The following is a 67,621-nucleotide window of genomic DNA, read 5'->3' as shown; positions in this document are numbered from 1 at the left end:
AATTGCTCAACACTCACCCAACGTGGAGACAGACATAGAGAGACGCTGTACACACAATCACACTCCCCAAGCGTACTCTAAGCCCCGAGTCTAGGTACCCTTGCCCCTGGAGGGGGAAACTGCACCCAGACTCAGGTGGTGTGAGGGGATTGAACTACCAGAAGGCAACATTGCAGACATAGAGGACAGTTACAAGTACCTGGGGATCCCGCAGGCAAATGGGAACCATGAAGAGGCCGCTAGGAAAGCTGCAACCACCAAGTACCTGCAGAGGGTCAGGCAAGTCCTGAGGAGTCAGCTGAACGGTAAGAACAAGATCCGGGCCATCAACACCTACGCCCTGCCCGTGATCAGGTACCCTGCTGGGGTAATAGGCTGGCCAAAGGAGGAGATAGAAGCCACTGACATAAAGACAAGAAAGCTCCTGACCATGCATGGAGGGTTTCACCCCAAGTCCAGCACCCTGAGGCTGTACGCTAAGCGGAAGGAAGGAGGCCGGGGACTGGTGAGTGTCAGCACCACAGTCCAGGATGAGACAAGAAACATCCACGAATACATCACGAAGATGGCCCAAACTGACAGCGTGCTCAGTGAATACCTCAGGCAGCAGAAACCCAAGAAAGAGGAGGAAGACGAGGAACCATCATGGAAGGACAGGCCCCTGCACGGTATGTACCACCGGCAGATAGAGGAGGTGGCTGATATCCGGAAAACCTACCAGTGGCTGGACAAAGCTGGACTGAAAGACAGCACAGAGGCACTAATCATGGCAGCACAAGAACAAGCTCTGAGTACAAGATCCATAGAGGCTGGGGTCTATCACACCAGGCAAGACCCCAGGTGCAGGCTGTGTAAAGATGCCCCAGAGACAATCCAGCACATAACAGCAGGGTGCAAGATGCTAGCAGGCAAGGCATACATGGAACGCCATAACCAAGTGGCCGGCATAGTGTACAGGAACATCTGTGCCGAGTATAACCTGGAAGTCCCGAGGTCAAAATGGGAGATGCCCCCAAGGGTGATGGAGAATGACCGAGCTAAGATCCTGTGGGACTTCCAGATGCAGACGGACAAAATGGTGGTGGCTAACCAACCGGACATAGTGGTGGTAGACAAACAGAAGAAGACGGCTGTAGTGATCGATGTAGCGGTTCCAAATGACAGCAATATCAGGAAGAAGGAACACAAGAAGCTGGAGAAATACCAAGGGCTCAGAGAAGAGCTCGAGAGGATGTGGAGGGTGAAGGTAACGGTGGTCCCCGTGGTAATCGGAGCACTAGGTGCGGTGACTCCCAAGCTAGGCGAGTGGCTCCAGCAGATCCCGGGAACAACATCGGAGATCTCTGTCCAGAAGAGCGCAGTCCTGGGAACAGCTAAGATACTGTGCAGGACCCTCAAGCTCCCAGGCCTCTGGTAGAGGACCCGAGCTTGAAGGATAAAACCACCCACAGGGGCGAGATGGGTGTTATATATATATATATATATATATATATATATATATATATATATATATATATATATATATATATAGTATAGGGAAGTATTATGTGTTTAACCACATAGGAAAGTCAGCCTGACACAGCTGTTCACCTATCTCTGGTGCTTAAAGATATTCAGAAGCAGAATCTTTCATTTGAATCCAATGTAAGCCTATATATGGTAAAAAAAAAAAAAATTTTTTAAAAAGTGGCTATAGCATCGCTATCAATAATTAAGACTTTCACTTTCAGAACAGTGTATCTTCACATTAAAAACAACAGATTGTAAACTATTAACTACTGTCTAAAATATGTCTCGAGTTATAAAATTTTGGGGGATTAACAAATTTAAGTTTATAAAATGATGAAACCTAAAACAAGAGTTTCAATTCCTCAATGATGTATTTCATAGGCTTCGCTCTGTGTTAATTTAGTATTATTTTCCTGAGTGGGTGTCCATTATGAGGCCAATGACTGGTGGATTGGCACCAATCATCCATGTGGCAATCCATTCATTCGTTGCCATAGAAACGGCCTGGGTGAATAGGGGATAAGAGGGGGAGCATGGAGAGATTGCTGACACCTGCTCTCCTTCATTTCCTATCATTGCGTTCACATATACTGTATAATCCCTCACAAACATTTGTGTATTATATAACGGCACACACGCACACACAGTCAGGAAGTATATTGAAAGCCTTATCAATAGCACTTTATACTTCAAAGCAACATGAAACAGCAGATTTTTCTCGGATTCTGCAAATCTTGTTCCTATTAATTCTTTGCAGTTTATCAACCAAAAAAATCCCATCTTCTCTGTGCATTGCAGAGTCATTTGTTCAGGTACTGATACGTTTTAACAAGATAAGATAAAATATCTCATCAAATGTGAGAGATAATAAGTTACAGGTAATTAATCGACTGATTGTTTAGTTTTGTTTTTTGCATCTTTATACAATGTTTGTATTAACATCAAATCTACATTTCTTTAAAATATAATGAATTACATTTACAATTTATTAGAGCTAAGAACATGCACTGAATGTTATAATCTGTGCCTTTAACTTGGGTGCCTTGGTGGTTTTATCACCTCTGCTCCCTCTAATTCCATATTTCCCTTTTTGTTGTTTCTATTCTAGTTGGCATCCACTATTTATTTTAAATAGAAGTTAAAACCTAAAATAATTTGGTCAAAGTTCAAGAAACATTACTTTGGTGAATGCATGATAATTAGCAGTGCACACAATTTGATTGTAACCAGGTTTCTTCTGTATTGGTTATATTCATAAATGCTACTATCAATGGTGAAGGCCTTTCCAGGCTTTGCCAAACCTGCTTTAGAGACAGAATGTCACCTCTGGTGGGAAAGGAGCTTAAACTTGCGCTGGAGGTTTACATGTACTGGCTGAACATACCTTTACCCAAAACATATGCTCTGGAAAAAATTCTCCTGGAAGGTCGCTAGGCTTTTTTCTATATCTTTGGAGTTGAACGGGTTAGAAGTAGATTTGCTGACAGTATGTTGAAGGTTCTTTAAAGTTAAGAAGCGGGTGGTTTCCCCATGTCTTCTGGTCAGGAAATACTAACTGTGAAACATCAGTACAAATAGCCTAACCTCCTCACAGAGCTTTCCCGGGGAACTGAAAGGGTGTGATGGGGAGGAATGACCTAATGTGATTTTTTTTTCTGGACATTTTGTTCTTATTGCAGTTTGTCCATTAAAAAAAAGCACACCATGTTTGAGCATGTTTAAGGCTGTGGGTTGATGACTGATTTTACTGATGTATCATTACATCTGTGGATAATTTTGTGGTGATGTGGTGATGCATTGGGCCAACTTAGTGTATGTTACTGACAAGCTGTGACTTGTCCACAGACGTTTGCAACATTACCTGGAGGCTGGGAGTATTCAGGTGTTGAACTGAGATTCAAGAAGTGGGTGTAATAATTTCTTTCCATTGTACTAATCATGAATACATAACTTTGCTCTATAGAAATCTAGCATCAGTAAACTGTACAACAATACTGCAGTTTAAGCTGGACTTAATGTTAACTTGCACTTACTTCGCTCTGTTCACGTACTCCTCTGCAAACTTTGCAAACCAGTAAATTGTTTTTTAAATAGTTTTTTTTTTTAAAGAAATTCCACAACATCAAATAACTATTTAACTTCAGCAACACATGGGGCACAAATTCTCTGTCTGATTAAAAAAAGTCTAACAAGAATTATAGCATCACATGTAAATTTTAAGTTTAAAGTTTGTCATTCACTGATATTCTCTAATCTTTCTCTAATGTCCTCTTTCTTACATTTTTCTCCATCTATGAGAGTAAAATGAGTACAAATATAATAATGATATTTCTTTGGTTTGTGTGTTTGGTCATATCTTAGGACCTGGACGTTACTGAAAGACAGCATTTGCATATAAAAGAAGTAGAAATTAGCCTCCGGTGATTGTGCCAGGACCAGTGTTGGGACTAGTGCTGGGCGATATGGAAAAAATATTTATCACGATATGAATTATTTTATATCACGATAACGATATATATCACGATATACCACCTGACCTGTGGTCATCTGGAAAGTATGCAGTCTTTAAACAGCGAGTGGAGAGTGTGCAGTCTTTGTTTTGAGTTACTGTAAAGCATGTCGCAAATCCAGGTGCATGTAAAGCAGCACCATGTTGCAAAACCACAAGACAGAGTTTCTTTGCGAAAAATATCATATTTTTTTTTATACTTTATTTTCTCTTGCATAAAGTTAAGAGTATGTATAGTGAGAAGACAACACTAATATATTTGCACAGGCTATTTAACCCTTTAAGACCTACCATAGAACCAAGTCCGCCAGAGCTTATGTTTACATTTATTTATTTTGAGTGTCTTCATAGTTTTATTTTTGAGATACACAAATTTTTATATACTACAGGAAAAACGAAAATAAATAAATGCAAATTTGCAAAAAAACAGCATGTGCATCAAAATAAACTATTTCCAACAGTGTAATTTGACTTCTAAGCATCCCAGAAACGATACAGAAGAGCATAAAGTCAAACATGACTTTTAAAAACACCAACATAGACTTTGAAGCTTAAAAAACTACATTTTCCGTGAAAATGACGTCACTTCCGGTTTCGGAAAGGTAATGGCGGACATGCGATAGTTCGCGCTGACTTATATTCCAAGTAGGAAGTGTTATGAACAGCTGATCGGATCGGCAAAGCCTGTTTCTGGAATATTATGTTTTTGTTGCTGGAAGTGTTTTTTATGCAATTTTTGCAAAGCTATATGTGGAAGAAAACCGTGACCTAGGGCAAGCTAATGGAATAAGATGTAAGTACAACTCCTACGGATTCATATGCAAAAAAAACCCATTATTGCGCTACCTTACGTGGTTCCAGTTCTACAGGGATTTAAAAATAGTTAGGGAAAACGGAGTGTGCCTGCTCCGACCGGTTGTAAAGGGTTAATGATATATTTTATGTAATAATTTGTAAAATTCGGGATAGAAACGATAGAAGACAAATGGCACGATAGACACTTTTCTATCGTCCACACGATATATATCGTCATATCGCCCAGCACTAGTTGGGACTAACGCGTTATTAAGTAACGCGTTACAGTAACTACGTTATTATTGTGGTAACGAGCACGGTAACTAGTTATTATGCCAAAACCAGGAACGCGTTACTCGTTACTGGGATTTAGATAGGCTCGTTATTCGTTACTTCGTGTGGTGGATATCGCGGAGCTTCCACAGATTCAGTAACATTAGCAAGTGGTGGAAGCCAGCAGGTGGATGAAGGAAAAGGGAGGCAAGAGCAGAGACCCGAAGCGGCCGCCGGTCCGCGTGTCAGGTGAACTGAACTTCAGGTAAGAAGTTATGACCTGCAGTCTATCTGGTCAGATATAAACCAAGTTTAGGTGGAGTTTATTTTCGGTATGCTGACATTTTCGTACTGTGTACTAGCTAGCATGACGGAGTTTCTATACAGCTGGGTGGGTGCTATGATGTTTCTGATGTTGAACTTTATTTTGTTCATACGGTTAATTATTAGAGTTGCCAACCGTCCCCTAGAAAACAGAATCGTCTCGTATTCAGAGAAAATATCACGCGTTTCGTACTGAGGTGAAAAAGAACACAGTTTGTCCCGGACTTCAGCTACAATGAAAAAGACACAAAGCTGGAGCTGCACAGCTGTTTCTTCTTCTCTCATTCTCTCCCGTTTCTACTTCAATCACGAAACTGATCAATGATCAGCTGATCGGCTTTTCTCTCTTGTTTGTTTATCGCCCACTTTGCGCCAGAAAGAGGAAACCAGCGGAGGTCGCGTAAAACAACAGCAGCACGTTTAAGCTTGATCAGCTGTTGTTAGAATTTATTTAATATTAATTTCTAGTATCAGCTGATGTTTGCTGGAGCCACAGCTGTAAAAGCTGCTGGTCATGATGTCGGTTTGGATATGTGGTGAGAGGGAAACATGAAGATGAAACCAGGAGATGTCCTTACTGAATCATCAGAGCTGAACAGCTGATGGAGAAACAGGTTTACCTTTTAGGTGACATGAATGAGTTGAAGGGAAGTTATGAACTGTTTCTGAGAGACAAATAACACCAGGATCCTTTTCTAAGTAGCTGACAGCTGGTAACCGTGCAGGGGCGGATCTAGCAAAGTTTTGCCAGGGGGCCAGGTAGGGCATTAACAGGGAAAGGGGGGGACAAGGAAATACTTTTCTTTATTATTCTCATTTAAAATGTCTCGCTTTTAAAAAAATAATTATCTGAGTCTTACAACAAACAATTGATAGATTGATACATATATACCATCAGAACAGTGTACATCACTGTCACAACAGTGTTTATTTTCATTCAAAGGCTTTATGATTTTTCCTATAATGGTGGGCCGCTCAGTCAAAATGCCCGGGACGATTTTTTTGTCCCAGTCCAGCCCTGTATGCAGCTCATCTGCAGTCTGGTGTTACCTACATCTTCCTATTCAGAAGGCAGAATTTCTGAGTTCTGAGTACAATCGAAAGCACCACGACTGCAGTTTTTGTGTTGGATGTAAAAAGCAGGCTAGAATCATGGCGGCGGTCAACGACGGTCCAGGTGTGGTATTCTCTCGTGGAAATGTGCACATTATTTTTTCCTTTCTATTGGTAGGTGGCACAGTGCACTTGTGGTAAGTAAGCAAGCTAGAAGACTGGCAATCTTGCTGGGTCTCCAGTTACAGAAGCAACACCTTAACAAGAGAATTCTGAGTAAAACCAAAGTTACTTTCCCTAGTAACTAGTTACTCTGAAAGTAACGAGTAACTTGAAGTAACTGAGTTACTTTTTTAGAGAAGTAACTAGTAATGTAACTAAGTTACTAATTTAAAGTAACTTACCCAACACTGGCCAGGACTTACTGTTAGTTATAGTGACATAGTATTCATTAAATATTTCCTGTTCCATTACTGTAGTAGAGGTAACTGAAGAGGTAGAACTGAGAGTCAATAAGTAGAGTAGAGGAGTAGTGCAGTGCAGTCTCCTGGGACACAATCATGCTACTGTTTAGCTCCATGTCCAGCACACTGCTTGAAAAGCAATCTCATTATTCTAGCCAGTAGATCTAAGCATATTCTTAGCTGGAGTAACTACAATGAAGTGAAGAACAACAGCCACACAGCTGAACCCTAAGGTAGTGATTGAGATTGTTATGTGGCCAATACATGAATATATTCAGCAGGCAGCAACGTGTGCATAACATCAAAACAACAACAAAAATGTTTAAACTCAACATGACCTTAACATGCATGTAAGCCTTTTACCATGTTTAATGAAGCAAAGTCTAAGAAAACTCAGGCCTCCCTGGAGGAGTAAGTGAGTGTATAAGGTGTGTGATCGGATCATTAAATAGCCAAATATGCTGAACTAACCTCGAGCAGACATCTCAGCGGTAAACCCAATGGGCTAATGAAGGAGTAAAAAGAAGGAATTAAGAGGGTAAGTAGTAACCAGGTGTTCCTAATCAAATGCACTTGATTAACTGATCATCAGCAAGTGTGACCATCTCTATAAAAGAAAAATTTGGCAGTTGATCTCTATCAGTCTGAGAAAGGCTATGAGTCATGCTTGACATACCAAAAGTAAAGAAGAGGGTGGAGGGGTGATGATTTAGATTTGTTTTGCAGCTTCTGAGATTCTGCAAGGTGTTCCGATTCTGAACGCTTTGCAGAATTCCTTATAGTTAGAGCTTGGCCAAAATTAGTGTGATCCTGATTAGTGTGATTAGAGTTTTCCTAAGCACAGCGACAAGTCTACAACAGAATGACTAAAATAAATAAATAAATAAGGTGTTGTAATGTCCTTCTCAAAGTACAGACCTCAACCTGACTGAGATGCTGCGAAGAACCCCTGAGAGAGTTGTGCATAAACTAATGTCCACAAACCACAATAAACTAAAGCAACACTGTAAAGAAGTGTGCACTAAAATTTGTCCACAACAATGACACTGAAATCACAGAGAAAACACTACTTACAGGTATTTCAACTGATCACCACCTGGTGGTGAGGTGGATCAGGTGGCAAGGGAGGATGCAGACCTGGCATGGCTTAACGTATAGTGAGAGTGCACTGGAACGCCTAGCAGAACACCCATATACGGTAGAGCTTCGACAGCATCCGAAAGGAGATTGGGGACATTGAGTTTAAATGGACCATGTTCAGCACCTCCATTGCTGAAGCTGCCGCACTTAGTTGTGGCCGCAAGGTGGTTGGTACCTGTCATAGTGGTAACCCCTGAACCAGATAGTTAACACCGGAGGTAGGGGGGGGGGGGACTTCAGAGGCAGCAGATAGATACCGACAGAACAAACGGAATGTGGCTCTGGCTTTCACTTGGACAGTCTCAGAATCTCGTCTCTGCTTTTTTACGGATGATGTGATTCTGTTGGCTTCAACAGGTGGCGGCATCCAGCTCACACTAGAGCGGTTTGCAGCCAAGTGTGAAGCAGCAGGAATGAGAATCAGCACCTCCATGCTACTCAGCCCGAAAAGGGTGAAGTGATCAGTCCAGGTCAAGGATGATTTACTGTCCCAAGTGGAGGAGTTTAAGTATTGCAAGTTATTGCTGCTAAAAGCAGTTCTACAAGCTCTTCTATCATTTGATATATTCAATTTTTCACACTCTGCTTCTACAAAATACCTAAAGCTATCATCATGTTAAATTAAATATACATGCAGTATACACAGTAAGTGCATAAACACTATCTTCTCTGAATAATGTCTTCAAACGAAATTTTACTGAATCAAATGTTGATGTGCTTGAATGACTGTTAGGACTGTTTAAATTGTACATAATGCTACTGGTCAGACAATCATGGCAGCCTACAGCCTTTGCAAGACACTATATAATATCTGATGGAGCAAACCAAATTTAAATTAACCCCCAAGAACCTCATCTGATGTGCCATAACAGGGATTCTATAAAACCTAATGAGGCTTTAACAGCAGCCCACAGGAGCTGGAAGAGAAAAGCAGCTACAAAGTCTGGCTGTAACCTCACCCTCCAGCCTCTGTTTCAGTTCTCTCCTTCACATCAGAAATCCTGCACAGTGACTGCTAGGCTCGCTACTCTGCACAGAAAAGATTTTGCCTTCAATCCAAACATCAACTTGCTCTTTGTCCCTCACTGTATTACTCTGTTTCTCTGTGATGTCAGCTTTTTTGTAGCCAATCTGGATGTTTCTGGCTGCAGCCTTATACAGTATGACACTTTACGTCACAGAGCCAAGCAGCAGTTAGAAGAGCCAGATCAGCCAACCTCATCAAAACCCCTTACTGCTTCAATAAACGTTTTCCTGAGCATTGTCTGTCTGCAGTTTTATTTCGAAGTAACACCTAGATCCAGGTCACGTGCTACAGCACTGAAAGTATGCACAATAATAGTTGATCCCAGTGATGTAATGACAGAGAACTAGAAAAGTATTTCTATTACATTTCAATGTTTGTGTGTGTGTGTGTGTGTGCGTGCGTGCGTGCGCGTGCGTGTGTGTGTGTGTAAAAGCCATGGCCACAGTTTTATCCCCACTTTGCATCTTTAGTGACCCTTGCATAAGACCCTTGCCCTCAGAATGGTCCAGACTGATGTGACCAATCAAGCAAACAGCCCACTCCTCTGTTACCTAGCAACACTTCAGTGCATATTTCATTTATGACAGCAAGTTTTGCATTTTAACTCTTGTATGACTTGAACTCATTTAGCCTCCATTTCTTCTCAAGTATTTTTGGCTGTTAGGCCATAAACCAATCAAATTTTTACCTCTTGGTTGATTGCTGCCATTCAGTGATTATCTCAAGCTACATGACAGTTTGTGTAATCATCGTGCATTATGTTCCCATCCAATCAAATCTGTGTATTTCACTGAATTAGTTAGTTAACGGTTCCTGCATCCTGCACAAGACAGAAGATGACAAAGAGTGGAGGGACTACCACAACCATTTTCTTACCATGTGTGTGCTAAGGGTTCAGGTGGCAGCAGATGCAGATTCTCTGAAAGCCATTAGGTTTACATATCAGTCCAGACTCCTTGATAATATTCTGCCTGCCTCAATTACTTTTGCAGCAAGGCATAAAGCCAGTCTGGGGAACACAGCTGAAACCATCAATAAGAGTACTTCTATTGAATGGCAGTGTAAATTGGAATCACAAAGATGTATGCAATAGAATTTTATCTGTGAATAAGTATGTGATAGACTACAACTGGTGCTTTGCTCTTGGTGCATATTTGAAACCATCTGCATGACAGACTGTGATTTCATTTCTTAAGCATCTCCATTACAAATACAAATAATAAAAGCTAGCTGAGTTGAACATAATTCAAACTATTGACTACTGAGTCCAGCAAGCTTGTACCTCCCACGATGCACATTTCTGTTGCTTGAGTGATGTAGAACATTGCAAAAAAAAAAGAAAAAGAAAAAAGAAGTTTTTTATTCCAGACAAAACTATCCAGAGGAGGATGACAATGACAATGGTGGGCTTTACAGAAGAGAATCAATGTGAGAGTCAGTGGCAGTCAGGTGTGTGTAAACAGTGCCACTGGCAGTCAGACTGTGCAACACTAATAATGCCAAAATCACCTTAAAAATGTTGTGCAAAGGACTGCCTCTATTAATCCCAACCCCCTAAAGCCGTTATAGGTCAGGGTTTCTAGCCATACTCTTTGGAGGTGCAACACTAACAAAAAAAAAAAACCCCACACACCTACAAATACAAGTTCTCTGTGGAGGTGTCTCTGTAATACAATCCAGAAAGTTGTGTGTATTTTCAAGGTGAATGTTTTTTTAATTCACATGATTTGCAAGCGGAGAGGTTTTTTTTAAATCTAATCTGTAGGTCTCTGCTTTTATTAACCAAATCACAATGTATTCTAAATGTAAACTTTCTCTGTATCTTTTTTGAAAAGTACTTTATAAGTGTTGTTTATTATTATGTTATGCTGTTGTTATAAAACTGCAATGATAAAGAACTACAAAGAAAGTGAAAAATGAAGGATTGGCGCAAAAGTCAATACTATGAATGACTGAATGCAACCAAAACATATTACAGATTCGTGATCATACTGGCAGAAGGTTTTACTGATTGGAATTTTGAATTTTTGTCAGAAAGGAGAGGTTCCTCAAACCCTGCTAGTGTACCACCTTAAATCCTAATTAATAGACTCCACACAGCCATGACTGTGACACAACACAGGTTACACATATGTCATGGAGTGAGAGGATGGAACTCGGCCAAGCAGGCTATAGGGTAATGCAAGCCACAGCGAGTTAAAATGAAATCTATAGAACAAAAAAGGAAAAGGTGCTTCAGTTTGCAGGCAGGAATTTACAAAGAAAGAAGAAAAAACTCAGGAATAAAGGATACTGGAAAGCAAATGAAATGACAACCATCAAAGGGAATGGTTGGGCTATAAATATATAAGGAACTTAACAGGGAAACAACACAGGAAAAAATAATATTAAGATAAAAATCACAGTATATACATACTTTAACTTCTGGGATATTAATTTGGTCAGTTAACTAGCGAAGGGGTTTAAACAGGTACACTAGAGGGGCAACAATGAAACAACCCACAAAACAGGAAGGGTTTTAAAAGTTGATGTCAGTGGCACTTTTTCCACCACCCTTATCTTCTCTGATTTTTTTTCACTAAGATAAGATAAGATAAGATAAGATAAGATAAGATAAGATAACTCTTTATTGTCATTGAACAGTCATGCATAGTACAATAGTACAAAAATAGGGTTAGTGTCAGTACTGGTATACATACACTGGTAGCATGAGGTAGTACCTGGACTCTAGAGAGGTTGCATAGGATGATGCATCCTAGGCCCTTTGTAGGTTGATCATTTTCATTTCCATCAAACAGTGTGGCATTCTTATGATTCTAACACATTACCCAGTCTATATCAGTTTAGACACTCAGGATGATTTTTTTCCCATTGAGCTCTGATGTGTAACATTTTTGAAATAGTGTATGTACACAGACATGGAAAGTCACTAACAGGAAGTAACCATCATTTAAAAACAAAAGAGACAAGAAACTCTGAGGGAGATAACAAAAGGGAAACAGAGGTGACACAGTGAAAAGGTAAGCTGTAAAACAAATAAGAAAGAGAAACTACAAGAAAAATACCCAAAGAGCGAGTGGTTTTTCTTTTTCTTCTTCCTACACATATTTCACTTTCTTTTTCTAGAATTTGTGCCAGCACTCCCTCTACATGCTGCCTTCCTCCTGCTTCTTTCTCACCGTGCCTTTCCCCAAGGCTCCGTTTGGATCAGTTCCCCAGTTCAATCTGGCTTCAGCAATAATCTGTGCACCTGGTTTAAAATTGCAGCTAATCTTTCACTCAGAGTGTCTGTGAGGGTAATGTGAGTGTCTTTCATGGTCCTGTGTATTTTGTAACATTTGCGTTTATCCTTGTGTTATTTTGTGTCTGCTAGCCAATGGTTTCTCAGCGCCTGTATGCTCTGTAACACTGTTTGATTCCCTGAAGACTAGGCCAGGCTTAGCTTTAGTCATTTTTACTATTAAATGCACAAAGAAAAGGGACACAGCTATGTGGATTTTGATTGTAGTAGGAAGCTAGGTTCTTTTCATTTGTAACTTAATAACTTTAATATTGGAGCACTGTTTGCTTTTTTGTTATTTTTATTCATTTCTTTGATTTTGCAACACAAGGCCTATTTTTCTCTGCAGTATTGTCCCCTTTGTTAATTTTAAACTGCTCCAATGCCAGTTGCCTTTGATTCTAAAAGTCTCTGGTTCTCTAGTGGAGGAGAGGAGACATGGGTGGGGACATTGTAATCCTGGCAGAATAGTTAGGACAGAGATGTTTCATTATAGGGTAAAGTTAATGAGTCTGAACAACTTTGCATTGATTTGCAGTTACGATTCCCTCTAAAAGAACATAAACCAAGCCAGCAAAATATTCCCAGAGCCACCAGGGTCCAACTCTGTAGGGGTCCCAGGGTTTGGCATGTCACCTGTCTGCATATTAAAGCACACGTTAACCAGAGAAGACAGAATGAATAAGAAAGCAGATATTTAATCTGTTAAATATGCAGATGTTTAATAGCACTCATTAGTATAAAGATGTGGCTCTGTACCACACAAGCAATTGAAATTGGCACTGCAACATGTTACCATGCCAGAGAATCAACCACCCACAGTCTGTCCAAAGACTGTGATTGCTGACTTTATCAGCAATCACTTGTATTTAGAATCTGTGATAATCCCTACCCCAGTGGCTGTGTACAACTCTGAACTTTAGCTCAAGCACAGTTGCCAGGTCTGTCTCAAAATCGTTGATGGTGTTTAGATATAAATATATTAATACATTGTTTAAAATATAGGTTTGCAGTTATATGTCATGTCATTTTAAGGCAAAGCACCAAAAAAGAAAGAAAAGAAAAAATCAACAATAAAGGAGCTACCGCTTTTTGAAAGTATGTAGCAATCTACAAGTTAAAGGTGCAGTTAGTCATTTTTATTTTGAGGTTTTTTAATAGGAAAAAAAATGTGCTCATAAATATACATCCAATTAGTGTCTAATTATGTCTTCCAATACACTGATGCATTGTCATAAACTTAGAACGGAATTTTTTTTTTTTAAATGGTAGGTCATTTAAAATGCAATTTTTGTTCATTTAGTTTCTGTCAACCAATATCATCAAATGCAAAAACTGTTTGTGTGCAGTTTGTCACACAGTGTATCTGCTAGCTAGCTAAAGGTACACATGCTGTATTTCCCAGAAGAACGAGAGAACGAGTTCTAACTTCACCCCGAGACGGAGAAAAATAAGAAAGACAGGACTGGAGAGAAAGAAGTGAGGCTACATTTAAAGGTTATACCAGTCCAACAGTCAGAGTTAGGTTATGTTAGGTATAGCAGAGATGAATCTGAATTTAAGTTTATGATGCTTAGAATCACTAACTGAATTCTACCTTCATACCAACTTCATGCTGTCTATTATAAAGACAGTATACATCAGGGCTGGGGGAACTCCAGGCCTCCAGGGCCAGTGTCCTGCAGGTTTAAGATATCACCTGGGTAAGCACACCTGAATCAAATGATTAGTTCATTACCAGGCCTGTGGAGAACTTCAAGACATGTTGAGGAGGTAATTTAGCCATTTAAATCAGCTGTGCTCGATCAAGGACACATCTAAAACCTGCAGGACAGTGGCCTTTGAGGCCTGGAGGCCTGGAGTTCCCCCTGGTATACAGTATAGTGTCAGTGTAGGGGACTGAAATTCATTAAGACAACTTACGTATAGTTAAGTTTAGTTCTGTGAATCCACAAAGAGCTGTGAACCTACCTCAGAGCAGCATCAAACAGCTCAGCTGATCACAACCTGTACACAAAGATAATCTACTGAAGTTCACAACAGAAATTATTGTGAGTTTTCATTCTTTTGTTCAAGACTAACAAATTTTGAGAATCCTCTACATGCTGAATCTAACTTTAACCCCTGACTATACTTACTATCCCGTTTAGGTGTGGAGGCAAAATGTACAATGTAGGCAGCAGAAAATAGAGTTTGATAAATTGTTACATTCTCACATCCTATAAGAGTTATTCACTAATTGTTCATCTAGCAAAGTTAGCTCCACTTCGATCAAAGTTTCACTAATACTGGCTAGCAGCAGCTAACATTAACAGTAGCTAAAAGCTAAAAGCAGCAAAAACAGAAAGTTCAGGATATGCTGAGCAAATTACCTCAGTATTGCTGCCACTGGACAAAAGTGCACCTCTCCACTGGTAGCTCTGATCTTCACTGACTCAGTGATTCCTAGCGGACTCCTTTCATAAGGTTTTACAGCCTCCTCCACAGTAAATAGTACACATACTGACAGTGGGTAGCCATTACTCTATGATCACGCTATCATCACTATGAAAGGTGGCCAGAGTTGTTTTTCTTTCCTACAGCACCATAGCTATGATTATGTACTTTAATCTTTCAATATCTAGCAGTAAGATTTTATGCACTCTAACTTTCTAATGTTTTTCTCCTTTGAGTTACCACCGGTTGATCTCTTATGTTTCCTGATATTGGTCACTCCCCAGTTAGCCTCATATAACCTAGTCCATCCTTACTGATCATCCACTGGTGGATAAATATACTGAATGACAACTGAGTGTTCTTTTCTCTTTTTTCTCTGAGTGCTGACTTTGTGAATACTGAATGTGTAATGGACCTCATATAGAGTGAGGTAAAATGTCACTCTATACGTTATTAATTCGTTTGACTAACTTACTTTATTTGGGTGACTTTGCTAGTTTTCGGTAATCTTATTTTAATATATTTTGTCTACAGAGTTGCCTGTAGGGGCAGCGCTGTTTCTGTCTCTGCCATTAAATATACTGGCTTGGTAGAAGTCGTGTTCTTAACTCAAGTTATAAGTTACTCAGGGATGCAACAGATGCATATGATTGGTTGTTATAAAATTTTCCAATTATTTTTTTCCCCTCAAATATGTACCTTCATTCTTCATGACTCTTATGAAAGCCACAGACCGAAACACACTGGTCAGATAATAAAACAATTCTTCCTGCCGCAAGTGTTCCTTAAAGTTCACTCTCTTTATGCCCTTGTTCTGCTCCACACACCTTGGAAGTGGGTGAAGCTGTTTGTTCTGTTTCCAGTATTTAACAATCTATAAATATAAGTTAAATATGTATACAATATATATTAAATATGGGGCATGTGGATTTCCAAATAAGGAAAATCACTAAATTTGCAAAAAGGAAATAACAAAAATCATATAGATGACATCCCAGTCAGAAATCAAACAGCGTATTGGCTTTACTTGTGAAAGGTTTTCAATTCAATTCAATTTTATTTATATATCACCTTTAAGGTGTAGGTTTGTACACGTTTAAGGAGAGCATTCCCTTTCACTGGTGCTTTGCTGAGTAATCTTTCTCATGTTTGCACATAATGATACACTGTGTTTAGCGTGCCTTATTGCATCAGACATGCAACACAGATGTTTCTTTCTTAATTGACCTTTTACCTCATGCACACAGAATGACATGTTGTATATTCATCACCTGGACCTTTCTTACCTTTCTCAACATGTATCACCAGTGTTGTAATAAACCATGACACGGGCTGAAACAATTTAATGCCCCATTTACAGAAAACGCATCACTCCTCTCCATCTCCACACATCAATAGCAAAACACCTATTTGACTGACAGTTGGACCATGAAAGGTCTGTAATAATAATCAATTTAGGCCATGCTTCTATAGCCTCCTGGGTTTGAGAGATATATGTACGTGTAAAAAGTTACCGCCTATCTAGTTCAATATCATCCATCCTTCTGCCTGCAACTCAGAAGGTAGAGGAGATTGTTTAATAATCAAAAGGTGCATAGTTTGATGCTAGTCCTTGTCCTTGAGCAAAATGTTGGGCAAATCCATCTGTGTTTGACAGCTGGCAAAAGATGCTTTAAAATTTTTAAAAAGCCTACATGTGAATGTAAGTGTGAATTTGAGTGCTCAGTTAAAGTAGAAAAGTCAATTTACCATTAGTGGAAAAACATTTAGCTTAAGTAAGAATTTTTACTCTTCACCTGTGCATTTTGGTCACCTGTGCTGCTCTTAAAGATGTTGCCTCACTGGAGCATAAATTGACTTTGCTGCAAAAAATAGGTTTTGTATTTTCCACATAAACTCTCACATCAACTTCTATGTTACACCCTGGCGATGAGAAGAGAGAGGGAGAGGGAGAGAGACAGGGAGGGAAGCCAATATTTGTTTTACTTTGTCGCTGTGTTTCCACCCTCCCTTTTGTAGAAATGCACCCTGGATTCCTTTTGTGAATCACCCAGCAACAGACACATCACTTTGTCACCATCTTTTCAGTGCAAGCGGAAACCATTGCGCCCAGGCTCTTCTGGAGAGGCCAAGCAGAATCCTACCTGACTGTCTTACCAATGAAGAGCCAAAACCCATTCTGTGGGGTTGCTGTGTGTTACACATAACTGGTCCTGACAAAAGTCCCTCCCTCTGCAGCACCCAGAAAGAGCCAAGGCTTTTTAGGATTAAGACACATGGAAAACTGCAGTTTGCATTTGCTTTCCATAAGCTCTCGAGTGCAGAGCCAACAAACAATAGTGTTTGTTTTTTAAGTGTTAGCTAAGCGGGTATTTGAGTTCCTAAAAGCACTGAAATCTTTGGGGGAGAAAGTGCACTTACAATTAATGCAAGAAGCACAGAGTTTTTATAGACCTATTCTGCCAGTGGAAAAAAAACATGTGGCTGTATTTACGAAGATAAAAATATGTTTAGCATAATAATATATAGATAGCATTCTTTTTACTGTATTCGCTTGAGTTTCCCTAAAGATAAAGCTCTGCCATCGGGTGTGATTTAATTTTAACCACACCCACTGTACTGTATATAAATGCTGGTAGGTTAATCCACCATGATGGTCTGCAGAGGATGAATTTAGAGAATTATGATGAACTCTTGACTTTTCTTCTAACAGCATCATGAGGTTTATATTTAAAGTTAGGACTAAAATGCGTTGATGTGGCCTTGGTATACTTGAATAATCAGGTCAGTATTCTAATCTGTGCATTACATTAGTTTATAAGTGCTACACCAACATTAATATCACTGATAACAGCCTTAAATTTTTACCGTTCTGACATACACGACGAAATTCCTGAGCACAGTAACATTAATGCTTGCTGAAAATCAACATCTTTGCATTTAATGTCAATGAGCTGTCATTTGTGTGGCTGTACGTCTCGTATTGTTATATTAATCTGCATGTAGTCATTCCAGATTAAGAAATTTCTATTCTTCAACAAGTTAAAAAATGTATGGCTTCAGGGGCATTTTTATAACAACCATAGAGGGATGTTACTACTACGACAAGGACGCTGAGGAAAAAAGGGCTTCACCAAGCCAGGCATCAAAGCATCGCAGAAGTACTGAAATTGACCCATGGCATATTTCTACATGGCTCTGTAAATATGCCTGAATTTAAAAATGCATCTGTCATCATTATCGCAGTCATCATCTGCATCGCCATTTTGTCTGTCCCGCATGAGAGATAATCGACTGTACAGTTTCAGAGCATTGCTTTTGTCCCCAGCGTCTCAGCAGCGAAACTGACAGGAGGCCAGCTGTCTGCCCGTGTGTCTGCCTGTTCTCTGCTCTTTATTACCACCACCTCCTTCTGTAATTACAAGCTCCAGTGCACACAAGCTCACCATCAGGTGGGGCCAGGGCCACAAGCACGGCACCAGCAGCTCTCATCATTGTGGCATTTTGAATTCCCCCCGCGTGTAAGAGCTGTAGGCCAACAGGAGGCTTTTTGCACATCAGAGGTGCCACAGCCTGCAGGCCAATCAGCCAGCTGGGGTAAGAAATGCTACATTTTGTTTCATATCATTAGAAGGTTAGCTCACCCCTCATTGGTTCACCATCTGGGCATTCTTTCTTCCTTTCTCCCTCAGTGCTGTGGCTTCTCAGTACCGTATCAACACTGCACAGCCTTCAGCATGGCACACAGAGATAAAAAAGAACTGAAGATGGAGGCGAAAGATCTGGGTAGATGAACATGGAGGCAGGAGCAAATCAAGAAAAGTAGAGAAGTGTGGGAAAATAACATAAAAAGAAATTAGGCACATCGATATGACTGAAATAACAATATTAATATCAGAAAAAAGTACATATTATCCAGGACTTTAAGTATATTAAATTGCATATGATACCATGTGATAATAAAGTGAAGCTGCTTTGATGTCAAAATTTACATAGAACATCAAAATTGGGACGACTGTGGTTCAGGGGGTTGGGAAGCTCATCTTGTAACCGGAAGGTTGCCGGTTCGATCCCCAGCTCTGTCTGTCTTGGTCGTTGTGTCCTTGGGCAAGACACTTCACCTACTGCCTACTGGTGATGGCCAGAGGGGCCGATGGCGCGATATGGCAGCCTCGCTTCTGTCAGTCTGCCCCAGGGCAGCTGTGGCTACAACTGTAGCTTGCCTCCACCAGTGTGTGAATGAATAGTGGAATTGTAAAGCGCTTTGAGGGTCTCGAAAAGCGCTATATAAATGCAATCCAATATTATTATTAAAATTGCATGGTAGAGTGTCACCTAGCAGTAAAGACAATGCATCAGTGTGGAAATATGCGAGGAGAAGTCATCTCAATAACAGTTTCACATCATCACAAAGGGAGGTGTAGAGTCTCTCTCTCTCTTTTAATCTGACACCAGTTTGGTTCTTACTCATTTTAACAACTCAAACTTTAACTATTAAACCATGAGCAAGTCTAATCTCCCAGTGAGAGCCGCATATTTTATCTCAATGTGGGAGTTAAACTCTGCATTAAGACTGCTCGTTTGAGATGTTCCACAAGGGTATTTCATTTTGGAAGACAGCGGGCTAAGAAGATTATAAGCACATTTTTCAATTTATCTCACACACCCTGACTCCTTTTATTGGCTGGGACCCTCTTATCATGTTTTGCCAGCAGCTAAAGCAGCCATTGGCATCTTCCACTGTATCCTCTACTTTGGAGTAGTTGCATTTGATGCAATATTAGACTACACTTATTTTTACCCCGAGTGTGGCCTTTTTGAACATTTTGTTTCTCATAGTTGTGCATGTGCGTTATTAATGCGTTTCGGTGTTCTAAATGGCAACTTGATGAAATCAAGTTAACTCAAGGGATGACTTTGGGAAAACAGAGGATTACATAAAAATGTTAAGTCTGTGTTATTCATCATCTGGACCTTAAGTGAGTCACAAAGGGAGAGAGGGGGGAATGGGGAGGGGGGAGAGAGAGAGAGAGAGAGAGAGAGAAAGAGAGAGAGAAGTTGCTGATGTTCAAAAAAAACGGGAGAAAAAAAGCTGCAGGAGTAACGATATAAAACCTTGAGACAAGCGGATGCTCCTCTCTCAAACCCGCTGCCATCTCAGTGGTGGAAATGTTGGAGTTGGGGAGGGTCGACTTTGAGGTGACATTGACGCTATGTAGACGAAAGTGAGGATCCTGCGCTCCATGTTACGTCCCTGCTCGCTTCAACTGAGACGGCGGCAGCTCCTTTTCTCCGTCTTCTCTCCCCTCCTCTCTTTCAGCACCACTCCTTTAAGGACAGCACCTCGCTCTCAAAGACGCATTTGCCCACTATCCTCTCCCCTTTCGGATCATATATTCGCTCGCTGTCGCCGAATGCAAAGTTTTCACCGCGGTTTGACTCAGTGCAAGTGAAAGGAAGTTACTTTTTCCAAAATCGGGATATTCCCCCCGGAGAAAGAATCTGCAAAGTAGCGGACTGTATTGTAAGTATTCACTTGTACGGGGTGCAATTTACATAAATTCGAGAAAAGAAATGCATTTGTTACACGCGAGGACCATCAAGGAATTTGCCATGTGCAGATGTGCTGAATTTGCGTAAGGATATGCAGCTGCGCGTGAGGTCGACGAAGACTTTTTACTTCTTTTTAGTTTTCTTCAGGAGCCATTAGCATCTTCTTTGATCTTTCTGTTCTACAGCCACATTTCATGTATGTGAAATTTGAATCTGTGTTTTGTAGATTGTGTAATTTAAATACGCAGAAAATGCACAAGCAGTTCTTGTCGCGATGTCTCTTAGATGCAAAATGTCACATTAACTTGGCATAGAAGTGGTGTATTTTTATTAGTAGACTGAAATATGAAAAAATAATACTCTAGCTTCCATCTGTAAATGCAACCCTGGTACCCCGCTTCTCTCAATTACGCACCAGGTAATAAGGGGGCACAGAGAGCGCACTCTCTACTCACCATTTTAGCGGTCGTTTATTTTGCATTTAAAAATGCTATTTAAAATACAAACAGATGACGTAGATCTTTTACGTTTATTTACCAATTTTTTGCATTAACTAAAATAACTATTGCAAATTAGAACTCTATTCCATGGATATTTGATGTAGATCTATATTCAAATTGCAAATTCTGGTGAGTTATTAGCCTCTCCAGGTGATTCATTATCGAGTCTGATTTCTAAATGTGTTTAATTGCTTTTCTCTTGTAAGGGAGCAGTGAGAAGTGGGCCATTGAATTTAGAGCATAATGAATCAAGGACAAGAGCAGGCTCTAAATTTCTGCTAACATGGATTCACTCCAGGCAATTAAAAGTGATTCATATTGCATGAGAAGCTTTTATTTGATCCCGTGGGATTCACAGAACACGGGACAGACTTTTTTCTCACCCCTTAAGAAATGTCACGACATATATACATATATAAAGAGAGATAGCTAAATAGATATAATTCAAAGAAATATTCTTTCTGTCATTTAACAGAATTTTTTTAGGAATATTTAATTACTCTTTAAATGTTTTTTTTTTTCCCAAGGAGTTAACATCCACAGTGATTATAGCAAAATTAATCCCTCATTATTAGGACATTCGTTTTAAGGCTCTATACATAAATATTTTGAATAAGTATATTTGCATTCAAAGCAACTAACAATATCTAATTTAGGAATGTCACTTTTTCTGTGAAATTTATAACTATATTATTATTTTTGTTTTTTAGGGTCACTGGACTGTTGCTAAGGTCCTCGCCTCGCCTCTCCTCCAAATCACTCGCTGTACCCCAGTTTTCGTTTTTTTTTCCCCCCTCTCGGCTGTTGTCTGGGAACTGGAAGTACGGGACGGATAAACTGCTGTCTATCTGGACCAGTGCTGAAACCCCCTCTTCTCCACTGGTCAGGACTGTCCGACGCACACCTCGACCATGGCTACCAACGGGACCAAAGCCTCGGACGGACACGTCTTAACGGAGACGGTGAATGACGCGCCCACCACCACGCCAAACGACAAACCCAAAACCTTGGTGGTGAAAGTGCAGAAGACGAAAAAGGAGATACCCGAAAGAGAAACGTGGGGTGGGAAATTTGACTTTCTCCTCTCTTGTGTCGGATACGCAATCGGACTCGGAAATGTCTGGAGATTTCCTTACTTATGTGGAAAAAACGGTGGAGGTAATGAGGAATTCTTGGCAATTTTCAGTATATCCACACACCAAAAGGAGCGCAAAGATCTCGACATTAAAACCTGACAGTTTGCCCAGGACTTCTTTATTTATAACAGATATAAACTGCATGTCCAGTATAACCGTGCGTAATTGCGCACAGACAAATAGCTGTGACGTGATCTGGGGCGCAGAAACAAAACACCCCTAATATGTTTTATTGGATTATGTTGAAAATTATTAGCATATCCTTTGTCGTCATTTACACACCTTTACTTCTCACCTTTCATTCAGGGGCCTTCTTGATTCCCTACTTTTTGACCCTCATATTTGCTGGTATGCCTCTGTTCTTTCTGGAGACGGCTCTTGGTCAGTACACTTCTATTGGAGGTCTTGGAGTGTGGAAGCTGGCTCCAATGTTCAAAGGTAAATTATATATATATATATATATATATATATATATATATATATATATATATATATATATATATATATATATATATATATATATATATATATATATATTGTTAAGACTTGAAACTAAATTTTCTAAATAACTACTTTATTTAGGCATTCAAACTGGACTTACATGTGTTCCTCATTTTGTTTTATTCAGCACAATTTGACATCACACCTTTATTTTCCATTGTTTCAGGTGTTGGCCTGGCTGCTGCTGTTCTGTCCTTTTGGCTCAATATCTATTACATTGTTATCATTTCCTGGGCTATTTACTATTTGTACAACTCCTTCAGTGCTGTGAGTATTTGATATTTAAAGTCCTACATTTCTTAGCAAACGTAGTAACAGGGCACTAATTCTGAACCTTTAAGGGCCGAGATTTTCCAGACATAGCCCTGTCTGTATTGTTAGTACTATTACTTTCTAACCCTTTAATCATGAGGCAGGTGCTGTTTGCCAGTATCTCTTATATAAGGCCTCACAGCCCTTAACAGAGTATGACATTTATTACTTCCTTTCCCACATAATTAGTGCCTTACACAAGGTATTGATAAATGCATTTGGCGATGAAGCATTCACTGCTCTGAGAAAACCATGAAATCTCAGTGTCCCGAATGAGTATCGTGGTCTTGGCAGCTTGACAGCTAGAGAGAATAGGCAGTGGGAGAGTGCTCCAAATAAAAGAACCTGTGTGTGTGTGTTTGTGTTTGTGTGCGTTTTCCTTAAATTCCAGGATTTGCCGTGGCAGACTTGTGGAAATAGCTGGAACACAGATCGCTGCTACACCAACTACAGCATCATAGACACCTCAAACCTCACCAGTGCCGTTGTAGAGTTCTGGGAGTAAGCTGGACATTTCAGTTAATGTTATTGATAGGTTTTAGCTGCACAGTGAGGTTAGAGGTTCCCTTATGTGCATGATCATTACATCATGGGTCAAAGTTAGATATGGCCATTTGCATATGATGACTCAGTGGCCATATCCTTTAATAGCAATCTACCCAGAATATCAGCAGAGGAAAATCTGTGCACAAATGGTAAATGGACTGAAAAAAATAATGGGTGAGAAAAATAACGTGTGCACAGAAGCACAGCTTCCTTTTGCTGTCATACCTTTAAGCTTTAAGGATGAGAAAAAGCCATCAAAAGACTCTTTGTGAATATTCAGATGCATGTAGGCATATTTGTGTATGCTTCCATGCATGCTACATATGTGGCATCAAGGATGCCCTTGTGTATTGTAGTAAAACCCTTTTACTTCCCTCCAGACGAAACATGCATCAGTTGACCGATGGCCTGGAGAAGCCTGGGGAGGTCAGGATCCCACTGGCTATCACACTCGCCATAGCATGGGTCCTTGTCTATTTCTGTATCTGGAAGGGAGTCAGCTGGACTGGCAAAGTAAGTAGAAGAAGAAGGTACAGACATCAGCAGAAACAATGAAAAAGCCAAATATAGAACTGGAACAACAGAACTTTAGATTATTGTTGAAATAAAGGGAGTTACTCACTTATTTTAGAAATTTTGTGTAATTTCCTGTTAGTGTGGGAAAAGAGCTTCACTGGTACACTGTCACAAAAAAGTTAAAAATCATACAAAAATGACTAAGATTATACATGGACACAGAGGTTATCCCTTTGGAATATCCCTTTATTATAAAGTATGTTGTGTTATATAAGTACCAACATTTTGCACAATGGCAAACAGCCCAACAGAGTTTGCATCATCTGTACACTGAGCTAAAGTATGAGATTTCTATTTGCTGTTGCTTGATCTTTATTTTGATGTCTGTTTTTTTAAATATGGCAAAAAGAGTTTCAACAATTTCCTAACTTTCACAACAAGATCCTCTGCTGGTTCATTTTTATGCAGTAGATTTTATCTTGGCTGGCATGATTAGTGTTGACTTTGACAGCACAGTCTGAAATTAGTTCAGATAAGGAGGGAAATAGTGCGCCGGGAGTGTGCTGAACCCAGTCTTTCTGGGGTCACTGTGCCTCTGGGAGATGGCTGACTAGGGCACTATGCTGCTCTGTGTGGATGGTGCCTCAGTAACACAATAAGTTGATGAGATTAACAACTTGTCGGTTTTCAAACTGCGCTCTTGCCTCGCATGACAAATATTCTCGGGAGATCTTAAAGATGGCTTAGAGAGATTATTTTGCAGTAATCACAATTTTGTGCCCCGTAGGTGGTGTACTTCTCTGCCACGTACCCTTACTTCATGTTGTTCATCCTGTTTTGCCGTGGTGTCTCTCTGCCCGGTGCCTTGGATGGAATCCTCTTCTATATCACACCAGACTTTAACAAGCTTAAGGAGTCTGAGGTGAGCTCTCTGCTCTTTCTGATCATGAATACATGTGGATATTCTGCAGCAACAACCAAAATTAAGGTTGCTTCAGAGTATACGATGAGCACCAAGAGGATGTGTTTTGGTTTTTGGGGTGATGTTTCAGGGGTTTGTTTTTTTTTAACATTATGTAGGTCTCTGTAAATACACGAATGGATGGGAACTAATAAGTCAACAAGATTCCAGATACATTTTCAGTGATTGCAGAGCTTTAACGTGAATGTCTGTGAATGATGTTTATAACCATGATTGTTCATTGCAAGTACCATTATTAGCACAGTTCACAAATACTTTCTTTTACAGTATTGATTATGAGATAATGTGTTTATTTCTGTAAAGACTGAGAAGCTGAGGTCAGATCACGATGCAGTGATTTGACAGTGGATCAAATAGCATCAGGCACGACAAAACAATGCTTAGGTGTTACAGTGCAGAACAAACAGTTTCCCTCTTTCTAGCATTTATGCACATGCTTTCATCAGAGAAAAGAGTCCTGATAATCAGTAAATGAATATAATCCTGGCCGGTTTTTCAAACAAAAATCTTCTTTTAGCAGCAATTTTTGCACAAGCACACTTACTTGAACCTCTTTTCTGTCTGTGTGTCAGGTGTGGCTCGACGCTGCCACTCAGATCTTCTTTTCCTATGGGCTAGGATTAGGCTCTCTGATTGCTCTCGGCAGCTATAATCCCTTCACCAACAACGTGTACAGGTAGGTGAATAAAATACTGTTTCTGTTTATTTACAGCTTGAATTAAATGCCTGTTAAAAAATTACCATCTATCACCACTCACTCATATAATTTATTTATTTATTTTTTATACGGAGACTGTGCAGATGTCTCTTCCTGGGATTATTTTTGGTTTCCGTGACAGCATAGTGTCTGCAGTGCGTTCTATTTTGGGACTATTTGAGCCCCCTGTTATATCAGTTGTTTCATTATTTTGGCTCCACATAGTGTTTTAGATTCAGGTACACACATTTGGTGACTGTCACAGGCTGTCACCTTATAAAATAAACACTGGCCATCTGCCCATTTGTCTCTCTAGTCGTAAAACTGCTAGAACTCACTGCCGTTTTATAAAATCAGGACATTATCAATGTATTCAGCTGTTGTGCCACTGCCAGATGCAAAATGGCTTTCCACCTTTCCCTTTCCACCCCACCCCCCACCACCCCACTCCCACAAGCCTCGCCACAATGTGTGACGGGTTGATAAGGAATTGATATAGGCGTGACAATGGCTGCAGCGTGCTTTGTCTCTCCCCTACAGAGATTCTGTCATTGTCTGCTTCATCAACTCCTTTACCAGTATGTTCGCCGGCTTTGTCATCTTCTCCATCGTGGGATTTATGGCCAATGTAACAAAGAGACCCATCGCTGATGTGGCAGCCTCAGGTAATTGCAATCAATGTTGAAACTCAATAGTAATAACAGACACAGGCAAGAGATAATATAACTACAAATACGGTGCAAAAAGTCAGCCATTGCAGCTGCTATAATTTTGAAGGGACAAATGATTGTTTTTTTACACTGTTGGTCCAGATTGCTGGGATTATTAGAAGGGAAATACTTTGCAAAAACTCTCTGTACTCTCAGTCCTTTACAAATACTCAGCTTTGACATTCAGTGTACTTTTTTCTCTCAATGACACTTTGAGATCAACTCCTTTTTTTGTTTCTTCTTTTATCAAGTGTTACACTTTCAGTACTGTCATATGAGCCCAGTTTAAATTTATTGTTTTGACTTCTTTAGTCAAAACCAGATACTTTTAGCTGCTCCCTTATTCACAAGGAGTCACCACAGTGGGTAGCTCCCCATGTCTGATGTGGAAGATCTTTACTCCTGATGCCCTGCCTGATGCGACTCATATAGAGTAATCTCCCAGGACAGGAATCAGGAGCCTATCAATTGTGAAAGCCATTACACTATGGAGCCACTATGTCATAGCCAAATACCACATGTTTTATTTGTGTCCCACTGTCAAATACAAATCACATTATCTCTGATAATTATCTTTTATCAGGACCTGGCTTGGCTTTTTTGGCATATCCAGAGGCTGTCACCCAGCTCCCCATTTCCCCTCTCTGGGCAGTGTTGTTTTTCTCCATGCTCTTGATGCTGGGAATTGACAGTCAGGTAAAGATATTTCAAGAAAAACTGTCTCCTTTTACCAATATGAAATGCTTTATAAAATACTTTTCTAACCTTCAAATAAAAATGATCTAAGTTTTCAGTTTGATACTGCACTAATGTGCCAAAAAACTTACCATTGCTCTTTTGCTCAGATACTAAACCTTAGCAATCTTTTTATTGTGACAGAAATGTATTGTGTAACACAGTTTCAACCTGATTCTGCAATCTCTCCAGTTCTGCACTGTGGAAGGCTTCATCACTGCCCTAGTTGATGAATTCCCCCATGTCCTTCGAAAGCGTAGAGAGATCTTCATTGCAGTCGTCTGCCTTGTTTCTTACATCATTGGCCTGTCCAACATCACACAGGTGAATATGAATGTGCACTAACTCTGAATGTGCAGGCATGTCAAACATAAGGCTTGTGGGCCAGAATCGGTCCTACAAAGTGCCCCCCATGGCCATTCATGCTGCACCACTGTAATTAAGTAACAAATTATTAAATAACAGATGGGGTTTTTTTTACTACTTACCCTGGAAATGTCTGTATTTTACAGTAAGTCCAAAGTAAAAAAACAAAACAAAAAACAACAGGTCACTTAATAGGACATTTTCTGTGAATTTACCTTCTGTTTTATATTTACATTAACAACAACCAGACATTAACCTGATCAGTGCCTGCATTTGTTGGGTTCATCTTTACACTTTGTAAAACAGTCATAGGGTCTAATTCTTGAGACTAACATGCCAAACTGATTCACAATATTTAGTATTTACTCGAGAACAAAAAGAGATATCCCCAACTTCTACTAGCAAGATTCCCATGTGGTGTGATCTGGTCATTAAGGGCTCTGATTTGCATATCATATCAACATATCCTTGAGAAATGATAAAATGGCTTTAGTCTAGTACACGTTCTCTCCAATTTCTAAATTTTCATTGAAACTGCTGTGCATATTCAAGGAGGAGGAACCCCAGCGCTTTGTTAATCACATCATAAGGTCACAAACAATTTATTAAAGTAACCTGACTGTCCAAGGAGGCGATTATCCCAAAGTTTTCTCGACACATTCATTCTCCTTAGTGAATGAGCCTTTGTAGACATTTCATAAGCTTCTAACATGTCACCTTTACACTCGGACTGTCTACTGATTTCATTTTCGGAGCACATTCATCCTCCCCCAAAGGAAAACAGCCCTTTGTTTCTCCTGACCCCACATTCGCTGCTATTTTTGTACTCTCAGGACAGCCATACTCTGCAAATGTGATTCAAAAGCTTCAGTTGTTCCAAAATCGCTAGTATATTCTATTATTTTCTCAATAATTTTCAGTCTTAGCATTTCAGTATTAGTCACAGCTCATTTATGAGTGAATGACCTCTGTGTATAAGACCAAATTTTCCTGGGGCTTATGCACAGTGCGCTATTTTAATCCCATTTTAATCTACAAGAGCTGTTTTAACCCAATTATGACTGTAATTAAAATAGGTGTTTTAGTCTGTTGAAGAGAAATGTCATTGTACTTAATCATTTGTCTTTTCTACTATGCTGGATTTCAGATTTGTGTAATAAAATGACATTTGAGGGCTTAACACAGTTCTATAAACTATTGTTTACACATAGATATTTAGCTATCAAAGTTTATTTGAATATATTGGAATTCCAAACTCTGCTTCTTCTATTGACACACACTGAGTAATTTCCCTCAAGTAACATTATGCTAAAAACACTTCAAAGATTTGCAGCAGTTTGAAATGCAAGACAAAGAAAATGATAAGCAAGAAAAAAAAACAAATTGTCAGTAATATGCAATAAAAGCTTCTGTATCTCTTGAGCTATGACAATTCAAGAGCCTGCGCTGTTCCTCTATTCCAGTCACATTGGATTTCCATCATGCTACATGCACAGCACGTTATTTTATGGCAGTTATCCTAATCGCTGTTCCAGGCAGTATGAAGTATATCAAGCTTCAAAATGTAGAAGTGGACAAACTCCAAGAAGTCCTCTTGAGCTGGTCCCTAGAATGACTTGATAGCTGCAAGGCACTAAAGGCTGGCACTGTTTTAAGTAGAAATTTGAGCCATATTGGTACTGTGTGCACCGCACAGTAGGAGATACACAGCTTTTCACAAAGAATCCATTTAGAGTTCTGAGTTCATCAGTTGGATGTTTAACCATTTATTCTCACTCTTGATGTTACTTCACTGCACTAGTTTAATACTGTCCTGCACATGCCTGTAAGTGCTTTTTCCATTACTTCTCCTTTCTCATCATGTTCTTTGCCTCTGTTTTCAGGGTGGACTGTACGTGTTTAAACTGTTTGATTACTATTCAGCTAGTGGGATGTCCCTACTCTTCTTGGTCTTCTTCGAATGTATCTCAATCTCATGGTTCTATGGTGAGCCAAACAAAAAGGGTTTTTTTTCTCCATCTTAGAACAGTAAGTGTTTTCTGTCTTTTAGCTGCCAATTTGGTGTCGCTAAAATGCCAAGCTTTGACATCTAAGATTCAGATGGGAAACATATAAATCCACAGTGATAATAATGATAAAAACAGCACTGATAATGTTTTTGTTGTTTTTGTTCCAGGTGTGAACAAATTCTATGACAACATTGAAGAAATGATTGGCTACAGACCTTGTCTCTGGTGGAAGGCCTGCTGGGTTGTCTTTACTCCACTCGTTGTGGCTGTAAGTGCGGCAAGCAAAAACATAACACAAAAGAAAAATAGTACTCCACTGTGGTCAGTATTTTATTTGAAGGCACTCTGTATATTGCAAATGACTTGAACCATACATTTAAGAAAAAGTGTGCCATTGTTTGATGACTGCTTCTCTCTCTGGCTGGAGTCTATTTCTTTTCACTGACACTTGATTTAATGCTTGTGTTAACTTGCATTTAAGCACCATCATCCAATAGTGTGTCCAAACCACATCTGTATAAGACAATATAGGAAATAGTACAACAATTTGCAAAACTCTTATCTTAGCTTAAACATTATGCAGTTTGGTAGCATATTTGTAAGCATAATTAGATCTATTCTCTTGTTCCTCTTGCGTACAGGGAGTCTTCTTGTTTAGTGCAATACAGATGGTTCCTCTTACTATGGGCGACTATGTGTTCCCTGCCTGGGGTCAGGGGGTCGGCTGGTGCATGGCCCTCTCCTCCATGATTCTCATCCCTGGCTACATGGGCTACATGTTCCTCACACTAAAAGGCTCATACAAAGAGGTAAGACAAATATAATAATGCTTGACTTTTTTAGTTGTATTTCACAAATTTTTAGAATTGCCTGCTTTACACTACAAAAATTAATATCCTTTTCTTGTTAAGAAAGCAAGTGGGATGTTATTATTTTTAAAGTTATGGTATAAATACCAAGAGTGTACGGCTGACAAGTAGCTAAAGATATACCAGCGTATAATGCATCACTATACCCACCTCTGAGCTTTTCACACATCTAGTAGCTTTACCCTGGACTCTGTAGCTGAATAAGCCACACTGAGTGTTTCAAGTGGATTACTTCTTATGCATGATTTTTTTGCACAAGCCAAACTGATATTAGCTCATACAGGATGTAAGGCCATCCTATATGCAGATAAAGAAAAATACAAGCCCAAAGGATTTAGTGAAAGATCCATTTAAACCATGTACAGAAGTTAAGATAAATATTTAGGTCACCACAAATGCAGTCTGCTTTACCAGAATATACTAACCCATGAGCTCTATTACCTTTACTTTTTATTATTTTCATAATGGGCAGCTTTGAAAGTACTATGAAAGGATTATAATTAAGGGCCAAACAGAGAACCTGTGCAGGCACCAGCAGTCTTCTATTCTCCTTCTTCTTCTTTGTCCGCTGGAAGTTCCCTGATTCTTTTTATCGAGTTTAATGGTTTTGCCACGAGTGCTCTAGCGCCACCAGTGGTTCAGATTTGGCAGTATGTTTAGGCACATAACTTTTAAAAAACACAAATGAGGCAAATTAGCTACTCGTGGATTCCAAAGAATCTTAATATCACCATAACTTTGGGACATTTCATAGGTACATATTCTAGCATAAGGATGTTATTCTCAGTGCATTCTTGTTCTCCTTTCCTAAGTCCTTATGAATTCTCCCACCCACCTTGACCTTGATAAAAATGTCCTTGAGTTCAAGGAAATGTGATTGGGTAAAAGAGATAGGAGGTACTTTTGAAACACAACCAGCAATGCAGGAAATACCAACACGTTCTTAAATCGTCAGTATATTACGCCTCGGGAGTGAGAACGGGCTGCATCTGACCAGTAGACGGTCGTACAATAATAGTAAAATCAGAAAAACTTAATCAGAGTCAACCAATAGGCACAGAAGGCTTCTATTTCAGCCTATGCTTGCTCTGTTGTCATCCATTCATCAGGTCTGGCTGCACAAACTACTTTAACCTTGCTGTGGCTAAACTAGGCTCAAGGACTCAAATGGAGTTCACACAATACAAAGCATCAGACAAGTGGGTTGATTGTCACAGAACTGCTGCTGAGTTTTCCTTATACCCAAGAAGGTCTCCTAGTGCCTCATTTCAGTGAATAAAATAACAAGACATTCAGACAAAAAGGCATTTGCTGGGAATTTGCATGTGTGACCATTAATATTGCTAAAAGCTATGTCAACGCCTATAAGAAGGTACAAACTTGCAGTTTCTTGTATAAAGCTATAGAAGTGATCAGTTCTATAGCTTTAGTAGTGTTTTGTTTTTGTAAGATGTTGGACAAGAGAGATATTGGCCATAAACAAGAATTTTTGTGTGGTGTCTCTGGAAGGCCCCAAAGCCAGGATATGTCTGCTTGTCATGTCAACCTAATTGATGCAACCATCATAAGTGATTTCATTGAAAGGTTTAAAATAAATACAGGCTACAGTTTTTTCTGATGTCTACAAATATTGTCAGAGGTGATCTGCAAAACAACCCTTTCTAAAGTTATCACATGGATTTTGACTTTTCTATCCGTTTGCCCCTTACAGGCAATTGATATAAAAAAGGAAATTATACTGTGGCACAGCAACTCTTTGATAAATTAACATCAGTCTTGGTGTACGCTCTATGCACTTTTTTCAGAGTCCCTAGAAGCCATGCAAATGGTAAAAAGATGTTTTATTTTCAATCAGTGCTAACAGCTACACCTTTAACATAATCAGATCAAACTGACATTGTGACTGTACCCTGCTGAACTTCTTGGCCCCCTCGTCGCCGCTTGCAGCTATGTTTTGTAATTAATTTAGAAGCCAAAAGATGCTCCACACTGAAAGGGAAAAGGATGAGCATAGCGAGTGTGACTTTGCTCCATGCATTAAAACTGTACAGCACCACTGTAATTCAATGGTTTTATAATAAGTAAAACACACTAGCATCCTGGGCAAAGTAGTAAATTGTCATGAAGCGTAGAGCAGTGATAAAAGGATTAGTGAAATCGATTTTTAATTAGTTCTGTTAAATAATTTCTCATAGCTGTGTGCTGTAACAGTGACAATGACATACAACAGCCATGAAGTCCTTGGTAAATGACGTTTATACGCAGGGCAGTGCCACGCTGCATTTTTATTGACCTGATGTTACTAATCACTGTAAGAGAATACCTTTTCTGGTATACCATTTACATTAACAACTTCTTGATTTTCAGTCATCCACAGTGAGCCGAATAAGTAGGCTTACAGATAGTCTCTTAGTCTCCTCTGACAGATATAGCTTTATAGTCACCACTGACAGAATAAATGGGCGATAATTGCAGACAGTGGAACAGAGGCTATCAGAGGCGATGTGCAGGCGTCAGATCCTGCAGTAACAGCTGATGGCTGATTGTCTAATTGTAGCAATCAGCAAGTTGATTAGTGCTCTGCACCCAGCCGAACACTTAGTTTCACAAACACTCCATAAAAATGTTGACTGCAAAGCCCTGTTCTGACGCTGCATAGCTGAGAGCATTTTTTAAAAATTTTGTAAGTTTAGTAAGTTTGGCCCATGGAAGTTTGTTGGTGTCATTAGTAGGTTTCACTCTCTAAAGGTATATTCATTCATATAACTTTCTCCCAGGTTGGAAAGTGCAGACATCTCCCCTCATAGCAACCAGCAGAAGAATGTTTACATTCAAAGCCTAAGGTCATCTATCCCTTAAGCTCACAGCTGCATAGCTTGTGTGGTTTGTTACAGCTTTTGGATTTGAACACAGACTTCTCAGCTCACGATATTAACTGTGGTACCGATCTTCTTCTCAGCGTCTGCGGATGATGATCAAGCCTTTGGTACTGGTGAAGGCTCAGGAAAATGGTCCAGACCAGCAGACAGAAAACCAGAATCAGAACCCTGCTACTGAGGAAGCCTACATCTAAAAAGGTCTGATCTCTGTCTCAACAGCCAGACTGGCACTCCACAATAGAAGAAACGTAATCAAGGTTGGGAACAACCACTAGACTTTTATGTCTGCTTTTATTCACCTACCTCCTGGGGACACGTGAAACCAACCTGATTACACAGTTATTTTTAGGGGGTTTTCTGTATGTTTATTTGTAAAATACAAAGTTATAAAACTTATGATGACAAGCAAATTATCCAGCAAAGTTATTGTGATATTATGAATTTCATTATGCAAAAAAGTTAGCCTTTTTAGAAAAGGAAATGTGACTTAGTAAAATACTGTATATTGAATATATATAATTTAAATTTGGAGGCCCATGTTGATTCAGTAGTAATGTGCTTTGAGTAATCTACTAAACTCCAACTATTGTACAAAAGGGTTTATCGGTAAAATGCATTTTGCATGTCCATGAAATAAATACATCAAAATAAATGCCGTGTAGTAGATGAAAACACAATTTGAAAGTTAGCAAAGTGGAAATGGAATATTGAGCAATTTAAGGCAAAGACAATGTGGGAATGTGCAACAGGTAAGGCCAAATTTGCTTTTATTTTTAAAACAAATTTAACTAGACTATCAATCCCCTGCAAATCCTGCACTTCACCTGAAATGTTTACTACCCGTGTCTGGGGGATACAACTGAAAAGCACAAGTACAGTATGGAATTTCTAAGTGTCCAATTTATTTTTGGCATGAGTGAAAACTGTGACCACAGCAAAAATAACATATATAATACATAGCAAGAGACTGTTATAATTGTTTCTTTGTTTTCTAAAGAACAATAACTTTGTATGTTGTCCAAATCTTTTTTGTAGAACAAGTTTTAGGTTATTTTCTATGTGTGTGAGTGAGAAGGACCAAATTAATGCTCTGAGACTGCTGACCCACTGAGCATTTATGGATTAAATAAAGAGTCTAATTAAAGTAATTATTCGAGAATCCCCTTTTGACTCGGTATAGAGCAGCAGGGTAGTGAAAAGAGCAGTCGCCCACAAGCACAGTTTGAATCTGTAAACTAGTACCTCTAAAAATAAAGGCGTAGCCGTTACAAAACTCCTACATGTGCACTGCATGTAAAGTATTTCTTCTGGAGAGTAAACATTTGGAAAATGGTGACTTTTCTTCAACTGACACCAATTAAGTAGAAGGAAAAGTGTTACGCTGAAATAAAACAATACTAATTCAGAGTTTAAACTGTGAGAGCTAATAGGCTGCAGTGTAGAGTGCGAGATGATTTCTATCATTACTACCATTATTCTGTCTGGAATTGTTTACTTGTGTATCTATTTAGTAACCCACTTCTCAGGAACAAAGGTGGAAGTGACCAAATTCTCTCAGATACTACCACGATACACTGAAACAATGAATGCTGTATTAAACAACAACAAGTGTGAAAATTGTCTTTTTTTTCCCATAAATTCAACATGCTACCTGAAGCAGCAACAAAACATTAAGTCGCAAACCAGAATGAAGACTTCACACATACACATATAGACATACATATATATATATATATACATATATATATATAGATAGATATCTATATCTATATAGATATAAATATAGATATATAGATATAGATATATATACGTATATCTCTACTTGGGTACATTCAAAAGCTGATCCAAATTCCTGCCTCTTTTCTGTGTGCTATCTGCTCTGCTAGCATATTTTCTTTCACTGTGTATAAGCTGTTATGGCCTTCACAGATTTTGGTAGAAGCCATAAGTTGTTCCTATTCTGTCTTATATTTCCAATACAAGAAATGGGCAGAGAAACTTTGGCACAGACACAGAACAAAACTGGCTGAAGTACTGTTAACAGGACATAGCCAGATGCTTTATAGGCCAACACCACCGAAAACTACTCCTTTTCATAGGGTGAATAAAAACCTATTATAACATATCAAGTTGCTCGGCAATATAATAGCATATGAGTAGATCCTGACTTTGTGACAGACCGCAGATATCGCTGTATTACTACGAAGAAGGATCAAGAGAATTTGCTTCTGTGGCAGCTATGCGACAGGAATCAGGTTGAACCAGTCCCATCTTTTCTTTTATTTATGTTTTTTTTTTTTCAAAGATGTGTGAATTTAAATGTGCAATGACTAAAGGGTTCCGTGAATTTTGTATAAAGTTACCATATTGCAGTTTTCTCTCTTGAATGATGTTGTAAACTGGACTGTGTAATACATGTATCTGTGAATGTCCGTACAACCTGGATTTTTTTTCCTTTCGTCTAAATGTTGAACAGAAAAAAATGATATCATTTGCTGTTTTCTGCAATAATACTGTCTCAGAAACTAAAGCACATATCTTTCAACTGTAAAAAAAAAAAGAAAAGAAAATATGAAGATAACAGCAGAATAGATTAATAATAAAGAAGATGATAATAATAATAATAATAATAATAACAATAATGTAATAGAAATGTCTAGTCAGAGAATATTGTTTTGTATATTTCTAGCTGTTTCATGGGCCTAATGTAAAATATTATATGTAAAAAATATAATAAATGTCTAGATGGTGTTATATGAAAAAGCATGATTGCAATATATGTTATCTGCAAAATAAATAAAGTTCTATAGATTATAATCCCTGTGTTATGTGTTCATTCCGTTTAAAGGGTAGGTGAATAAAAGTCCACTCCATTTTAAATGCTTTCATTTTCTAAAATTATTTATTTATTGTGGAATTATGCAGGTGGTTAATTGTGGAACAAATTGTTTTATGAAAAACATTTTACCCTTAGAAAAAACTTAAAATATGTGATAAAATTCAAATTATTTTCTGTTTCTTTCTATTAAGAAAGATGTTATTGCACATTACTGACCTGTTCAGTACTATGGTAATTTTTTGCACGAGTTGGTGAATATGCAATCAGCTCTGTCACTACAAGAGATATTTGCTGTAAACATAACTGATAGTTTCTGACAAAATGGTTCATGCCGCAGTAACATTCTTGTGACACCTGCACTGAAAGCTGGGCCAGCACAGACACTACAGCTATTGTGGCTAAAAGCCAATTCCTCCAAGCCACAATGTACAATGCATCTCTCTGCTGTTATCCAGTGGTTAACCTACATTCATTTCAGTCCAAATAATCATCAAATAACCAAAATATGCACATAGAGAAGGAAGCAGGGGAAGAGGACACATCGTAATTTAACAGAATTTATGACTAGGGAAGACCAATAAGATTAGAACAAAATATGTGACAAAGTGATATTTAAATAATAAATGTAACCTTCAAATATGTGGGTTTTTTTAAAATCACATTTCCTTTTTTATTCTGAAACTGTCAAAGCGTATTGTCAAGAATTAGATGGAATGAAACAGATGTAAATGTCAGTAGTTTAGAGTCACTATTTAGAATCAAGGCTATGGACTTGTCACTCTATAAAAGAGCACACCAAGCTCAATATGGCAAAGTCTGGGAGTAGCACTTCCACAGGAAGCCAGTGTGCTTTTAACTGCTTGTCTGATAATGAGATTTAATCTCCCTTTCCAACCAAATAATTGCAGCAAGCTCCAACACAGAAAATCCCATCATGGCCCAATTTTTGCAGCAATTGACTAAGTGAGGATAGGTAAGTAAGTAAAGCATTGTTCAGTTTCTAGCTAAAATCCAGTTCATGTCTTGTGAAAATACACAAAATTCAAATTAAAAAATCCTTGGAGTCTGAATCTCCTTAACCAAAAAAGACATGATATGGAAGTAACTGTTCTGTACAGCCACTGTTTGCCCCTACAGCGGCACCATTAAGTGATTGCAATAGCAGAGATTTCATGCGAGCAGTGCAGAAGAAGGCATGGGAAATCAAGACACAAGTCAGAGTAGTGAGGGTACATTGGATATATAATGCAGCAAACAGTGTTTGTCATGTGAGCATGGCCGCAAATGCCATTCATCATCCTAAACTAGTCACAGGCTTTTGGTCAGCTTAAGTACATGGGATAGAATATAATGTGAATGCAGAATATGTAAAGCATTTATTGTCATTGTGTTGGTGGTAACATCATCACTTCTTGCAGCATTTTTAAGTAATGTTCCTTCAGAGTTTGTGTTAGGCTTGCAGCCAATGCCAGATGTGAAACCATTTACAGTATATGTGCTTGCAGCTCAGCCATTTTAACTATTTCCTTAGCTAGTATAGTGCAAACACACACCACTATTGGTGGTTAAACACTAGTCACAGTTTACTGTTTCCTTCTGACAACCAAGTCTAACTCTGGGGTTTTGGATTTGGTACTTTATAATATACTATCTTGTCAATGACATTCAAGGTAGGGTTAGAGCAACTTATACTAAAAACACCTATGGCCAAATTGGATTCAGTTCAGTTCAATTTTATTTTATTTATATAGCGCCAAATCACAACAGCAGTCGCCTCAAGGCACTTTATATTGTAAGGTAGACCCTACAATAATACATACAGAGAAAAGCCCAACAATCATATGACCCCCTATGAGCAAGCACTTTGGCGACAGTGGGAAGGAAAAACTCCCTTTTAACAGGAAGAAACCTCCAGCAGAACCAGGCTCAGCGAGGGGCGGCCATCTGCTGCGACCGGTTGGGGTGAGAGAAGGAAGACAGGATAAAGACATGCTGTGGAAGAGAGACAGAGATTAATAACAAGTATGATTCAATGCAGAGAAGTCTATCAACACATAGCGAGTGAGAAAGGTGACTGAAAAAGAAATACTTAGTGCATCATGGGAGTCCCCCAGCAGCCTATGCCTATTGCAGCATAACTAAGGGAGGATTCAGGATCACCTGGTCCAGCCCTAACTATATGCTTTAGCAAAAAGGAAAGTTTTAAGCCTAATCTTAAAAGTACAGATAGTGTCTGTCTCCCGAATCCAAAGCTGGTTCCACAGAAGAGGGGCCTGAAAACTGAAGGCTCTCCCTCCCATTCTACTTTTAAACACTCTAGGAACAACAAGTAAGCCTGCAGTGTGAGCGTGAAGTGCTCAAATAGGGTGGTATGGTACTACAAGGTCATTAAGATAAGATGGGGCCTGATTATTTAAGACCTTGTATGTGAGGAGCAGGATTTTAAATTCAATTCTGGATTTAACAGGAAGCCAATGAAGGGAAGCCAAAACAGGAGAAATATTTCTAGTCCCTGTCAGTACTCTTGCTGCAGCATTTTGGATTAACTGAAGGCTTTTCAGGGAGTTTTTAGGACATCCTGATAATAATGAATTACAGTAGTCCAGCCTGGAAGTAATAAATGCATGAACTAGTTTTTCAGCATCACTCTGAGACAGGATATTTCTAACTTTAGAGATGTTGTACAAATGGAAGAAAGCAATCCTACATATTTGTTTAATATGTGCCTTGAAGGACATATCCTGGTCACAATTGACTCCAAGGTTCCTCACAGTGTTACTGGAGGCCAAGGTAATGCCATCTGGAGTAAGAATCTGGTTAGATACCATATTTCTAAGATTTTCAGGGCCGAGTACAATAACCTCAGTTCTATCTGAATTAAGAAGCAGAAAGTTCGAGGCCATCCAGGTCTTTATGTCTTTAAGACATTCCTGCAGTTTAACTAATTGGTGTGTGTTATCTGGCTTCATAGACAGATAGAGTTGGGTGTCATCTGCATAGCAGTGAAAATGTATGCTATGTCTTCTGATGATACTGCCTCAGGGAAGCATGTATAATGTAAACAGAATTGGTCCTAGCACTTAACCCTGTGGAACACTATAATTGACCTCAGTGTATGAAGAAGACTCTCCATTTACATGAACAAATTGGAGTCTATTAGATAGATATGATAGAAACCACTGCAGCGCACTACCTGTAATACCTACAGCATGTTCTAATTGCTCTAACTGGATTGTAAATACTCAGCTACTAACCTAACATGAATGTCTGGAGGAAATCTGAGCACCAACGAGCATGCAAACATCTGACAGAATGCCCACAGCCAAACCTAAAATGTTTTTGCTAACCACTGTAATAATTTGCTGCCCAACAAATACAAAAATTGTAAAAACTGTAAAGTTTTCTCTGGGCACTCCAGCTTCCTCCCACTGACTGAAGAAAATTGGTGAATCTAAATTGGCTGGGATAGTTGTGGGATCCCCCCACAACCCGAATTAGAAACACAGTAGAAAATGCATGGATGGTGCCTCAACATAGAGTAAAATGTTTAAAGAAGTATATATGCATGCATTTTTTTTTTTGCTAATGCATGCATTAGCATTGTGCAAGAAAACAAGAATATTTTATCTTTAGTTTTACTACAGTGGTTATGACTGTATCAAATTTATACACATATAAATAAAAGTCATGTTTGCTCATGGTAAGTAAGCAGTGTTGTAGCAGATGTGTTAGTTGTCCTGATGGCACAGCTATGAGATAAGCAACGCTGACAGCTCCAGTCTAGCAGAGGTAGTAGCAGTTCAGAAGTCACCTCCAGGGCTCCAGCAAAACACAGTGAAAATGGAAATCTGTTTTTCCTCCCTGCCAGCTTGGCCAAGGCTCCCAGTAGTATGCATGCTCTCCAGTGAAATTACTATCAGCATCATGAGAAAGATGCTGAAAAGTTGTTGCCAACTGCAGTTTACTTTGCAATGGGAAACACCATAGCTGTGAACATTTACAATTTTTTTCACTTGTAAAGTTATAAATACATATTAGGACATAATTTTAAAAATTGCCCTTGTCATGTCTTAAAATGGGGTAAACACAACCTCGGATTAACACCATGTTATTATTTATTTAACAAAAACGAAGCCAAAATGCCGAAGTACTGAATGAAAAACTAAATATACCTGATGATTTAAAACCTAGAACCACCTTTAGCAACAATAAGTTGAGGTACTCTTTTTCTGGATATCTTTATCTTGTTTACTCTTGGTGAGGTTTGATTGCATTTATTTATGCAATGCTCTTTTAAGGTCCCACAACAACATTGCTTTCCACCCTTTCTTAGGGTTAAAAGATTTGTTTTTCTTTTATGCCGTATAAATAAAATTGAATTGAACTGAATTGGAGGATATGACATATAACAGCTGTGTTTTACATTAAATTAACAGCCTCTTTTATTTGATATGCAAAAGATAGTTTTGGCCTTATTTACAACATTAGGCAATCTGAGAAAAAAGAGAAAAAAAATTCAAACTAGTTTAAATCTGTCAATTTCATAAAAGCTCAGAAAGTACAAGGGCTTTAGATAGACTTTAAAAACTATAGACCCTCCTACTAGCTGTTCCTCAAAATTAGAGGGATCTTTCAACAAATAGTTTAGCAAGTAGATGATCATCAGAACATAACCTGCTCTGTAACATTAAGTTACCATCAAACCTTAAGAGCGCAACCACTTTAGTAAAACTGAAGGTGCTAGGTTAACTTACCTCATTAAGCTTTTAATTCTGCTTATAGGCCTCAAGTCACATTTTTTAATCAGTGGTTTGTTATGATTTTGTAAACAACAGGAAATAATGGTTATCCCACTGATGGGGGGCAGTGACAGATCAGAAAATGCATCAATGCAATTTCAGTATTCTGTTGTTTATTTGGGGTGATATGTTTAATATTTTTATCTATTAGACATAACCTGAGGTTTTAAAGGCTATCTAGTGTACACTGCCAAACATCTCCTTCCTGTATTACACTGAACCACTGCTGAATCAGGATATTAGTGAGTCTTCTGTTCACCTTAACAAACAGTGTGCTGATAGCATATCAACTCCCAGCAGAGAGGGACAGACAGGCAGGCAGCAAGAGAGCAAATGCCCTTATCGCTGCCTGCCATATGATAGGATTAGCTGGAGTGTTGGTTAACAAAGCATTAATGAACAGTTTTAATTGCCTGCATGAATTCCCTGCCAAGCACCCTGAACTACACACAAACGCACACATCATACAGATAACAACACAGGGTTGTGATGTGTTTTGTCCCATCTGAAATTGTGTCCAAGTGATAGAAAATTTGCATTCATGACTCAAGTACAGTCACAGTATTACTGCTGTCGTTCCAATCTGTTTGTATACAGTGTGCCACAGAGCATGGGTTTGAAGGCATTCATTTAATTTAACCTCCATTCACTCCTTCACGCAATGCAGACTTAATTGAAATCAATATTGAAATCTATGTTTTTGATAAGCTCCTGGTGCCATATTACAGTCCAGCTTCTCTGCAGTCACAGGACTTCCAGCTGTCGCCTGAAACCCATCTGATTACAGCAGGGCAGTGAACATCTTCTTCCGTTTATTTTGCTATGATAATGCTGTTTTTTACCAACCTTTGCCATTTCATCTGCCTACTATTCTAGATATGAGGCATATAATCAGCAATGTCTGCAATGACACATTTCTGCAATTTATTTTTTATATGTAGTGCTGCTTTAGTGATTTTATTATATTTTATTCTTAGGTGGATACGTATTTGGGTATCCAAATTTCCCCCTTTCCTCCTTCATCAGTAACACTGTGATAGCTGTTCCCATTAGTTAAATACCTTTCTCATTACAGACATTTTCACATGTCAAACAGTTTAGGAGGCTCAAACACAAACATCCCAAAATGGTCAGCAGCTTCTGCACTTCACCAGTCATGCTAATAATTAACTGCTGGTCTAACTGCACAGCCCACAGCATGCCTCTGATACGGCACTGACAGAGGAAGGCTAAAAGTATGCCACACTGCAATCAACACAAGATTTCAGCATAATTGTAGGAGAAGAATACTGAACTTGAGGTAAATATTTCAGATTGTCGGATGACTAAATACAGTCTGGCATAATGAAATGGCTTATCAGTAGCACGATAGTTGAATTTTGCATGTTTTCTCAATTCCTTGGCAGAAGCTTCTTGGTTCGAACCTGTTGGCTGGCTGGGCAGGCAAGGCCTCTTTGTTTGCATGTTCTCTTGCTTTATGGTTGCCTTTGTGGGTTCTCTCTGGGTACTCCAACTCCCTCCTACAGTCCAAAGACAGGCATGTTAAGCTGATGACTTTTAACTGACTGAAAGTATGAATAACCAAACAATATTGTTCCAGATAGATAGCTAGATGGACCGATAGATAATTTAGTGATCTCACAAGGGATAAGCAATGATGGAAAGGAATGGATGGATACACAGATGCATGTAGTCAGTTCTGGCAGCTAACCATCAGAAATACAGGGTGGGCCATTTATATGGATACACCGTAATAAAATGGGAATGGTTGGTGATATTAAAGTCCTGTTTGTGGCACATTAGTATATGTGAGGGGGAAAACTCATCAAGATGGGTGGTGACCATGGTGGCCATTTAGAAGTCGGCCATCTTGGATACAACTTTTGTTTTTTCAATAGGAAGAGGGCCATGTCACAAGAAAAACAATGGTGTGCTTGGTTTCAACGTAACTTTATTCTTTCATGAGTTATTTATAAGTTTCTCTTTGTTCACAGTCATTGACATGTCGAAGAGGTTAACACGTGAGGAGCGGATCGAAATTGTGTTGATATCTGGTGAACGCAGTAACCGGGTCATTGCAGCAGATTTCAATGCAAGACACCCTACGAGACCACCCATCTCCCATGCTACAGTTAGCAAACTGCTTGCTAAGTTTCGTGAAACTGGTTCAGTGTTGGATTTGCCAAAATGTGGATGCAAGAAAACTGTCACTAATGAAGAAACATCAGTGGTTGTCCTAGCTTCATTCAGCAAGAGCCCACAGCGTAGCACTCGCCGCATGTCACTGGAGAGTGGCATTAGTCGAACATCCCTTCGGCGGATATTAGCTACTCAAAAATGGCACCCTTACAAACTCCAGCTACTGCAGCATCTCAACGAGGATGACCCGGATCGGCGCACAGAATTTGCAGAATGGGCAAAACAAAAATTGGAACAGGACCCTCAGTTCATGCAGAAGATTTTGTTTAGTGATGAGGCAAACTTTTATGTGAATGGTGAAGTTAACAAACAAAACCACCGCTATTGGTCTGACACTAACCCACATTGGATGGATCCCTCCAAGACTGTTGGAACAACAAAAGTGATGGTTTGGTGTGGTATATGGGGTACAACGATAGTGGGTCCATTCTTCATCAATGGAAACCTCAAGGCCACTGGATATTTGAAATTGCTACATGATGATGTGTTTCCCTCTTTATGCACTGAAGCTGGCACGTTCCCTGAGTTTTTCCAGCAAGATGGTGCACCACCACATTATGGGTGCCAGGTCCGAGCATTCCTAGATGAACAGTTTCCTGGAAAGTGGATTGGTCATCGTGGGCCAGTTGAATGGCCCCCAAGGTCTCCCGATCTGACCCCCTTAGACTTTTATCTTTGGGGTCATCTGAAGGCAATTGTCTATGGTGTGAAGATACGAGATGTGCAGCACCTGAAACTACAGATACTGGATGCCTGTGCTGGCATTTCTCCTGTGGTGTTGCTATCAGTGTGTGAAGAGTGGGAGAAGAGGGTTGCATTGACAATCCAACACAATGGGCAGCACATTGAACACATTTTACAAGTGGTCAGAAACATGTAAATAACTCATGAAAGAATAAAGTTACATTGAAACCAAGCACACCATTGTTTTTCTTGTGACATTACCAATAAGTTTGATGTGTCACATGGCCCTCTTCCTATTGAAAAAACAAAAGTTGTATCCAAGATGGCCGACTTTTAAATGGCCACCATGGTCACCACTAGGGATGGGTACCGGTATCCGGTGCCATTATGGCACCGGTTCTGACATAAACGGTAGTAACCAGACCGAAAAGCAGCGCACATTTCGGTGCTTCATTTCGGTGCTTTTTTTTTTCTTGAGATGTCATACACTTTGGATTCTAGCCAATCATTTTACCTTTACAAGGATAGTAGGCGGGCCCAGGTACGTACGTTCTTTTAGAGCAGAGCTACAGATTAAAAATGCCCAAGGCAAAGCGGTCAAAAGTCTGGCTGTACTTCACAGCAAAAGATGCAAACTCAGCAGCCTGCAACAAGTGCTTTAAGCCCCACGCCCCCGGTACCACGAGCAAAAAGGAGGAGATCACGTTTAATCGGTTATAACACAGGGTGAGAAATATAAGTCCAGACATGTGTGGTATCCACAGAAACCTCTGAATCTCAGCTAAAATGTCATATAAACCATTTCTACAACCACCAAACTCAACGAAAACAAGCCGTGATTAAACGAGCAGTTATGTAAATGCGCACAAGTCCGCTAAACAAACAAGGCGAACCAGAAATTCTCCAGACTTCATGTAACCCGCCAAAGAAAAGGTTATCTTCCAGAGCTATCACCAATTCCAAACACCAAGTTTCACCACACTCTGACCAAAATTCACTGAACGAGCCGCAAAAGAAGACCACAAAAACACACAGCGGCGCAAATGCGCTAAGACAGAAATTGGCTTACCATCCAGATTTCCTCCGTTATTTTCGCCGGTAGCCGGTAGCCATGTGATTATCAGCAGTTACCATGCCTACCTAGCCGCATCAGAGTCGTTTTCCATCAACAACCTCCATTTTAGACCCACCTATAGACACGTGACTGGACAGACGTCACACGCAGTAAATTTGGGCCCACGTGGGTTTTGGCCTTGGAACGTCTGATTGGTTGAAGTAACGTGAATGTGGCATCGTTACTGTGACTCTATTGGCTCAAACAATTAAAAAGAGGCATCAATCATGCAAATTGACCAAAAGAAACCAAAGTTACAGCCCCTCAGAGTTTAAAGGGCCAGAGGCCAATTAAGCGCTCCATGGCAGAAAAGGCCCATTACCATGTAAATGTATGGTTAATTCTTCAAAAATGTATTTTAAAAATAAGCATTTTTAGGCATGTTAATAAAATTAATTAATGTCTGCTCTTAAATACCTAAAAAAATCAACTGGCATGGTGTCCAATTGTGTGCCAGAATTGGACATTTTTGTACAACGTCTGGATATTCATGTATTGACAGCGCTGTAATTTTTCACTGTTTTACTTTAAAAACATAAATCTTTGCACAGATGATGTTTATATGTTGTTACGGTTCTTATCATTTTGCAGAAAAAAAGAGACTGCTAAAAATAAAAACATGAGAGGTTTTTGGACGAAGTTTGTGTTCTCCATTCTTTAAGCACCGGTTCGAGCACCGTTTAAGCACCGGCACCGTTTCAAAAGTACCGATTTGGCACCGGTATCGGATAAAACCTAAACGATACCCATCCCTAGTCACCACCCATCTTGATGAGTTTTCCCCCTCACATATACTAATGTGCCACAAACAGGACTTTAACATCACCAACCATTCCCATTTTATTACGGTGTATCCATATAAATGGCCCACCCTGTATTTCCTATCAGTTCTCACATAGTTATTTTAATAGTATTAAATGACAAAATGACAGGAAATGTCTCGAGGAAAAGTTTTGAGAAAAGATTCAGATTTGTGTTAAATTATACTCATTCACGTTCAAAAATTATGGTTTGAAGATGCACAAAGTAGATTTTCACTAGATGGAAAGGATTAAAATGAGTTCATCAGAGGGACAGCTCAGATTGAGTGATTTAGAGACCGAGTTGGAGAGGCAAGGCATTAATGGACATGTGCAGAAGAGAGATAGTAGATATATTGAACAAAGGATGTTGGGGATGGAGCTGCCAGGCAGGAAGAAAAGAGGAAGACCACAGAGGAGGTTCATGGATGTAGTGAAGGAGGACATGCAGAGGGGTTGGTGTGACTGCAGAGAACGCTAGGAATAGAGTGAGATGGAGGCAGATCATCTACTGTGTCAACCCGTAAAAGGAACACCCAAAGTACAAAAACAATGCTTATCCATATGTATTTAATTGTGAAGTGGGAAGTGAGAGACCAGTCTTACTATGAGCCTAACATTTTATTTGATAAGAATTCAGTACCAGCAGGCAGGGCTTTAAACAGAAGAATTTCTGGGTGTTGGAACAAAACAAGAAAAGAGATGGTGAATTTCTGGTGGCAGCGCCTCCCTTCTGCTGGCACAAACAAGTGAAGCGCCCCAGTAGAGAGTATCATTGCCTCAGCAGATCCTCAACCAGAGAACCCAACCCATCTCTTCTAGCCTCTTAGGCCTTCTGCCATGCCACATTTATCACCAAATGTACTAGCACTGATAGCTCGACACTGAAACTCAGAGGCAGCCTCCTTTCTTTGTGGCATTTTTTTTAATATAGTGGAGTAAACAAAAAGATACAAGATGAAAGAAATACATGTTCTTTATGTGAGACAGTATGACATACAGATAAATGAGTAAAGGTAAAAGGACAAGCAATTCATAATTTACATATTCTCTCATTTGAATATTCATTTTCATTCATTTTTATTGCTAAGTGATTATTCTTAAAGACATCATGTGCTAAAACCTTATGATTAGGTCTTCACTGAGTCAGAAAGCATCACCTTATAACTGAAGAGGGTTTAATTAGTGTCCCATTTACTGTCAAGAACCATTTCCTTGTCAACGCAGTGCTCTCTAACTTAGACAAATTGTTAATGTGTTTGTGTCTCTCAAGGAACATCATGTGCTTGACACAGTTTTCAGACTATTACCCATACAGCTTACATAAAAGTTCAGCTACAGTTAAGATAGCAACCTTTTAAAAAGAGGCTTAAAAAAGAGAGAAATGAAGATTTTAATAAGGCAGAAGAATAAAAAGTAAATGTTTGGAAAATGGGCACCGAATGTCACCATGGGAACAGTGTGAAACTTAGTTTTTGTGAAAGGTTATTGCAACAACTGAGTTTACTTTAGGAGGCACAAATGCAGGATTATGCATCTCTGTAAAAAAAAAAAAAAAAAACTATATATATATATATATATATATATATATGTATATATGTATATATATATATATATATATATATATATATATATATATATATATATATATATAGATAGATAGATATAGATATATATATAGATATAGATATATCTATATATATATATATATTCAAGGAATAAAAATGAATTAAACAATGTTTCAAGACAATCAGTCAAATTTTATATACAATAGCAACATCTGAACTGGTGAACAATTCACCATGTATTCATATTTGTGGCAATAAAAAGGTGGAAGACAGTATCAGTAACAACATTAATCTAAATTAAAGTAATTTTTGGCCAGGAAAAATCCAAATTTAAGATAATTTAATTCACAATTTAAAAAACAAATTAATAACTTGTACGAATGTATGACATTCAACATTTTCATTCGAAAACCCAAATGTTAACCTCCTGATGATGTCAGATATAAAGAAGGGACTCAGCTAAGTCACTCTTTTGGGCACCACAGATCCTCTCAATCCAACAAGACGGGCAAGACGTAAGAACTACCATTTTTGATATTTGAGCCACTTTTCTGGCATGGCTGTGTTGTACCTGTAAGTCACATTAAATGCTGAGACTATCCAAGAGTGAGTGTTTTTATAACAGAAACAAAACCACCTTATTCCATGGCTTGGTCTTAAAATTTCTGAAATGTCTCTGTTTTAAGGATTCTTGTTTTTCTTACCCCTTTTTTCCTCCCTCTCCCTCACCTCACAAGACTTACCTTGTTTCTCTTTCTCACCTTTGATTGGGTTTGGAGTTTGCCCTTAATTGTGCTCGCCTGTCACACATTATATAAGGACTGCACTCACTTACAGCTCACTCTTTTCACTCCCACATAGGGTGGCAGCTATGATGAGTTTGATTTGGTCTCCTGAGTTTAAGCGTTATTCTTAAGTTAATTAGTAACTTAAAATCCAAACCTTATTTTCCTTTCAGAGTTAGCAGACCATGTGTCTTCCTTTAAGTTGAGTTACCACTGATTACAATTCAATAAACTGAGATACTGCAATAGACTGATGGCTGTTTTATTCGCATTCTGACCGGATGAGGCTATGGTGATAACAACATCCACCTTCCTTTGAACCTCCTCATTAACATCGCTATATCACAGAATAAATCCTTTTGCTGAGAAGGAAATATACTACGTATAATACTATCCTTCACCAAAAATCCTCAAAGCTAGTGAGTACCTAGCAAGGATGCATCATATGCAACATCCGCAGCCACTCTTCCTCCCATTCCTTAATGCTGCTTATGCAGAGAGGAAGGAATCTGATGTCATGCCTGCCTGCCCTTGGCTGTCAAGTCTACACACACACACACACACGCACACACACACACACACACACACACACACACACAAGCATGCATACATACACAGACAAATGTTATTTACAGTATAATTACTTGCATGACAGTTCAGATGCAAGCCCATCACTGAGTATTATCAAACAACTGAGGCGTGTAACAGTCTATAATACACAGAGAAAAATCTATGAGTTCTATTACTGAACCACACATGTGACCAGTGATATCACCAGTGTAATCCAGAGGAAAAACAGTGTTCATTGATCTGTTCTTTGTTTTTTGTTTTTTTCCTCTCTTAAATCAATCTATTCAAGATTCATAAAAAATCCTGAGGTCATGATAAAAGTTAGCAGCTAGAATATCCCATCAAATATATTCATTATCATTCAAATGTAAGGTTACTGCGCAGAAATATACCGGAAATGACAGAAACTGTTTATTTCTATGGCCTTTAAAGGGCCACAAATGCAAATCTGTGTAGAACACAAAATGATCACATATAGATCACAAAGCCATCTCAAAAACCTGCTGTTCGCTCTCTTGCTCTCTCACCATAACCTGAGCCAGCCAAGCAGAACATGCACTTGTCTTGCTTCATGCATCAATTTTAACATTGCCGAGGGGCGTATTGAGAGAGATTAGATGTAATTACGAGGATGTTTAAAAGACAGTTGCATATTAGCATGAGTTTCACGTGGTGCTGAATGCCAAGCAAGCATCTCCTGCAGACATTTTATGTTTACAGACAGATGTTCAATAAAGCCCAACTGCCCCATAAGGAAAGGAGCTCTGATTGTACTTCTCATACAGTCAGGAGGGGCAGGATAAAACTATCAAGGCATGCACATTCAACACTGGCCAATAAGAAAACACTTTTATACTCTATCCTGAGTTTTAGCAGATATATTTTGAAAGAAACATAAAGCAGTTATTGTGTGGATTATGTTCACTGTACTAGCAACTTTTAAAGCCAGGACAGGAATATATTATGGTGCCATTGGGTCATTGTACTCATTTTAATTGTATTCATTTCTCAACATTTCATTATTTCCAGAAAACTTACTTACATTTCCATATATACACATGTAATTTTACTCATATGACTTGTTGCACAATCAATTTTTAAGCAATAAATTGAAAAAAAAACCCACCAAGATATAGTAAATATGCAAATTAATTGATTTTTAATTGTTTCTTTTTTTATTGTCAGAAAGTTCAATGAACAGTCCATTTTTTATTTTTTTATTTTTTATTTTTTTAAAGGACTTTTCTGGCAATTATTTAAATGCCCAGGTTAACCAAGTGCTCTGAGTGCAACACATAGCAGAAGAAAAACAATACTGTTCTCTAAAACTGATCATTTTGTTTGTAAAATTCACCAGAACTGCTTTTACCTTGAAATAAAATATCTTTGGCTGTACATTGCTACATTGGTGATGCATTTCTTTACACCGCTGCCTCATGAATTGTCATTTAAAAGGCTAATTTCCCAAGTAAATCAACCATTTCTGCTTTGTTGCACCATTCAAATCTTCATCAAAACAAACAATTTCAGTGCGTCAGTTACCAGCTCTGATGTTTTTTTCATCTCATATGTGCATCAAGTGGTTCAGACCAAAAAGCAAACGACAACAAAAAACCCACTATTAATAAAACCATTTCTTTCCCAATCAACCAAAACAACACAATCATTCTCAAATTTTTGCTAAGAGATTATGATTGGAAAAATGATCATGTTCCCTCTAACATGTTAGCAAAGATTGTGACCAATGGAAAAGCATCAATTTTGTTGTTGGAGATCATTCTCTGTGTCTGAAATTAGCGAAAGATTTACTGTTTATGCAAGGCCAGTGGTGACATTTTGTTTTCTAAGAATTACTTTAAAAGTCTCACCTGAGTGAAACTCAGATTGAAACTTGAGAAGAGAGAAGAAAACAGGACTGACTCACACAGGCACACACACACACATACACAAAAGTAAATAGGACATGCTTCGAAGAAAAATGGCAGAGACAGATTACAGATTAAGCGTGCCACATCCAGCTCTCTAACTCCTCTTTCTGTCTCTTTTCACATGGTAAATACTTTTCTTTTCTTTGCCTGGAGAAAGTAGTGGGAAACAGTGAGTCAGACTGGAGTGCTCAGAGCTGGACTGGACTGTTAATGCTGCTCAATGAATTAAGAGTCGGTTCTGCTGGTTTACCATTTGAATGACTGGGAGGCTTGGGAAGGTGGTGAGCTCAGGACACAAAGAGATGCTTCACAGCCAAAATGCAGTTGGGTTCACATCTACATGTCTAAATATTTGCTTCCAGCAACACAGCATATATTGCATAAGTAGAAAGACATTATACTGTTCAATAACACACGAAGTATTTTTGTTGTTGTTGTCCTTACATGTCTAATATCAATTTGATTGCTTGAACATCTCAGTAACTTTTTTTATGTGTGAACCTTTTGGGATAAGCTTTGCTTACAAATGTTATAAATTAGCACCAATTTACCCAATTTAAAAATCACAACTTTTAACATATTGACAATTTTAAAAGCACATCAAAGGACAACCTCAAAACTGAGCACCTATCAGAACCCAACTGAAAGTGTGGCTAGTTGAGGAGATATAACAATTTACCATGTTTTTGATAGTAACTACTTAATGGCTACTATCAAAAGCATTTTCTATTTTTCTGTTGTTCATTGTGCAAGATCATTATAGTTGTGGTTTACATAAATTGCCTGAACTACATTTGTAGTTCAAGCAAAACCATGTCGAGGATACAAGGATAAGTGCCCTGAAATCAGTCCACAACCGGCATTCATTCCTGGTTATATACTGTTGTATTCTTTGTACATCCTGAAGCTGATAAGTACGGAGCCACCTTCCCATGACAACTAGTGTAATCATGACATTTGCAATACCATTGAGGTTCTCACTTTAAACCTTCAGAGACAAGGACAGTTTCTGTGAAATGGCATTGTTTTTTGTTTTTTTTGTTTTTTTGCAACTATGTAAGATCCAAACCCTGGCACTCCTTAAAGTTGAGTCCAGCTGCTTATTTTATTAAGGGGGTCCCTGTTCTCATAACTAACATAAAATATGTGACTGCTATTTGTTCTGTGCAGTGTTTGGCTGGGGGTAAGATGGTTGTGTGATGGAATAGAGAAAGATTTTAAGCGTGTGAGAGCTTTGTTTCCCCAAAGGTGCTTTCAAGAACCCTGACATCGGTGAGGTGAGCCCATCAAGATAGTCCTGATTACAGCGAGAACTTCACTTTTTTTTCACTTTGTTTTTACAGCACGTTACATCAGTTTCACAGATACCTATGAGGGTGCTATTTATACAGTCCAAATATCATATGATATGGCTTATTAAAATGTTTTGTCTAAATTGCCAACATGGTATGAGCAAGCTTTGTGAGTTCAGGTTGTAATAATGTTAAAGACATGCACCTCTATCACAAAAAGTCAGACTTTTTCTGTGCACTCTACCACTACCACAGTGATAGAAGCTGAAGATATGTGCACTGAAATGAGAGTCTACATGACAGCGATGCCATTTAACTTAAAACTTAAAAGTCCACTGCAGCAGCGCTCATTGATAGGCAGCAACCTCCGGTCAGGTCAAGAGACAGGACTGATGCACCAAAATAAGTCAAATCCTTGGACGCTCCATAGAAATTCCATCTGCCCCCAGCATCTCTGTGCCAAACACCTCAAGACAACCCAAGGTGTGGTGTCCGTGCCCATATGGATGACAGCTGTTTTGGCAGCACCAGGGAAAACTACACAAGATTAGGCAGGTGGTTTTAATGGTGTGCTGTTTAAAGAATTGTTAAAAAACACAAAAACAAATCACAAAAACCGAAATTAAGCTGTTAAGGATCAGCATGACCTGAATAGCATGGAACTGTTTGCATCTGCTAATGGCCTAATTAATCACATAGGCCACTGCATGTGTCACATAGTAGAACAACAAATTCTTTTCATTTCCACATCGCACAAAATTCCCCCCCTACCCCCCTCCCACCGACCTCACTTCCCTTTCCATAGCAGGAATATCTCCAGGCAGTCTTGCAAGACAATGACACACAATTACCCAGAGCAAAAAAGCACTGTGGCACTGACAAATGTAGTTTTTACTGTGCAGGCAACACTATGTTCTCACATCAGCACTAACTACCTCCTATTTATCTCAGCCAAGGAAAGAGAGAAAAAAAAGTGAAGGGAAAAGGGAGGCAGGGAAAGAGAAAGTCAGAGTGATCGAGACAGACAGAAAGAGGAGGAACTAAGCCGTGGGCTACGAGACACAGCGAGACGTTCCATGACAACCGAGCAGAAGGATTCAGAAACATTTCCTATTAGAAACGTCACATGCCAAATAAGCAATTGCTCAGCAAGAAGGTGCAGCTGCATAATGACCTATGGCTTATTTCTCATGCAGACATGAGTGACACTGGCTATTTTGTACAGCTCTACTGAATTGAAATTCAATTTCAGAAACACTGAAAGGCATTTTTATAGTTAGACCCTTCAGTTAAAACTGAAAAGTGTCACTACACCAAAATTTTTAGCCTATGGGCATTAAATCTTCTCTTTCTGTAATTCACCATTAATGTTACAATATATATATATATATAAAGTATTTAAATAACATATATATATATATATATATATATATATATGTTATTTAAATACTTTTTTTTTCATTTTACATACTTGTATTGTTCAAAATATGATATCTAAAAAAGTTGTTCCTACAATTAGTATTGTTGTGGTCAATACTAATAGATCTTGACTTAACCTCAAGTTTTGCTAGTTTTGCAAAATGTCATTTATTACATTTGACCAAATAAAATAAAGAACGTCTTTCTTTTGTCTCCAAATATGGTGACATTAATCTAAATGTCATGCTGTAAGGCGTGACATGATTTTCTAGAGACACCAGTTTCACAGTGCAGCCATGACTGAGATTTCTGTCTCTGCGGTCTTTCATTTGTGAAGGTTATCCAGAGAACCTAAACCATTCACAAACCCCGGCCTGTGTTTATAGTTTGTTCATTGCCCAGCAATCGTATATGTTGTCTTCCTTTCATTTCTAAATCCCAGCATAATTATCAACTAATACTACTTAGTTAAATGGTTTGAATAGCAAGGTGCATAACAAATTTACTCTTGACCTCCTTGCGGCTATATTTCAATTTTTGTTTAGTTGCTACTTTCTAAAAAAATTCTTCAACACAGAGGTCACAAAGGTGTCACAGTGTCTTTCAGAACTCCGTGAGCTGAGGCATAGTGCAAGAACAGCTGAATCAATGGGTATTTGAAGAGAGAGCTCTAATTGTATTCAGTCTTTAGCATTTAGGGCATTTCATAGTGCAGTGGGCACCAGGGGGCTTGAGGAATTAATCCATGGCCCCCTTTTCTTAAAGTTAGTGAATGCCCTGAGTGGTACTAGCACAAAAAAGCACAAGACCCAGCAGCAATAGGAACTGATGATCCATGATGCCTTTGTACTGTGCTGGTCATAAAGACTTCTCAGTGTTTCCTTCATGCTTCCTATGTCTATTTTCCATACCCGTATCTTTCACTTTATTTCTGTACGTTTGTTTGTCTTTGTATTTTTGTGGTGAACACTCAACTGAGAACAGCAGATTGTTTTTAATGTGGATGTACATGTGGTATCTCAGTGCCCAATGAGCCACTGGGTTAGCTAAACTACAACAAGGGCAGCAACCTTTTACAAGTTGAAAGGCTTTCAGACACAGAAAGACAAAGTCTTGCATAGGACAGTGAACTTTCAGCTATTGTCTTAGTCATGAAATACACTGGGACAAAAATCCTTTCACTCTTCATGCCCACTGTAGGATTAAGATCATAGATTTGATAAGCGTTCTTTGTGGGGTGTTAGGCTTTGTGGTGTAACTAAAGTGTATACCAGTCAAGAAGAATGCACTTCTTTTCTAATCCTTGGAACACGATTTGAGTTTAGAGGAATTGTTAGCTGACATAAGCCATTTCCTTTATATCGAAGAGTTTCTAAAGGCTACAAAGCTCCGAGATCCTCAAATGACCTAAATGTGGGAATGAGAAGGAATGTCATAGTAGCTGCTGACAAAAAACATACATTTATAGATAGATAGATAGATAGATAGATAGATAGATAGATAGATAGATAGATACCATCACTTCAGATGAAAATTAATGTTACTGTACATTACTGTGAATACAGTCCAGTCTGAATGTTAACTTGTTAACTCAGTGAAAACTGTCACACAAGGTGATGATGTGAGACATTTATTGCAAAACTGTATTTATTGAAAAATTTACCACAGCAGAGGCAGTAAAATAAATTTGGTCTCACTGGAGGAGGAGAAATCAATTAAAAGCCTGTTATATTCAAACAACATGCACCAGTAACCTACAGTCTGTAGTTTTGGTCCCGTAGGGTGAACATTACTGGATAATCATTACATTTTCCATTATCACCAAGACATATCAAAATTGACAATTACATTTTTTCAATATGCAATAGAAACATAATCATGAAATCAGTAAATGTGACCTCCCAATGCCTGAGGCACAGCAAGTCACAAAGCAGCGCTGTTCATCTTAATGATCTCATGCTGCATTTCACTCATTACTCTTACAGTTTGCAGGCTGTTGTATCCTCAAGGCTCATGGGACCTTTACTTTAGTTCTATGTGCAAAAAATACAGTAGTTCAGAGCAATGATTTATCACAGTGATGCACATATTTTCCAATCGATCCTCACTGGTAAGGGAAATCTTTATAAGTCCTAAAATATTGTTGAGTATTGGAAATCTATGAGATTCAAATCTGAAATGACTTATGTGTCACATGGAAGGTCTAATAGGCACTGACACAACAGCAGATCATGTTGTTTTCAACACAGCTCACTCTCCGGAGAATATTTCCTGTTAAGGGAATAGTACTGTATTTTAAAAAATATTCATTTGTATACTTTGTTTGTTTTTTTAAATCTACTTTAAGATTTATGTAGTGTAGTAAAGATCAGATAGCTTATCATGACAGAGGTTTATTTTGATTACACAAACATTATTATGCAGGGCTAATGGATAATTTATTCGTAAATCAATTGTACTGATTTTGTAAATAATTTGTCAAATGTGACACAATATTTGGATGCAAACTATAATTTCATATTTAGATTTTACATTTACCAATATCTTCTGTTTATATAACCTTTGTTTATATAGCAATTTTAGCAGTTTTCTAAATGTTGCCAATACTAATAAAATCAGTAGAATTTTAAGCATAGTTTTACAGATAAAAGATATTTTATGAAAGTTTTACCTAATGAGAGTTTGACCGTATTTGATCTTGAAGAAGAGGTCAGAGGTTCAAAGTAATGTGATATTTAGAATCCCCATATATCATTTCCCATGTGCCTATATGTTGTCAATGCAAACGATGGTAGTAAGAAGTTTCCTTTTTAATGGCTCTATATAGCATTATTAACACTTTGACCTTCTATTGGCCTTGATTAAGAGGTCAGAGGTCAAATGTGACATACTTTAAATCTTATATGGTACTTTCCCGATATTGACATTACATTTTGTAAATGACATTGCATTTTGTCGATTTTCAACCAGAAAATCGTTATGTAAAGCCCTTTCATTTTAATGGGTTGTTAACACGATCCCAAAGTTTTATCGAGATTCATTCAAAATTTTTCGAGCTAACATGTTTACAGACACAAAATGACACGTAAACACTGCCAAAAACATATCCTGCCTGGTGGAGATAATAATCTTATCTTATAAACTTTATTTATATAGCACCAAATCATATCAGCGGTCACTTCATTACATTACATTGTGATCTACCATCCATTACCAAACAGCAATCATGTCTTGGTCAGTTCAATCTGAAAAGATTAGTTTTTGTCTGTTCTGTGTTATACACTTCCTTATTTCAAATCACACACAATGTGCCGTGATACTTTCTTAATTAAAATAGTAAGTCCTAAAACATCAGTTATGTATACAGGCATGTAGGTGTCAAAAATTACAATTAAATCCTAAATAAATTAATGACAAACAGCCTTTATATGGTTCCACACAGGAGACTGTGTGTCATTGTCCCCTAAGACCTGCCGGCTTATGCTTGCACCATCTTCTTTCTCTCTCTCACTCTATCAACACTCAGGTGGAGTTGAGAAAGCTTTGGTGCCTCGTCCTAACCCTGCCCATGGGTATGGCAAGACTCCCAGCACCCCTGCTTGCCAGAACCATCGCATTTTGAAAATAAAGGGCCAGCTGTATCCAAATTTGCCACATTTGTGTCATCAGGACCTTGTCTTGATATTTTGGAACCATAAAATCTTTAAAGTATAGTGTGAGGATCAGATCTAGTGTACTAGATATAATGCAGTGAAGTCATCCATAACATTTTTAAGGAGGGTGTTTTTTTTAAAGCCTTGCAGCCTGACTGACAGAGGCATAGATTTAAAATGCATATTTGTATTTGCAAGATTAGCTGCAAGCCAGGATTTTTTTTTTGCACTGTTCAGCTCATTATCTATATGAAACAGTGTGGTAAGAAGCATAATAGTAAATGCAAACATGTTTTACTGTAGTTTAATAAACTAACGGAAGTACTCAGCATGAGCTTATTGTTTTAACGGATCTCAGGACAAAGTGGACAATGAATAAATAATTAAATAAATCGAAGATTAAGAGACTTTTGCTGGCTAACTGTCATGAGTTGTGGCATCAGACAGCTTTTCCTCTGCACATGAATGATGCTGATCAGAAGCTGTATGTGTGAGAACTGAGCTAATGGCGACTGTGTGTGACTCTAATTGGTGCAGCTTGCAAGTCATGCAGTAAATACATCAAACTGTCATTGTAATGAATATTATTATAGCCAGTTACAGTGATTTCTCCTGTATATAATTCATTTGCCAGTTCCAGTGCATGAACTCAGGTGCATTTAGCTTGAATGTTAGTTTAGTTTCAGTTATGGAATCATGACTGACCAGCAGCTCCTTTTAAAAAAATCTCTTCGAACTTAAAAAATGGCACTTTTTTAAGTCAAAGGCAGTGTATTATTGACCTCTGTAAAACAGCTCACACGGTCTTTACCATAGACTATATATAAAAGTCTATTGTTCACCACTATGACATTGACCCACTGGTAATAGAATTCCCATTGTGATGCCTTAAGCCAAGCTCTTTTTTCCTCCACGGTGTTTAAATCCAGATATCAGCAGTCAGTCACAAGGGATTGGCAAAAGAGCATGGGACCATAATTTACAAAATGAACTTCTTGTTATATTCAGTGTTATTTGAAACAGTTGATTGAGACCATAAAGTCATTTACATGTACAACCGAAGTCACAGAACAAAAGAGTCAAGGGCCATTTTCCCTTGAATCACATACAGTCATGTGAAAAAGAAAATTTTCACAGGACTATATTTGCAATCCTGTGAAATATACCCCCATGATTTGATATCTATAGCCGAAATGACTTTAAGTAATTGTTTCCATGTGACTTTATCAATCTCTCCCATCAAAGTGGGGGATTTTCATCCACTTTTCTTTACAATGTTGATTCACTTCATTCAGGTTTGTTGGCATTTGTAGTAAGCAGTGGTTTCAGGGTGTAGTGTCACAGGAGGAGATCTCCATCATCTAATCATGCCTTCCCTATTTGAGTTTTGGACACCGGAACCTGATGGGAGATCTGTGTGTTGTGCTGAGTGAAAGAAGGCAACTTGAAAGCTGTGCAAGCTAAAGAATAGAAAACACTGCAAATAAACATTCACTTACCTTGCAATACTGTGCACACTGGGTCCTTTGTAACAGTGGTGCTATGTATTATGGCCAGACATCTTTTCTTTGCTGTCATGTGTCCAAAGGATATTGTGTCAGAAACACTGTGTTTTGTTCAGATCCAGGGAAATTCATGCCCGGGAAGATTGTGGCATTGCATTAACACACACCTGAATGTTCCTGACAAGCAAACTGCCAAAACCTTTGGTTTTATAGGTGCGGACAACTTGCTGATGATCAATTAATTAAGTGCATTTGATTAGCGGCACCTGACCAATACTTCGATTCACAGACCAAAAGACAAATATAGACCAACAGTATAGGGCTTCTTAGTGTCATTAGTATTTTTTAAAACCATTAATTGTAGAACTGGACAACTGATGTAACCAACATCAAAGGTGCAGTATCTAAAGATCCCAATATACTGTGTCTGTCAGTGAACCTTTTTTTCTTTTACATGGAGTCAGCTGGAACAGATTCAGCCTCCAATGGACCAGAGGATCCAGAGTAGCCTGACTGGCTCTGACTCATGAAGAAAGGGAGAGTGAGAGACAGAGAAAGAGTGGAGTATGACCTCGAGGCTCCCCTCTATCCACCCACTACCATTCACCCATCCATTCTTAATGGGATACTCTAACCTGGCTGTTTAACACAAATTAACATCAAAGCTCCCCTCAGATGGAAGTCTGGCTTTGGAGGCTTTGGGCTATAATGGCCTGTTTGGAGGGCATTAAATATATACGGTATGTGTATGAGACACAAAATGTCTAATAAATGTTTTGATGTGAATTCAGGAATATTTATAGAAATGTATGGTGTTTTTCCGAATCATATATTGTAATGTCGTACAACAGTACCACACAGACAGCCAACACAGTTTTCTCAGAAGAGACCTTGTAACTGGTTAACTATAGTTTTGACTAATAAAATTAATAACATATGCACTAACTGACAAACCAGGTGACCATATGTCAATTAACAGCTTTCGTCAATGCTGAGATAAATTGGTAGTCATTGTTATTTTGCTTGTCATTGCAACAAGTGTCTATGATCAGTTTCTTCTTGTATGTTTTCAGTCAACACATTCCTGTCATCTCCACCTGAGAATGCAGTGTTGAGGTCATGGTTATTTCACATGCTTAACAGCAGATTTTGCAAATTTATATAAATATCACTTCACTGGCATCAACCAGCCTGCACCGTTTTCATTTACTAATATCTATTACACAAAACAATTCTAAAGTTAAAGTTTAATTTTTGGGGGTAAAAACTGCCGTGGCAGCATTACACTGAAGAGCTCCTAAGCAATTGACACCGTTACGTATTACACAACGGGCCCATGCAAGCAATGAAGTAGACAAGTTCCCTTGTTTGTTTATCCATTAATGATAAATATCCATTCACTGAGGGCAAAATTAAATGAAGTGCTGCTTGACACTGAGTTCATTAATCTGTAGCAAGGAACAGTGGGAGAGTGGTTATTGAGAACATGGCTTCCTGCTGTTAAGTGATTCTAGTTGGCTGGCATAATGATGTTAGTTTTACATTAACTTGATAATATTCTCTCCCAGAGGTGCTGCAAAATATGCTTCCATCAGGGAAGACTGGGATGAAACTAATTTGTAATGATGTTGACAGTGTGCTTGATAATAGAAATTTTTCTTTCTACATTTTAGGCATTTGACTTTCTGGATATATATATTTTTTAAATTACAAAAACAGACTAAAGGGAAATGGCTAATAAGGACTTCTGCCTCTACTGCTAGCCCATTTGTTAACATTATGAAGCATTGTTTTATGAATTAAAAATACTATATCATTCTTCTTACCATTGTTACTATAAACAGCATACATATCCCATAGCAAAATAACTTAGTAACAGCAGTTGTATCTCTGCTGGTTAAAAATAAGAAAAAGTCCTATTTGTTTGTGCTTTTTTTAAGGATGTTTAACATATATGCAAGTTCAAATTCATGAGTAGCTGTACTGCATTGAGCTAAACGACAACATCAGCATGCTACTAACTTATGCAAGTTAATGTTTTCATGTGGCTGTAGTACCACGTAGACATACAATACTGCAGAAAAAAAGTATTTGCCCTCTTCCTCAGGTCATCAAACAAATTTTAATATTATAAATAAACCACCCAGGCCAATCTGTTGAATCAAGCACTGTCTGGCAGTGGCAGGCTAAAGGATCTCAAAAAACAACACATCATACTAATCTAAAGAAACTCCAGAACAGCTGAGAAACAAAGTCACTGACACCTATCTGTCTGAAAAAGGATACAAAGCCATTTCCAAGGCTTTGGCATTCCAGTCAAACACAGTGAGAGCCATTATCAAACAAATGGAGAAAACTTGGTGGTGAATCTTTCCAGGAGTGGCCAGCCTACCAAAATTACTCCAAGAGCACATCAATGACTCATCCAGAAGGCCACAAAAGAACCAAAAATAGCATCTAAAGAACTGCAACTCTCACTTATCCCACTTATGGTCAGAGGTCATGATTCATAATAAGTAAGAGACTGGGCAAAAATGGGATTCATGGGCGAGCTCCAAGGAAAACCACTGTTGACCAAAAAGAACACAAAGGCACAGTTTAAAAATTGCATTTTATGTTTAATTGGGTTGTCTTTGTCTAATATTAAAAATTTGTTTGACAATCTGAAAAACTTAGCTTCAACACATATGCAAAACAAATATCCATTGCTACACAACATTTACTGATATGTTCATATTGGACTCGCTAAAACAGCACACTGGTTTGCTGTTTGATTCAAACGAGCTGCACTATTTAGAGTCTGTCAGTCACAATACAAACACTTCACAGCATCCATTCACTTTTGTCAGAATGAGCAATCCTCATGTCATATTCTTCAGTCGTAAGTACCATTCGCTCAGTTCACCATTCACTGAAAACACAATCATGTGCTTTTGAGCACATTCATGCACAACTCAGCACCACTCTGGTGAATTCAGGGTAGAACAGAAACTATTAATTAATCTGTCACATTCAAAACCAAATCCTTTGTGTTGCTGGAGCCAGCAGGTGACCAAAAACCACACACATACAAATTTCCTGTGCTACTTCACTGCAGTTCCCTTCAACAGGCTTCCCATTTAGCAAGGTTTGTTACTGCCCCAGAGAGTGAGACAGAGGCCCCCCAGTACACTGGCTGAATGGCCTCTCTGGTTCATAGCAGATTGTTCCTCTCCTTCATACAATTATTGCTTTACTGCCAGGTATGCAGGTCACCAGTAACAGCACTATTATAATGTTATGTGAATTGATGGCTATTATTTATTCTAGGAAAATGACTTGTATATCTCTGAAGAGCAACCACATATTTTATGAAGCGAAAAAAAGCAAAGTGGGGGGTTTCTGTAAGATATTATGTATAAAGGCTCATTGAGCTCTGCTTTCAAAAATCTGCATAAATGTAACACTGTCTTTGAAGCCGGATTTAAGAAATAAGTGCTTAAAGTTAAAGTTGTAAAAACATATTTAGCGCCATCTTCTGCCAATCCGCAACATGATATCCTCAGGTTGATTGGTTACATTAGTTTATGTTAGCGAACTAATACCCAATGATGTCAACTTCTGTATTGGCACAAAGTGGCACTAAATATGTTTTTAAAACTTTAAGCTCTTATTTCTTAAATCCGGCTTCAAAGACACCGTTACATCATTACCAGTTTTGAGAGCAGAGCTCAATGGTGTAAATATAACTTTATACCATTATAAATATAAATACAGCAGTGCTGCAGAATGAGAAGCCTGAAGGACTAACACCAGACCAATGTCCGTTTTTAGGTCAAATCAGAATCAGAATGCCTTATTAATCCCATGGGGGTAAATTGTTTTGTTACAGATATCAATTTAAATATTAATCTGTAAAAGAGAAAATGTAAATTCTCTCTCTCTCTCTCTCTCTCGCTCTCTCTCTCTCTCTAAAAAATCCCTCTTGCCCTGCAGGGTGATCTTTATCCTTCAAGCTCGGTCTTCTACCAGAGGCCTGGGAACTTGAGGGTCCTGCACAGTATCTTTGCTGTTCCTAGGACCGTGCTCTTCTGGACAGAGATCTCAGATGTTTGTCCTGGGATCTGATGGAGCCCCTTGCTCAGCTTGGTGATCATCATTGCACCAAGTGGTCTGATTACCACTGGGACCATTACTGCTATCACCCTCCACATCTTCTTGAGCTCTTCTCTCAGTCCTTTCTTGGCTTCTCATGTTCCTTTTTCCTTATGTTGCTATCGTTCGGTATTGCTACATCCATCACTACCCCATTTTCCTCTGCTTGTCCACCACTACTATGTCTGGTTGGTTAGCGAGCACCAGCTTGTGTATCTGGACCTGGAAGTCCCACAGGATCTTGGCTCAGCCTTCATTGACATCATTCTCAACCACCCTAGGGTGCATGTCCCATTTTGACCTCGGGACTTCCAGGTCATACTCAGCACAGATGTTTCTGTATACTATGCCGGGCACTTGTTTATGGCGTTCCATGTATGCCCTGCCTGCTAGTATCCTACACTCTGCTGCACTGTCGCAGCGGCATCTATGCACAGCCTGCACCTGGGGTCTTGCATGGTGTGGTAGACCCCAGCCACTCCTGCCATGATTAGTGCCTCTGTGCTGTCTTTCCGTCCAGCTTTGTCCAGCCACTGGTAGGATTTCTGGATTTCAGCCACTTCTTCTACCTGCTGGTCGTTCATACCATGCAGAGGCTTTTTCTTCCATGATGGTTCCTTACCTTGCTGCTCTTCTTCATCGGGTTTCTGCTGCCTGAGGTATTCACTAAGCACACGGTCAGTAGTGGCCATCTTCCTGATGTACTCATGGCTCTTTATTGTTGTTTCATCCTGAATAGACACCTTGTTTTAACATATATATGTGTGTGTGTGTGTGTGTGTGTGTGTGTGTGTGTGTGTGTGTGTGTGTGTGTTAAAATAAGGTGCAATATAAAATTTAATAATCTAAACTTAAATAATAATTTGTACAATATAAACAAGATATTACAATTGAAACTAGTCCAGGTGTCAAAAATCTTGAGTCCTATGTTGGGTTAGCTAACCAGTGCATGAAGCTCTTTACAAAAATGTCAGCCTCATGATTAAAGATGAACAAAAGCAGGCACAGTGAACGTAATCCCAGAGGTTTTCAATCATGTGCTATTGAGGCTCAAGAGTCTGCCGGTTTCCGTTCCAGCCAACAGTGAACAGTGCAGCAGCTGATTTCACTGATTACAGTTTCAAACTGAGTCACAGAGCATGTGATTTTTCAGTGTGTACAGTCTTTAGCACTTTTTCATGCACATGAGAAAAGAAATAGAGAAATGGCAAAATATTCAGCTTGTATATCAATGGAACAAGATATGTCAATAGACTCTTTTGTATGTCACTGTCAGCATTTGTCATAATGCCATTCATTTCTTCTGGATGTCTGTGTTGCCATAATCTAACTCGTCTGACACTTCAGCCCTGCCTTTTACACCTGTTCTGTTTTCTTACCGGTAGTATCACCGCTTTGCTCACCTGCCTCCACTTCCCCAATCAGACTTAATAGTTATGGTCCCCAATCAGGCTTATTAAAAATAATAGTTTTTAGTCAAAGTAGTATAAATGAGCCAATACTTACAACACTGCGCAAACGTAATTACTAGAAAATCTGGCTTCCAAGGAGCCAGATATTTTACTCATTTTTACTGTGGTCTTGAGCAATGGTTTTCCGGGGTTTTTTTGCACCAACAAGGTGATTCCCAAACAGCTAATTAGCCAAAAACTTGGCATATCTCAGCATGGTCTCTAGTGTGTCATTGTAAAATTGGAGACTGAACTAGTGGGGTCCCAGAAAGTTCATTCTATTCTTCTGGATGTTGTGTTGCATAAGTTGAGGATAAAAAAAAAAAAAAAAGAAGTGGCAGGTCTGAAACTCGCAGAACTCAACATTATTGAAGCAGTGTGGGATCCTCTTGACAGAGAACAGAACAGAAGGCAGCCAACATTCAAAGAAGAGCTTGTGAGAAAAAAAAATGTCCTTCAAGAAGCCTGGAGAACTATTCCTGAAGACTACTTAAAGAAATGACAAGAAAGCTTGAATAAGAGAGTTCAGGCTGTGTTGAAGAATAAAGGTGGTAACACCAAATAATGACTTTCATGCTTGTTTGAATCCTACAAACTCTGTTTTTAACCTATACATTTTTTCACTTTTCTCTTTTTTTTCTTGCAAAATATGAAGAAACAAGAGGTGACTCAAGGCTTTGTACTGTAGCTATCTAACATAAAACACTTTCTTCATTTCATACTTACTGAACCCTCCATCATTTAAAAGGCCTGAGTGCTTCCCACTATGTGGGTATAGCAAAACTTATTCAGTAAAAGCTGTGACATTTACAGTAACTTCAACAACACACAGTCATAAAGTAGTAACAATAATGAAAAGAAGAGTGGAGTTGTACATTAAAACACTGCAGTTCAATCACTCATTGATAAGGTAAAATTAAAGTTAGGTATTCACTATGCATAAATTAGCTAAATGTTGTTAAATGCTATAAACTATAGTCTTAGATGCTTTGTCGAACAATCCATTTCCATTTTCTGTAAATATATAACGCATTATGTTTCGCTTAGAAAGTAAACATAAAAGAAACTTCAAGAATAACCCCTGATTTTTACCTCCTCTGCCCTCTGTCAGTCAAGACTCACATGTTTGTTGACCTAAAGCTACAAATACCAACAAATTATTTTGAAAGTATAAAGGTCAAGGCGCAATTTTACCCCTATCCTCCCTGACTTACAGGACAGCTGTCACTTCTAGACATGTTTATTTAGAATGAAATCTGCCTGAAGAGAGCATATCATTGCCCTCTCTTTAAAAATAATATAATCCAAACAGTGTCCTTGCCGATTCCATCATTAGGGCAAGTTATGCATGTTTGAAATTGGACTGACTCATCACCTGGACATAAAGCCAAAAATTCATCTCGAAGCAAAATTGTTACGTGTGGTCAAAGAGACTGTCCTCCTAAGAAAACAGCGAGCATCAGTGCTTTCAGTCAGCTGTCAAGTAAGGGTTGACTGTGACATTGTCAGCTGCAAAGTCAAGAAGAGAGGATGTTGGGTCAACAGATAGGGTCTGACACCGTACTTCTCTTTACTGAGAACTTGGTAAAGGACATCCCACATAATGATACGTTTGCTCCTACGGTCATTATTTCACAGCTGCTGTTCCAGGAGAAGACTGACAGCCTATCCAGTGATTATTCATGACTGGAATATAATATGATTCAGATGAAGTGATGGTTTTTTACCAAGAGACAGCTGGTTTAAATCATTTTCTTAAGAGGGCAAAGGTTTTATTTAAGATAATTAAGATAATCATATACTGGCTAGAGCAATAGTTAGGTCATATGGGTTAAAGTGGGTAGTAGGGCAGTATGGAGAAATGACTCACTTTGAAATGAGTTGCATAATAATTTCTGGCGTGTGCTGCATTGGATTTTCTTTGTGGGCAGACTGTGGTCAGCTAACTTGTGTTTAGGCTGCTGCTGGTTCTATGTGAATTTAGTCAACAACAATCAGCAATATATAAGTAGTATAATAGCTGAGTCAGCTATCCAGCCACTAAAAGATAGACATCATTGTATATATACTGCCTTATGTACCATCATTTAATTCTGTGTCATAATAGGCCACATCCTCTTCCAAACCATTTCACTATAAGGTTTCTGCTCACACATTTTATTACTATCATGACTGTGCATGTCATTCTTCTGACATTTGGAATATTTCATAGAGAGGCAAAATTGCGAACCATCACCCTCCTCATTGTTATGATTAACGTTTGAGCTAAAATATGCTGAGTGCTGACTTGAAAAGCATGACATGGAATAAAAGCAACAAAAGGTAATATGCCGGCTTGTACACATATACGAGAGACACGAGAGGTAAGAAGGAAATCTTTCCTGCCTTTTCCATAGCCTACACAAGGACTCAAAGTGCACCACAAAACACTATAAATCATATTGTCGGTCTGTACACCAAGATGAATAACTATTTTAAATTGTTTACTTAAAACAATTTAAGTGTTACTAAAAAACCCAGTGTTTCTTCCCATTTATTTTGTTGAATCTATTAAAATTTCCAACAATAAAACTGTTTGAAAGGTACAAAATAGTGTTTTTACACCAAGAAGGTGATCCCCAAAGAGGTATAAGCTGAAAATGTGGCATAGCTCACCATGATGTGTCCTTAAAAATGGGATGAAGTGGGGTGCCAGCTATCTTAGTGGGTGAGATGACCATATGCGGTGGCCGGGTTTGTGGATGACCCACGGCCCTTTAGAGAAAGAGAAGGGGAAGAATTGCATGACATGTGTCTTTTCCTTCTCTCTCATCCCATTTTCCTGTCTATCTTCACTGCTCTACTATTGAATAAAGGCAAAAAACAACAGGATGAAACTGCACAAGTACTGAGCAGATGAAGAAATGGTAGGCCTAAAAAAACAAAAACATTTCTCTGTACTGGAGGAACAGTATCTGAAAATCATATCTTTAAGGAATAGGGGGAAAATTCAGCAAAGATCTGACACAGGACCTGAGAGATGCATCTGGCCCTTGACTTGAGTCCATGTGCCATCAGAACTGGCCTCAGTGGAAGGGTGGCTGTCAAGACGCCAAGAGTAACAGGGAGGAAAGGCTGGCATATGCCAAATTACACAAGAACTGGACTTCAAATCTTATGAAGTGATTGTTAAATCTAAATCTAAATTTGAAATTTTTTGTTGAAATCATGAACCATATGTACAGAGGAGGTCTGGAGAGTTACAACAGTGAGTGTCTGCAGCCATCTGTAAAACATAGCGGAGAATCAGTCATGGTTTGTGACTGCCTTTCAATCAGTGTTATTGAGAATTTTAAATAATAAAAGAATTATGAGTGCAGGTATTTGTTCATAAGCATAAGTGTGACAGATACAGAAAGATTTTACTTTTTTGTGTACTTTTACGTACACAAATTGTAAGACTAGAGTGGGTAAAAATGTATTCATGTAACTTTTAAAAAAACGAAATTCATTAATTTCTGAATAAACTGTGTATGTGTTGGGATGATGAACCGGGAAAAAATATGCAAATATGCAAAAAGTTGAAAAAAAAAATTGCAATACGGCTAATTTGATGCTGTCATATTCCAAAAGAAAATCAAAATAGGATAGCTGTTTAATCCTTGTGCACAGTTTGTCTTATTGTTTTAGGTGGTTGTTCACTTTGATTACAGCAGCTTCATATAACCACGTCCGAACATGTTAAAACTGTCTGTCCTGTGAATTCTTACTCAATTACTCA

At 38.7% G+C, this 67,621-nt stretch overlaps 1 protein-coding gene across 1 annotated transcript; it reads left to right on the top strand.

Annotated features, from left to right (window-relative positions):
- The first annotated feature begins 19,917 nt into the window (after positions 1-19,917).
- On the top strand, positions 19,918-35,396 carry slc6a1b (solute carrier family 6 member 1b). The gene is made up of 15 exons (XM_063473977.1): positions 19,918-20,334; positions 21,574-22,021; positions 22,306-22,437; positions 22,667-22,767; positions 23,204-23,313; positions 23,739-23,871; positions 24,662-24,796; positions 25,429-25,532; positions 26,094-26,218; positions 26,847-26,959; positions 27,191-27,322; positions 29,248-29,350; positions 29,541-29,641; positions 30,015-30,182; positions 33,202-35,396. The coding sequence occupies exons 2-15, from the start codon at positions 21,775-21,777 to the stop codon at positions 33,313-33,315; spliced, it is 1,818 nt and encodes a 605-aa protein (XP_063330047.1). The 5' UTR covers positions 19,918-20,334; positions 21,574-21,774; the 3' UTR covers positions 33,316-35,396.
- The last annotated feature ends 32,225 nt before the right edge of the window (positions 35,397-67,621 follow it).

Source organism: Pelmatolapia mariae, linkage group LG5 (genome assembly GCF_036321145.2).
Source record: "Pelmatolapia mariae isolate MD_Pm_ZW linkage group LG5, Pm_UMD_F_2, whole genome shotgun sequence".
NCBI classification, from domain to species: Eukaryota; Metazoa; Chordata; class Actinopteri; order Cichliformes; family Cichlidae; genus Pelmatolapia; species Pelmatolapia mariae.
Note: the sequence above shows the minus strand (reverse complement) of the source record. Positions and strands in the feature narration are given on the sequence as shown.

Excerpts from the sequence above, each read along its gene's own strand:
- slc6a1b (XM_063473977.1), top strand. The coding sequence starts at position 21,775 with ATGGCTACCAACGGGACCAAAGCCTCGGACGGACACGTCTTAACGGAG. Across the intron at positions 22,022-22,305 it reads ATGTGGAAAAAACGGTGGAG|GGGCCTTCTTGATTCCCTAC; the intron begins GTAATGAGGAAT and ends CCTTTCATTCAG. Across the intron at positions 24,797-25,428 it reads ACAAGCTTAAGGAGTCTGAG|GTGTGGCTCGACGCTGCCAC; the intron begins GTGAGCTCTCTG and ends TCTGTGTGTCAG.